The sequence below is a fragment of the Squalius cephalus genome (assembly GCF_949319135.1).
Source record: "Squalius cephalus genome assembly, chromosome: 25".
In the NCBI taxonomy this organism is placed as follows: Eukaryota; Metazoa; Chordata; class Actinopteri; order Cypriniformes; family Leuciscidae; genus Squalius; species Squalius cephalus.
In genome coordinates, this window is record NC_137146.1 from 25,119,663 (window position 1) to 25,191,751 (window position 72,089).

Genomic DNA, 72,089 nt, shown 5'->3' on the forward strand with positions numbered 1-72,089 from the left:
AATAGAACACAGCTGACACATATGAACTAACTGAGCGGGAAAACTGAACAAAGGAACACATGAACATGAAAACAAACTAAAAGTCCATGATAATGAAACTAACTGAACATAATGTGACATATCGCACCATGGCAGAACAACAGAGGGAGGGCCGGAGGGGGCTTTAAAGGACGTGGTGAAGGTGAAGGGATGGTGAGAGGCAGACAACAATAAAGGATGGTGATGGCTGGACGACAGTCCCCTGACGGCAATGACGGTGGTTGGCCGGTGGCACAGAAGAGGTCGAAGGCGAGAGGCGGAACCGCAGGATCCTCTGGGACAGACGCTGCTAGCGATTGCATGATCTGCGGCTCAACGTCCTGGCAGAGCATCCCCAGAGCAGCGCAGGGCTGCAGACATCTAGTAGCGATGTGGCTGGAGGACTGGCTGAGCATTGTGGTGACGGAGAGAGGAGACTTGCTAAACCCATAGTCACAATGACACGGTCTATGCAGGTTAATGAAAATAAAAGCTCCCAGTCCAAAAACAGTGGTTCTTCCGAAAAAACTAGCAGAATATTGTCCAGAAAATTCTCATGGTCCACAAAGGGTTCAGGTACCGGGTGGGAACCGACAAGTCTCCTTAAATTCCATCAGCCAGTCCTCACGTTCTGTTCCCTCATTCCCTGGTGTCATGGACACACCCCTGGTCAGATTCACACTAAGACTCCTCCACCTGGCTAGCTCTGGCCTCTTATCCTCATGCTCATTCGTTGCAGCGGGTGGTTTTGCTCGATCTGTGGGGAGCTCTCGTGACTTCTCCATGGTCGTTTGGGTCGCAGTTTGCTCTGGGTCTGGCTGGGTTCCGAATCGGGACATGACACTTTCCAGACACCGAATGACGGTTTCCCTCCAGTCCAGCCCTGTGATGTCTGGGAGGTCGATATGCTGGTGAAACGTTGCCTCGATCCGGAATAGGGTCTTTAGGGTCTCGTCATCCAGGCAGCTGGTGATGGCCAAACAAAGAAAATCCTTGAGAGGTATGGCTCTCCTGTACCAGGACGACAAATTTAGCCCGTTCATCCATTTTGGCCGATCCAATCATCTGTCACGTGTGGGTTCAGGAAGACAGAATAATCAAGTTCCAACACAACATTTAATGATAACTATCCACAAGGAAGGCAAACAAGCAGGGTAACAGTGATCAGACAGAGAATGAATGTGAGTGACCAACAAATTAGGATGATTAATAGAACACAGCTGACACATATTAACTAATAATGAGGAGCAGGAAAACTGAACAAAGGAACACGTGATGCACATGAAAACAAACTAAAAGTCCATGATAATGAAACTAACTGAACATAATGTGACACTAACGCTGCGGCTTTTGCGGCACGCAGGGAAGGAGACCAGAGGTCAATGGAGAAGTGGCTTCTACTGCTTTTGTGAGGAAATGGCTTATTTAATGAATCTACTACTGCCTGTCTGCTAATCTTCAACATGTTTTACTCTAAACAATACTTTTGTTGGGAACGATATGTAGATTTTACTATGATAAAAAAGGTTATTTTGTAAGGCAAGGCAGAGAAGAGAATGTCACGACAGTTTGGACTCATTTACGGCATTACAATAGTATTTAATAGTAATATTGAGTGATATTGCATATTGTCTAAAAAAGTAAAAAATACAGATGTTTCTTTGGCTTTCGGGTTTTACCAGTTATTATAAGACTTGAATTGTAATGACTATTATAACTGCACGTTTGCACATGATGCTGAGATGCATTTTAATGAATAAAGAGAAAATGAATAAATTATAAATATTGTGTTATATTGTATGTAATCACTGCCAGGTTAGAATGTATTGTAATGATTTATGACTGCTGTGTACCTAATTATGATGATATAAAGCTTTTTAATGAATGAAGGTATAAACAAAATAGGATTGTTTACACAAGAAACTGATTAACGAAAACTGTAACTGACTGCCATTACACGATAGGCTGAGGTCCCTTATGTGATCCAAGTTAGCTGTTACGCTTTCTCCAATGTTAAAACCCCAGACCCCCTCATCTCCCCAATAATAAGACAATCTCTGTTAAAATCATCTACTCTTCCCTCTTCTCTTTTTTCACTCCAATCTGACTCCTCGTGCCTCCCACCCTTTTCCTAAACAGTTTTAATCAGCTGCCCCATTGATTAATGTTTTGCCAAACCCCCCAAAATGTAAACAGTTATTACTAATCAAGCAGACCCCCGGTAAACAGCAATATCACAGCCATGGCCTGGAGGAAACACTGTACTGAGATTAACGCAGAAAGAAGAAAGTGAGGGGGAAAATATTACCAAAAAAGCAATGATAGAGCTCATCTGTTGCTGCAAAGGGAACAAGACATAATAAATGTTTTTTGTTTTTTTTTCATTTGCCTGGATTTTATTTGTTTGCTTCTGGCTGTAATAAGGATACTGTCAGGTGCATGAAAAGCAGGCTTAATTGACAGGCTGTGGTGAGCTTTGAAACAATTGCTTCTGACATGTTTGAAGATTTATTGTGTGCGCTTTTTCATTTCTACTGATGCTTACAATAAAGATAGACGAGTATCACTGCACCAACATAACAAACAGCAAGAGCATATTTAGGTACACCAACTGTGCTTATAGACTGCATATTCCTTATAATGAGCCACATTGTGTGTAATTAAATTTAAAAAAATGTCCTTGTTTGGCAGACTCTTCACGCCATTTCTGTGTTGGAATGGCACATTTGTGAAGATACAGGAGAGGGTTTTGACCTAAGATCAGCACCATTGTCCTGACAGGTCACACAACGAAATGTACATTCTGCTTAGTAAAATGAACAAGGTAGATGCTGATAAACAGCTCCTACTCCATCATTGACAATTTCTATTTTTGTTGATGATAAGGGGTTAGGTTAGGGTATGGGTTGAATAGGGTAAAATATTAATAATAAAGTATGTAAAATAATAATAATAATAGTTATAATAATAATACAATTGAAAATCATACCCCAACATGCCACAATGACAAAGTTATACTTCTATTTAATTTCATAATGATGCCATTTGTGTATTGGGTCAATGGCAGCGTCAACTATTGTTTGTTCTACATAATTTTTAGGTGAACTCTGCTAAGAGTTAGATAGAGTGGTAGATAAGACAACCAACTTAACCTCAATTCAATTAAAATGTAGTCTAGTTTAAATTGATATTAAATACAATTAGGTGCTTTATAGTGTGTTTGCCTTTGAAATATTGTTACGTATTGTTACATGTACTGACTAGCATAAATATACTTTCATTTCATTACTGTTGAAATGTTTATGTCATGTATTTAGGGGTCCAAGCACTGAAGGTTACATCTCTTCAGATTTTCATATCTCTTTTAGCCATAATGGCTAAAATATTAATTCAGATTTTATTTCCATCTATAAAATCTTTCTGCTGTTTCTGATTTTCAGAACAAAATGCGGTCAAACTCCTTCTAGGTCATTCATCCGATCTTCACCAAACTTTTCACCAAGCAGCTTTGGACTATGCTGGCAAAAATTATTTAAAAAAATAATAATAAATTATAATAATAATAATACATTGAAGCATTTCAAAGATATAAGTGAATGACTTTGTATGGCGTTGTACATTTTCCAGAATTGAACCTTATCTGCCAAACGCAATGTCCCAACTTGGCGAAAGTTATACACAGATAACATGACATTCTGAAGACACACACCAAATATTGCCAAATTTTGTCCAAAGGTGAGGTACAACTGAAAATGTTTGTAACTCCATAGCTGTACGAACAGTCAAGTCAAGTCAAGTCACCTTTATTTATATAGCACTTTTTACAATACAGATTGCATCAAAGCAGCTTCACAGTGATAACATGAAAATAATACAACAAAGTTTGTTTCTAGAAGAAAATTGCATCATCGTCCACCTTAAGTAAGGCAGATCAATAATATTGTTGAATATTAAATGTCCCCAACTAAGCAAGCCAAAAGCCTAGGCAACAGGAACCAAAACTCCATCAGGTGACAGAATGGAGAAAAAAAAAAACCTTGGGAGAACCCAGGCTCAAAACCCAGAAGGGTTTGTTGGGGATCAGTGCTGATGGATGTCGCGTCGATGAGGCCTTCACAGGGCTGATGGGGCTGGCACTTCAGGGATGCTTTAAAAGGTCAAGTTTAAAAGGGCTATAATGGCATATCTGAATGGCTGACCATTACAAAATTTGGCAGAAACTTAGAAGGTTTCAAGATTAGGCTGTGTACTAAATTTGGTGAGAATCAGTAACAAGGTGGCACTTTTATCCTATAACTATAATTTTTCTGTGTCCCTAAATCATTTGATCATATACATATCCATTATCACATGAACATTTTGTGTTTAATATAATGCATAGAAAAATACTTTCATAAAGAGAGACTTATTATACTTGAAAAGAGACATGAAAATTGTATCACTGTATTGTCTACATACAGTCCCAGTAATCACCTTGCATCTCTGTGTAAATATAGTTGTTGCAATTTAGTATTTTTTCAAATATATTAACTTTAAATGTTACATCAAATAACACATCATTTTTAATTATGTTACATGTACTTCAGTATGTTAGTCAACATCAAAATACATGTACTTCTTAAAAGCATGACACAAGATTAATTAAACAATTAACAAAAAAAACAAAAAAAAGAGTGTGCATTAATGTGTACTTTCCTTAAGTACACTTAAGTGGCCTTTTTATTTAGTTAATATTATATTGTCTGCAAGTGCAGTTTTAATGTGTACTTTCCTTAAGTACACTTAAGTGGCCTTTTTATTTAGTTAATATTATATTGTCTGCAAGTGCAGTTTTATTTTTTTTTTAAATATACTTAAGACTTAAAATTTGAGTGCAAATTCAATAATAAGCACACTTCTTTTTTCAAGGGAACCTGGTCATCAACATAAGTTATTATTTAATACAGTAACATACGGTGAAATCTTGTCATGGGTAGGCTGTGACCTGTCAATGTGGCATATATGATCATATATTCATGTAGCAACCCAAGTTAATATCAGGCACCATCACATCGCTGCCTGCATACAGCAAAGTCAGTCATATGTGAGGCTAATGCACAATCAAATCTAATAATCAAATTAATGGACACATCTATCTTATGACTTATACAACAAACAAATGTTTTGTGCGGGACACAGTAACGTTAAGAGACAGAGGCGGCGCAGTGTCAGCGAATCGACAAGCAGCCTAGTCACTATTGTAGTTTGTATTAATGCCATGGTTCAACAAATAATGTAAAGGTTAAATAATAATTCACTTAGACTTTATAAGAAGCAATTGCGACTTTATTTCACATAATTCTGACTTTATATCTTGCAATTCTGACTTTATAACATGCAATTGCGACTTTATTTCACGCAATTCTGACTTTATATCTCACAATTCTGACTTTATAACACGCAATTGCAACTTTATTTCATGCAATTATGAGAAATAATGACAGAATTGCGAGATGTAAACTCGCAATTGTGAGATAAAAAGTCGCAATTATCTTTTAAAATGTTTTATTCTGTGGCGGAAACAAGCTTCCATACCTCCTGGCCGCTTCCTCCCATCCATCCTCCCTGACGCGTACCGTTACGGTAGGGCCGGCCCAGCTATCGATAGGCGCCGGCAGTGCCGCGGCCGCGGTAGTCTACCTGAGGAAACGTTTTGGAAAAGACGGGCTATGGACCCAACCAACTCTATAGGAGGGGAGGGGAGAACTCCCTCACATGGTACAACCTATGCAGAGGCTGCGCTGTCAGAATGCGGAACGTCCGAACGTGTGTTGCCTAATGTAACTAACGTGACAAATGTGAAAAAAAAATTCCTCGACCGGCCCAAAAGTGAAGCGGCCCACCGGGAATTCTCCCGATTACCCACCCCGGGCCTGTTGACAGCCAACGCTAGGCGCCGCTAGATCGGGAAGCGCGGATTGAGTGAGAGCGAGTGGATCACGTGACATGAAGCAAGCTCGGTCTCTGCCTCAATGTTGATAATTCAAGACAGCATGAGAACTGACTGCGCATGCGCAAACTTACGTAAACTACGTTCTATGGACCAAAGAGGCACTGCTAACCTCTGCCTCAATGGCCATGGCCTTGGATTTCCTGCATGAAACAATGGTTTTAGGAGTAAACAATGGCAAAATGAGTATATTATATGTGTATTCCTGAAAATTTTTGTTACAAAAATTAATATTTGGAATAAAATAAATGCAATTAATAATGTGGTGAATTAATAAAGTTCTTGGAATTAATAAATGTAATGTCAACATTTCCTTTGGTGAGGCACTGCCTACCCTGCCTACCCTGACCGCACGTCCCTGATTTAATACTGATCATGATACTGGTAAACTTATCTCAAACCTTTATTGAGCTATAAAGACCACGCTGCTTGACCAGTCAAGTTTTGTTAGGGTTTGTCAACCAAACCAGTCTAAACCAGAATGATTTTTTTTAAATGTATGCTGGTTTAAGCTTGTCTTTCACTGTCACAAAGAACCTCTGAATCTCTTTGTCTTCCACCCAGAAGAGAAAAACTTGGCCTTGGCCCTGTTGGATCCAATTCAGCTGTTGTTTTCTATTGCAAGCACATCTTCATAATTTAATATCCTGCAAGGTTAACAGATCCACACACGAGCCACAGTCTAGTCTCTTTCAATTGGATGTATTGATTTATTTGAAGCACCACTAGCGTCTTGGCTTCAACAAATACTCAACTGGCATTTTCTGAGAGCGCACTCATGAAATATTAACTTGTTCAAGAGCTTGTTCAGAAATGTCACATATAGTCTATTGTTATCATCAACATTGTGCGATCACATTCAAACATTATTGATTCCACTCTGATTTATCAAAAGCAATTAATGAACAAAGTCAAGGCTAATGCTAAATCTGTCATCATAAATTGTTTTCAACAGGGCTGTTTATGATAAGGTACGCTGAATAAACGCCATTTTTGTCTGCTGTGCTATTGTTAAGGTTTTCCTAGAACTGGCATTTGATTCTTAGTAATCATTATGAATTGCTGCCCTTATGTTGCTGTTTTTTTCCGCATCGTAGATTGAATGATGGTAATCTTCATGGCCACTTTGTTGTGAAGTAATGTTGCAATGGGATCTTCTGAAATTGTGGCATAGGTCTCCAACTAGCAGGTCACCCTTTACCACACGGGCAATCAAAGACCCTATCGGAATCAGGCCTGACAACCAAACCGTGTCCTTGCACTGCAATCAGAGTCTCAGATAAACACTTATGTGCCACATGACAGACTTTGTGTGAGGCATTTTCATAATCACCCACTGCAGAGTACACACAAGAAGCAATCAGCCCGGCCGAGCACCTGACACAGCATGAAGCTCTCATCAGCTGAGCCCGCTTCAGCCTTCTGTGGAGAACCAGATGGACTGGTACTCCTGTTGCACTGGGAAAACGGATTTATCCAACCTCTGGAGAAGGTCTCCTCTGCTTTATTACATGGATATTTTAGAATTCTCAAATTAGGTTGTACCTCAAGCATAACTCTTTGCATAAATTATTTTGTGGAACATCATATAGTCGTCTGAGTCAGAGTACACCGGGTAGTTCTAGGAACTTAGTTCTAGGAACTAGCCACCAGGGTGGTTCCCCGAGAACTAATGGTTTCCTTAGGAACATATTAGTGGTTGAATTCGCACTGCCAGTGGGAACTCGGAAGTAACGTAAGCCGTGCTTGTTGTTGTGACTTTTATTTTGACGGCGTGGCGGACCTTTATTTTGATGGCGCTGAGAACGATTGGTCCCCTCAAAGTTGCATTGGATTTTCTCCTAAGCGTAAAGATTAAGAGGCCCATCAATCACTGTTTTCCAAGTTCGTAGAGACAGTTTCTGGAGTAAATATATAGGCTATATAATCGGTGTGTTTACACAGTCTTTTTAAAAATCGTGGGTGCTGGTGTTTCGCATGCATTTGGCCAATCAGCGTACACCAAAATCCATGTACTTCCGCCAATAGTTCTAGGAACTATGAAAAGGTTCCTCAGGTGCGAAAGCCCCTAAACTCTGAGTTGTTCACAGTCTTTGAAAGGACACACACTTTTTGATTAATTCTGATGCACCTGAGAGTGTGACCTCTGTAGCAACCAGACATTTACACAAAACATGTAGAGTGTCAGTTTGATTCACTTCTTGTGGGAGAGTTAACAAAAATTCACTTCTCTGCTAAAGACTCAGATTGTAAAAACATGCCTTTGTTTTATCCAAAACAGATGAATGTGAATCTGGAAGCAGTTTGTTACGTTGGTAGTTGTACATATCGCAGCAGTTCTGAATCGAAATGTCCGGAGAGTAAGACTAAAAGGTGAATGCTCTGTTGGGTTTGAAAATAACGTAGCACCTACACTAAACCCTAAACATACCCAGGAACTAGTAAAGTAATCCATTACTTTAAACTTACAAAAGAATATCTGAGTTACTTTTTCAAATAAATGACGGAAGTTACTTTGTTTATCCATTTATTGACAGACAGCTCTCCTGTCCCAGTGTTGAGACGAATAAATGCACAGGCATTGTGTGTGCTGTGTGAAAATGATGGTTATTGTAGATTTAGAATAAATGTGAGCAGTCATTTACTCATCTCACAGATTCAATGTTCCCCAAAAATGTATAAAAACAGTGAAATGCAATCTCAGAATATATATATATATATATATATATATATATATATATATATATATATATATATATATATGTGTGGCGAAACGGTGCTCACTCAGGCAGTTCTAATTAACCTATTTTCGACTACGCCACCTGGGGAATTTCACCCCAGGAATCTAACGGTACCTCTAATATAGGAGGCATGCACAGGTCCTAATCACTTTGAGTCAGAGACACAGATGAATTGCAAGAAAGATGTACATTTTATTAATCATTAAAAGACATTTGTCATTAAAAGGTGTTGACCAGCAATCACTTCAATTTGCTAAATTCTAATGTTGGCGGTGGAGGGACCTGGGCACACCCAGGAGGCAGTCTCAGGATATCACCTTTTTGGAAATTACTCTACTCAGTGCACACACACACCAGCACAGCACACTCAGCGACTCATGTCAGAGAAGACCACGACACACAGTGAGGACACCACCACCTAATTGTCACTTGTCTGCCCCCGGGTGCCCAGGACCTACCAAAAAGCAAAAGAAAAGAGACATTAACCAGTGATATGCAAACAAAATAATTGTAAACAAAATAATATATAAACAAAATAATATATCAACTTGGTTTATAATTTCAGGAGGGGACCAGCTCCCTGGTCCCGACCCGATCGTCACAAATCAAAACCCCAAAAAAACACAGAAAACTCTGTAAACAAAAGATCACAATTTCAACAGCATAAATCAACCAAAAATAATATATAAATTCACCAACACAATAATTGAGTCGGAAACAAATACAAATTAAGAAAACCACTCACTCCTTAACATAAATCAAAATAATAAACAAAAAGAAAACAAAATAAACTCAAAACATACCACGGTTATAAAGTCACCATCAGTGGAAATGGTTCACTTGAAACGATTCACTTGATGCAGTTCACCGAAACGATTCACTTAATGCGGTTCACCGAAACGGTTCACTTGATGCGGTTCACACAGAATGGGTTACTTGAGATGGTTCTCAAAATAAAAACAGTTCGCTCGGATGATTCGCTGAAAACGATTCACTTAGAACCATTCACTTGGCGTGAAACAGAACAAAACAAACAGCACAAAACAGAACAGCAGCTAGTAAGGCACAGCGCAAACAGGCTCCACCATGAAGCACCAGGCAGATAACTCTCGTTCAGAATGGCGATATTGTCCTTATCGCATGCCTAAAAACAAAACAGAGGATGTTACACAGAGTTCTTCCCCCTCGGCTTCACGCTCTAACAGTAACTCTATACTCACAACTGAGCACGCTGTCCCGGGATCAATATATGATGAATAGGGCCGAATGCCTCCGACAACACTCACCGGCGCAGACAGAGCTCACACTACAGTAACAGTGGGCATACGAATTAATCAGACTAATCGCTCAGTCAAACAACACATAGAAACGTGGTTTACAAAACGCTATTACACGCAAATGCTTCTCCTACCTGTCTCAGATGTCCACATTCAACTCTCCCGACAGCAGTGACTAGCAAACAGCACTGCCAGTGGCTAGCAGCCTCGGCGAAACTTTTACGAGCGGCAACACGGCTGGCCATGACTCGATCAAACCGCAGCAGGGCACATGGATGACATCACGTCCCTGGACAATGACGCATGCCCAAAAGCAGGTAGGCCGTGCTCTTATTTGCACCGGACGCTGGGCCATTGGCCACACATTAAACAATTACAAGTGGTAGGGGCGATAGACCGTCCTGCTACAATCTTCCCCTCCTTTTTTGCATCGGCGCCCCGTCGATGGATTCAATATGGAGCCACCAACACCACTCATGACCAGGGCCTAAACAAGATACCAGCAATGGTTGCCTCGGAGCTGACTGCAACCCTGCTTCCCAACTCTCCTACTGTTCGAGGGAGATGGTACACGTTCCCATGCCAACCAGCTCCCACTCGGCCTATCTGCCGAGGGGCGACCACCCTGGGAGCTAGAAGACACCACACTTAAAATCACATTACAAGGAACGATGAATCTGCTTCACCGCACCTAAATTCATCTACAGTGAACAGTAGATATGCTTCACTGCACTCAAATCGTTTACAGGGGACGATAAATCTACTTCACCGCACTCAAATCGTTTACAGGGAACAATGAATCTGCTTCACCGCACCTAAATCGTTTACAGGGGACGATGAATCTGCTTCACCGCACCTAAGTTCATCTACAGTGAACAGTAGATACGCCTCACTGCACTCAAATCGTTTACAGGGGACGATGAATCTGCTTCACCGCACTCAAATCGTTTACAGGGGACGATGAATCTGCTTCACCGCACCTAAATCGTTTACAGGGGACGATGAATCTGCTTCACCGCACCTAAGTTCATCTACAGTGAACAGTAGATACGCCTCACTGCACTCAAATCGTTTACAGGGGACGATGAATCTGCTTCACCGCACTCAAAACGTTTACAGGGGACGATGAATCTGCTTCACCGCACTCAAATCGTTTACAGGGGACGATGAATCTGCTTCACCGCACTCAAATCGTTTACAGGGGACGATGAATCTGCTTCACCGCACTCAAATCGTTTACAGGGGACGATGAATCTGCTTCACCGCACCTAAATTCATCTACGGTGAACAGTAGATACGACTCACTGCACTCATACCTAAAACAATGAACTTCAAGGGTTAATGACAGACCGAAAAGAGCAGAGCCATATCATCCAATCCCAAATAACCAATATAAGGAATTAACGGCCCCTAAACAGCCTGCAGCTACAACCACTGACACGACTGAAGTCTGTCCAGACCCTATAGTTCAAAAAGTTTACGAATGCAATTCTAAGTAACAACAAATACCATAGAGCTAGTGTCGCTCACGCACAATACTTAAAATCCGCCTCTCTATATGACAAGATGGGGACATGGCAACCTAAACGGGACATATTACAAGACCTGAACCGGCCACTTGCCTACCCGTGCACAGAGCTTGTGTCGGTCACGCATGGTACTTAAAATCCACCTATCTATATGACAAGATAGGGCCGGCTGCACACCCCCTCCCGCTGCTTCATGACATTACTGGGATCTCCGCGCTCCACCTCAGGACGATACCGAATCTCCTCTCGGGCCTCCCCCTCCAGGTGGTCAAATACAGAGAAAGCTTGTTCAGTAATCCCCATATACCGCGCTCTCATGCACGCCCGTGCCTCCTCGACCCATTCATCGATACTTATACCGGATTTACCGCTAAATTTTGGGCACCGACGCTCTCGAGGCACAAAAACTAATCGTTCCGGTGCACTAGCACCAGAAATTTGGGGCATTACCGGTGGAGCATTAGAAGCATCAGGCAAGGCTTCGCCATCCCCAGAAACACCAGCCACAGGCGCCTGTAGCTGCTGCATCCTGGCATTATCAGCCCTTAACTGAGCCACTAAGTCTCGCAACTCCCGTAATTCTTCCTCCATTTCAAAAGAAATTACGTAAACTTACCACCCCAGAGAGGAAGCCACCTGCCCTCACACAAGCTGCTGTTCTGTTTCCCAAAAAAATAAGAAAGAAAATCAAAACCATAAACACAATACAAACACACCAATCTATTGTCTCTGACCCAATATAATGATAACCCTGCCGACTTACGCCAAAATGTGGCGAAACGGTGTTCACTCAGGCAGTTCTAATTAACCTATTTTCGACTACGCCACCTGGGGAATTTCACCCCAGGAATCTAACGGTACCTCTAATATAGGAGGCACGCACAGGTCCTAATCACTTTGAGTCAGAGACACAGATGAATTGCAAGAAAGATGTACATTTTATTAATCATTAAAAGACATTTGTCATTAAAAGGTGTTGACCAGCAATCACTTCAATTTGCTAAATTCTAATGTTGGCGGTGGAGGGACCTGGGCACACCCAGGAGGCAGTCTCAGGATATCACCTTTTTGGAAATTACTCTACTCAGTGCACACACACACCAGCACAGCACACTCAGCGACTCATGTCAGAGAAGACCACGACACACAGTGAGGACACCACCACCTAATTGTCACTTGTCTGCCCCCGGGTGCCCAGGACCTACCAAAAAGCAAAAGAAAAGAGACATTAACCAGTGATATGCAAACAAAATAATTGTAAACAAAATAATATATAAACAAAATAATATGTCAACTTGGTTTACAATTTCAGGAGGGGACCAGCTCCCTGGTCCCGACCCGATCGTCACAAATCAAAACCCCCAAAAAAACACAGAAAACTCTGTAAACAAAAGATCACAATTTCAACAGCATAAATCAACCAAAAATAATATATAAATTCACCAACACAATAATTGAGTCGGAAACAAATACAAATTAAGAAAACCACTCACTCCTTAACATAAATCAAAATAATAAACAAAAAGAAAACAAAATAAACTCAAAACATACCACGGTTATAAAGTCACCATCAGTGGAAATGGTTCACTTGAAACGATTCACTTGATGCAGTTCACCGAAACGATTCACTTAATGCGGTTCACCGAAACGGTTCACTTGATGCGGTTCACACAGAATGGGTTACTTGAGATGGTTCTCAAAATAAAAACAGTTCGCTCGGATGATTCGCTGAAAACGATTCACTTAGAACCATTCACTTGGCGTGAAACAGAACAAAACAAACAGCACAAAACAGAACAGCAGCTAGTAAGGCACAGCGCAAACAGGCTCCACCATGAAGCACCAGGCAGATAACTCTCGTTCAGAATGGCGATATTGTCCTTATCGCATGCCTAAAAACAAAACAGAGGATGTTACACAGAGTTCTTCCCCCTCGGCTTCACGCTCTAACAGTAACTCTATACTCACAACTGAGCACGCTGTCCCGGGATCAATATACGATGAATAGGGCCGAATGCCTCCGACAACACTCACCGGCGCAGACAGAGCTCACACTACAGTAACAGTGGGCATACGAATTAATCAGACTAATCACTCAGTCAAACAACACATAGAAACGTGGTTTACAAAACGCTATTACACGCAAATGCTTCTCCTACCTGTCTCAGATGTCCACATTCAACTCTCCCGACAGCAGTGACTAGCAAACAGCACTGCCAGTGGCTAGCAGCCTCGGCGAAACTTTTACGAGCGGCAACACGGCTGGCCATGACTCGATCAAACCGCAGCAGGGCACATGGATGACATCACGTCCCTGGACAATGACGCATGCCCAAAAGCAGGTAGGCCGTGCTCTTATTTGCACCGGACGCTGGGCCATTGGCCACACATTAAACAATTACAAGTGGGAGGGGCGATAGACCGTCCTGCTACATATATATATATATATTGTAATTAAAAAATAAACAAGCAAGCTCATAAAAGTAACACAAAAGTAATGTAACACATTACTTTCCATAAAAAGTGACTAAGTAACGCAATTAGTTAATCTTTTAAGGTGTAACACAATATTGTAATGTTTGAAAATGTATTAATCAATAATCTACCCATGTAATCATATTGTTGTGTGAAAATGAATAAAAGATGCTGCTGTTTGCTGCATCTGGTGTTCATTTTAGCTGGAAACCTGCATTGAACTTATTGAAGAAAATAAGGGTCTTCTGAGATGCATTGTTTTGACAAAATTCTATGGCACAATTGCATATATCCATTCACAACGTATTCTGGGATTGCCTTGTCATTCATGAAATGTGTATTGTTAAATCAAGTGAAAAATGCTTAGAGTATTGTGTTGTTAACTTAGCAAAATTGTTGAGTGTTATTGCATAGGTAGAGTGTTCCAAATCACTCACCTATCAGGTTTCATTTTGGTTAGGATTCTGCCTTAGAAGTCAGCCGCCTATCTAGACAGCAAAGCATGAAACTAGAATTGGAACATAGTTGTTGTTCTTGTAGCCTAACAAGTAAAGTATGGCACTAGCAACTCCAAGGTTATACACTTATAAACTGATACTATTTATTCTCCTGCCTTAAATAAATGTGTCTGGAATGAGGGTTGTGAAGAAGGATGAAGAAATGCTTAATAAAATGATGGACAGTCAGAAATCGATTATAAATAAAATAGCAAGACCTTGAAAGCACTGATTCAGTGAAATGTCTGTTTAAAATAATCTGACAGATTCTCTACAAGAGCCAACACTTGATTGCTGGAATGCTTCCACGAGAGCACCAAGTTTTTCAGCGTGCAGTTGAATTAGCCTTTAATAAATCTGCAGACATTGCTGTGTGCCTGGAGCTGTTCTGTTGATGAGGCTCAAATGGGACTCAGTAGGCAGATACAGCAAGATTCTGAAGAGACAGATGACATTTTTTTCCCAACCCACAATAATGAGATTCCTGCTGTGCTCTGACCCTTCAAGACTGAATCAGAGACATCAGCTTCCTGTTGTTACGGAACAGGGACCCGGAGACAGAATAGCAGGTAAAATAGTTCATTTAGCAGCAGTGGGCAGACAAACAGGTAAATGGCAAACACAAGGTAGAGGAGAGCACATGACACAGACGCTGGAGAGGATCGCTTGGAGAGGAATGCTGGGGATGAACACTGGAGAGAACACCGGTAAAGACACGGAAGGTATGGGTCCAAATGTTCCACACACTCAGGATAAACGAGACTGGACAATGAGGGAACACAAGGTGAGTGGTTTTATGGTGAAGTTAATGAGGGAGATCGCTGGCAGGTGCAGGTGATTGTGAAGGAGGTGCAGGTGTGGGCCAAGGAGGACGTTCAATCAGAAACAATTTAACTGGGAGCTCCAAATGATCTTAAAATGCCCCAACTATATATATATATATATATATATACACTGCTCAAACAAATAAAGGGAACACTTTTTAATCAGAGAATAGAATCAAGTCAGTTAAACTCCTGGGATATTGATCTGGTCAGTTAAGTAACAGAGGGGGTTGGTAATCAGTTTCAGCTGCTTTAGTGTTAATGACATTAACAGCAGGTGCACTAGATGGGCAACAGTGAGACAACCCCCAAAACAGGAATGGTTTTACAGGTGGAGGCCACTGACATTTTTTCCCTACTCATCTTTTCGGACTGTTTTTCACCAGTTTTGTATTTGGCTAGGGTCAGTGTCACTACTGGTAGCATGAGGCGATACCTGGACCCTACAGAGGTTGCACAGGCAGTCCAGCTCCTTCAGGATGGCTCATCAATACGTGCCATTGCCAGAAGGTTTGCTGTGTCTCCCAGCACAGTCTCAAGAGCATGGAGGAGATTCCAGGAAGACAGACAGCTACTCTAGGAGAGCTGGACAGGGCCGTAGAAGGTCCTTAACTCATCAGCAGGACCGGTATCTACTCCTTTGTGCGAGGAGGAACATGATGAGCACTGCCAGAGCCCTACAAAATGACCTCCAGCAGGCCACTGGTGTGAATGTATCTGACCAAACAATCAGAAACAGACTTCATGAGGGTGGCCTGAGGGCCCGACGTCCTCTAGTGGGCCCTGTGCTCACTGCCCAGCACCAGGGAGCTCGATTGGCATTTCCCATTGAACACCAGAATTGGCAGGTCCGGTGGTTCCTGTGGTTTTCACAAATGAGAGCAGGTTCACCCTGAGCACGTGACAGACAGGAAAGGGTCTGGAGAAGCCGTGGAGAATGTTATGCTGCCTGTAACATCGTTCAGCATGACCGGTTTGGTGGTGGGTCAGTGAGGGTCTGGGGAGGCATATCCATGGAGGGACGCACAGACCTCTGCAGGCTAGACAATGGCACCCTGACTACCATTAGGTATCGGGATGAAATCCTTGGATCCATTGTCAGACCCTATGCTGGTGCAGTGGGTCCTGGGTTCCTCCTGGTGCACAACAATGCCCGGCCTCATGTGGTGAGAGCATGCAGGCAGTTCCTGGAAGATGAAGGAATGATACCATTGAAGGGCCACCACGCTCACCTGACCTACATCCAATAGAACACCTCTGGGACATTGTGTTTCGGTCCATCTGACATCACCTGGTTGCACCTCAGACTGTCCAGGAGCTCAGTGATGCGCTGGTCCAGATCTGGGAGGAAATACTCCAGGACACCATCCGTCGTCTCATTAGGAGCATGCCCCGACGTTGTCAGGCATGCATACAAGCACGTGGGGGCCATACAAACTACTGAGTACCATTTTGAGTTGCTGCAATGAAATTTCAGCAAAATTGACAAGCCTGCTGCATCATTTTTTCACTTAGATTTCCGGGGTGTCTTTGAATTCAATCCTCTGTAGGTTGATCATTTTCATTTCCATCAAACGATGTGGCATCCTTTCGTTCATAACACATTACCCAGTCCATATTAGTATAGATATCCAGCATGATATTTTTCCCCATTGAGATCTTATGTGTTTTCAAAGTGTTCCTTTAATTTTTTTGAGCAGTATATATATATATATATATATATATATATATATATATATATATATATGAGTGATTCTATAGTTGGAGATACATTTTAAGTTAAAGGGTAACTCTCGCCAAAATTTAACCTAGGCTCTTTTTGTTAATTTACCCGAGTCAAACTTTCGTTTAAAAGCATAATTAGAATGGAAACGCCCCTTTTAAGATTGACCGTATTTTTGTTTTAGGTCAAAATGCCTTTTGAATGGGAGTGCATGGGGCACTTCTATAATAGCATCAAAATCGCTATTTTTAAAACACTAAGAAGGCTCGACACAACATGAAACTGTGCTCGAAGTATCACCAGGGGCTCTACACATGAACTCGAGCATTGAGAAGTTGAACACAAAGTTTGCTAAAAAGAAAGGTTTTGTAGGACTCACTATATCAGTTAGTGTTTCCGGTGGCTGAAATTTTGTCAGTCAAAAGTAGTCGATCTCGAAAATAGTAGCAAATAGTAAAAATAGTCGAAAATAGTCGAAAATAGTACCGGATCATATACTTACCTCTGGAGAGAGCAGGGCCAGGCAGCCCCCCCCTGAATTGGAGTTGGGGAACAAAAAAACAAAAAAAACAAAAAACCTTTCCCCCCTCCCCCTTTTCCCATCCTTGTCTGCCTGTACTTGGAGTTTATAACTGAGATAGGTGAATTTTGAGATTCCAGCTATAGTTGTGAGATTCCAGCTATAGTTGTCAACCAGGTGTGCCTTGGTTCCCCCCGGTTGGAGGGATCATGTTACGTAATAAAACAGCCCAGCCTCGTCGGCGGGCTCGTGGAGCTAACTTTGTTTCTGAACCATCTGAGACTGCCGTCCCTGAGAAAACACTAGGCAATAAATTAGAGAAAAGGTATTTCAAATTGCTACAAGCAGTTCATCATGCAGAAATCATAGAGAAGGTACAGAGAACACATGTATTTCCAATAGGGATGACTAGACAAGTCAACAAATTGACCTCCTTCATCAAACCCTCCTCCCCCAATGTAGAAACCACAGCTCAGGTTAAACAAAATACATGGATGCAAGTCAACATGAACATCCTTAAGGAGCATTACGATCTGGTAATAGCGGAGGGTCTGCAGGACCTGCCCTCTTTTGAACAGACTGCTTTGGGTAAGGCAATTGCCTATGGAAAAAATAGGTATAAAAGCCGTTTAACATCTACATTCATTTCAACCTTGACAATATTAGTGGATAATAGGGTACAGGATACAACAGGGTTGATGAATGAAATGGCTCTTGTCAATCCTGCCTTTTTGGAAGAGCAGTGGCCAGAGTTGAGGCCTTCTTCTGGTCCGGTGGGGAACGCGGGCCCCAGACCAGAACCTAATTCCAACACCAGCATCAATTCTAGGCCTGGCCCTTACCCTTATCCCAAGCCTAATCTTAACCCCAAAACTAACCCTAACCCCAACCCTGACCCTAACCCTAACCCTGATCCTAACCCTAACCCTAACATAGCAAGACTGCCGAGAGCGGGAGATCGGAGGGTCCAGTGGGTGTGTTACCCTGGGGCGCGTTGGCTTCATGCATTTGACATTGTGAAGAATAAGACCCCTACCACGGACATGGTGACTAAGGTCGTATTATCGTTCGGGATAAATGATAGATCATACGATTCCACTGAACTGGTGGGGAACTGGATTAGGAAGACCTTGACAGCGGCGGAATCCACCTTTCCTAACGCACAAATATACATCCCTATCATTATGCACCATAGGTTCCTTCAGAAGAAGCAAATTTCAATACTTAAACGGATTAACACACACATCAGCAACACAAAGAAAACCCTTGACCCATTGCCTTCCCAGCATTTTCGTACGGATCTGGATTTAACCCACTGGACCCGTGGTACAGGTTGGGCCATGTGGAGACACTGGATGAAGGAGTTAAACTAGTAAGGGAGGGGCACCCGGTTGACCAAAGGGCTGGGACTGTGGTGAACCTCTCCCTAACAAGAGTCCTGAATAAGGAAGAAAAAGCAGTTTTACATAAGGGGTTATCTTTTGTACCGAATTGCCAGGGGATGGGGAGAAGAAATTGGAATAGACTAGAGGCGGAAGCCGGACTGACGGAATATCATAGGCGGCTGAAGTTAGCGGCATTCTTTGAAGAGGAGGAGGAAGGACAAAGGGCACCATTTACGTTAAATTCAGGATGGGAGCCTCAAGACAAGCAGGTTCCACAAATAGTCCAACAAATTATAAAGGAAGACGATTATAAAAGATCATGAAGGGGATCAAGGAGGTGACGGAGACATGGAACCTTTCCCAGGAAGAATGGAGAGCGTTGAAGGGATTAAGACAGGACAATTCGATTGTCATTAAGCCTGTGGATAAGGGATGTATCGTGGTGGTAATGGACCGATGGCAATATGTGAGAGAGGCAATGAGACAACTGGAGGATACGGAATTCTATAAGGAACTGGGGGAACCTATTTATATGGAATCAGTGGAACAGATTAAAAAGGAGCTACAGGTACTGCAAGGAAGAGGTATCCTTAATAAAAAACAGACCAAATATATCGGGGGACTGGACACTCCTAGAGAGAGGATATTCTACTTACTACCAAAGGTCCATAAGGATAGAGCGTCTTGGCCCTTTCCAGATATGCCACCAGGGAGACCAATAGTATCTGACTGTGGAAGTGAAAGCTATGGAGTGGCAGAATGGATTATGTACTATTTGAATCCATTATCGACCAGGCATACGAGTTATATCCGGGATACATATCAATTCCTAGAAAGAATCCATGGTATGGAAGTAAAACCTAATGCTAGATTCTTTTCAATGGATGTGGAAAGCTTGTATACGAATACAGAGACGAAGAGGGGACTGGAGGCAGTGAGAAAATGTCTACAACGGTATCCGGAGGAGGGCAGACCAGATGATAGCATAATAAAGCTGCTGGAATTAAGCTTAACGAAGAACTACTTTGGATTTAATGGACGCTACTTTCTACAAATCAAGGGTACAGCGATGGGGAAGAGGTTTGCGCTAGCTTACGCTAACATCTATATGGCAGACTGGGAGGAATCTGTTTTCCCTAAGTGTAAATCTCGGCCGACGCAATATTGTCGATACTTGGACGACATCTGGGGAGTCTGGGAAAGTATGGAAGAAGACTGGATGGAATTCGTGGAAACGTTAAATACACATCATCCGTCTATTCGTGTTAAGTGGGAGCTTGAGTCAGAAGGGATTCATTTTTTGGACACCTCAGTGTACAAGGGACCAGACTTTTTAAGGACCGGTAGGCTGGATACTAAAGTGTATTTCAAACCCACAGATACACACGCCCTCCTTCATCGGGATAGTCACCATGCAGCACATGTCTTTAAAGGAATTGTCAAGGCTCAACTCTTGAGGTTCAGAAGGATTTGTACCCAGGAAGAGGATAGAGTGGAGGCTGTTAGCATTCTGATGAAAGCTTTGAGAAAGAGGGGGTACTCCCGGTATTTCTTGAGGATGGCGGCGAGGGAGGAGAAAATGGGAAAGAAGAGGATCTTGGTAACAAACAGAAAAGTGCTTCCTTTTGTTGTAACATTTTCGGGTACAGCTAGGAGTTTGGCGATGAAGATAAAAAGGAATTATGAGAGATTGTCTCGGGACAGGACACTAGGGACACAGTGCAGGATGGTGGCGGCGTTTAAAAAAGGAAGAAATCTACAGGATTTACTGGTACATAGTAAATTGAGACCAGCAGGTCAAACAGCCCCAACGAAAGCGGGTGAAGTACTACTGAGGGGTAAACACAGGGCAGTGTATAAGATTCCTCGGAATATCGCACTGACACAAAAAACTGTATCTACTTAATCAAATGTTCCTGGTGTGGCAAAAGGTATGTTGGAGAAACGGGAAATTCCATACTTACTAGGATGTGGGGACATAGTGAAGAAGGGTACACAGAGAAAGGGACAGGTGGTACCACATTTCCAAAGGCATGGGATTGGAAGCATGAAAGTTTGCGGACTGGAGCATAATCCGGATTGGAGCAAAAGGGACAGGATGAAGAGGGAAAGCTATTGGATTCATAAGTTGGACACCTGGTTCCCCAAAGGATTGAACATGAAGATAAATAAAACAGGATGAAAACATAATAGTGTTATGGTGGTTATTATTGTTTTGTTTTTTTTGGTATGGGAGGTAAATTTAGGGTTGGGATATTGAGGTAGGGAGGGAGATATGTAGGGGATATAATGGAGCGGTAACGGCAGGAGTATTAAAACCTACCCTTAGGACTCAATTAGTGGATTTATCTACTCCTTACAGGAGGGATACTGGTCTGGGATATATTTGGGCTACCCCTGTACCAGCACAAGCACTAAAACCTACCCCTTACAGGGTTTTGGGACTAAATTTTTGAATATACCTAAAACCTACCCCTCACAGGAGGGATGCTTGTCTGGGAGGTAATTGGTCTATCCCTGTACCAGCACAAGCACTAAAACCTACCCCTTATAAGGGATTGGGACTAATTTCTTGAACATACCTAAAACCTACCCCTCACAGGAGGGATGCTTGTCTGGGAGGTAATTGGGCTACCCCGGTACCAGCACAAGCACTAAAGCCTACCCCTTACAGGGGATTGGGACCAGTGATGCGCGGGTCAATGTATAAACAAACCGCACCCGACCGACGTTTTCAACTAACCCGCCCGCAACTCGGACCGCAAAAAACGAAAAAGAAAATATTGTACCCGACCCGCTTCCTGACCCGCATTTTTTTAAAAGTAGCTATAATGCTCATCGTAGCGTCTTAATATAACTTAATATTCTAATTTTGTCAAGAATTATAAAAAATCGTCAATATAAGCTCATAATTTGTACTAAAATAGCCTAAATGTTTAGTTTTAAAAACAATTTTAAAAAGCTGGCTATGTCTATTTTGATGTTTCTGCGCAAGTTCAGCAGACCGTGAGGTTCGGGTTTGTTCCGATCAGAGCTCGTGAGCGGAGAGCGCATTTCTGAATATTCCGCTCCGCTCATGGTCGCTCGCCCAACCCAGATGGCCTGCTGGTTCGAAAATATGTGGAATAAGGGCTGTCTCCGACTATTTTTTTTTCTAGTCGACTAGTTGTTCATTTAAGCCATTCGTGGACAAATCGCCCCTTTATATTAAATTAATTACTTAAATAGGCTAGCCTACAGGAATAAGCGTAATGACCGCACGCATAAAGCTTGCCACAAAGAACCGGTTAAAGTAATGATTATGAATGTGTCTAAATTAGCAAGGAGACATTTAATTGTTTAGTAATAAACTGGTGTTTTCTGTGTCGCTGCAAAGATGAAGTTGACAATGCGGAGATTGCGGACTCGCCATGAACGCCAGAGAGAAATGCACATTTCATATGGATTAGCCTACATAATCAGAGAGTATAGCCTATTTATTTTGGTTTGAATATTTTCGTTTAAAAGTAGACATTTCAAGCTTTCTGTAATATATAGCCTATATTTATCAAATCTGTGAGGCACAAGCTGAGTTTCGGCGCCCTCCAGTTCACATGCAGTGATCGCGTACCGGCGCCTTATTTTGTCTGCTATATATTTGCTTCTTATTTAATAAATACGGGCAATTGATTGATAAAACATTGATCAAAATTAAGATACAATTTATACAAAACGAAAATCTTTTAAAAAGAGTTTTCTATAAAACAAAACTTAATGAAGTCGTCAAAATCATGTTTTACCAAAAACAGCGCCATTGCTAGGAGGGCGCCAGCGCCTCTGCCTCTCAGCGCCTCTGCCTCACGAGTGGATGATAGCCCTGAAGACGCCTAGCAATAATATACCTTTACTGGTAGTATACCTTTAGTTAAGTTATCGCAGCGCGCTAAGAGACAATGTTATCGGAAAATGCAGCCCAGGTATATGCATAATGGAGATTCCAAAGCTCTCTTCTTTGGTCAGAACCATGGAGAGCGATCGCGGATTTACTTTTACAATGCAACACAATATTTAAAGAGCATCAAGCTATTAAAATCTATATTATGTATACGCACAGATATATACAACAGTAGGCTATATTAGTCAATATTTTTTTATTAGGTTAAGCAGTGATTGGATAACGTTTTTTTATTTTTATTTTATTTAACGTTTTTAATTTAAGGCCCACCCACAATTGGTCTGGCTTATCCAAAACTGGAATCCTGGCGCCGTGCCTGGTTGGTCGTGCCAGTTTTGTGGTTATCAAATGTGTAAATAGCATCGCAAGAAGTAGCCTACACATGACAAAGCCAGCACTTTGGTCATCATCTTTCATTATTTCGGCAAATGTCTCCCACACTTTGCTCTTTCTATTTGTGTATTTGCGGAGCTTCCACTCCCCAGTCTTCACCTATTTTCTCTTGCCGCCTCCATCTCTACCTGCAGACTGAGCTCGTGCGTCATCTTCGCGCCAGTTATTCAGCCAATAAAGTGTAAATTAAATTTAAAACGTATTCATAGAAAATTGTGTCTAGAACTATATAAATGACAAAGGTTTAATTGGCATCTTTATTTCAAACGACCCGACCGACCGCGACCCGAATATCATTAAAAATATTTTTGGATGACTCGTAACCGCGGGTAACCGCGGGTGACCGCAGGCACCCGCTCATTTCGGATCAACCCGCGCATCACTGATTGGGACTAATTTCTTGATCATACCTAAAACCTACCCCTCACAGGAGGGATGCTTGTCTGGGAGGTAATTGGGCTACCCCGGTACCAGCACACGCACTAAAACCTACCCCTTACAGGGGTTTGGGACTAATTTCTTGAACATGCCTAAAACCTACCCCTCACAGGAGGGATGCTTGTCTGGGAGGTAATTGGTCTACCCCGGTACCAGCACAAGCACTAAAACCTACCCCTTACAGGGGATTGGGACTAATTTCTTGAACATACCTAAAACCTACCCCTCACAGGAGGGAGACTTGTCTGGGATGTAATTGGGCTATCCCTGTACCAGCACAAGCACTAAAACCTACCCCTTACAGGGGATTGGGACTAATTTCTTGAACATACCTAAAACCTACCCCTCACAGGAGGGATGCTTGTCTGGGAGGTAATTGGGCTACCCCGGTACCAGCACACGCACTAAAACCTACCCCTTACAGGGGTTTGGGACTAATTTCTTGAACATGCCTAAAACCTACCCCTCACAGGAGGGATGCTTGTCTGGGATGTAATCGGGCTACCCCGGTACCAGCACAAGCACTAAAACCTACCCCTTACATGGGAATGGGACTAATTTCTTGAACATACCTAAAACCTACCCCTCACAGGAGGGAGACTTGTCTGGGATGTAATTGGGCTATCCCTGTACCAGCACAAGCACTAAAACCTACCCCTTACAGGGGATTGGGACTAATTTCTTGAACATACCTAAAACCTACCCCTCACAGGAGGGATGCTTGTCTGGGATGTAATTGGGCTATCCCTGTACCAGTACAAACACTAAAACCTACCCCTTACAGGGGATTGGGACTAATTTCTTGAACATACCTAAAACCTACCCCTCACAGGAGGGATGCTTGTCTGGGAGGTAATTGGGCTATCCCTGTACCAGCTGTTACGACTAGCTCGTTTTAAAGCCGCAACATAAAAGAGGAACCAATCAAACACGATCGTTTGAATAATGAAGATAGTTTTTATTATCTTCAATTAGAATAATTACCATTCATACAAACATTAACATAAGTCTAGGGAAAGGAAAACAAACAAAACAAACTACAACAAAACAAACATTAAAGTTACATGACATAAAGTATAAGCAAAAGATCAATAAGAATGAGCTGCTCCTGTGAGAGTCATCCCACAGAGAGTGCTGAACCAAATGAAAACTCAAACACTTAAATACTAAACTCTTAACAAGCAATCAATTAACATTTAACAATTAACATGGGGGAGTGACTCAAAACTCCCACAGACTGCCACCATCAGGGAAGGAGTCACTCAGGGTCGTTACACCTCCCAATCCAAAAAGAGGTTCCCTGAAGAACCGACAAAGAGAAGAAAAAAAAAAAGAAATATGAACAGCAACATTTCTCTACAGATATTTTAAAAAAAAAACAGGGTAGTTTATACTCATCTCAATAATCCCGTTCCATTTTTCTCTCGAATCTCCTGGGCCCTAGGATAATCGAAGAAAGACAGAGAGAGGGAGAGAAAGAGAAATGCACAAACGCAACAAGAAATTTTACACGCGCGAAAGCGCATCGGCAATCAGATTATCCTTGCCGCGGATATGTTTGATCGACAGATGAAAAGGTTGTAAAATCAGACTCCATCTCATAATCCTTTGGTTTTTACCACGCATCCGATCTAAAAAGGTCAAAGGATTGTGATCGGTGTAAACTACGATGCGACCACAAATTGAACTAAGGTAGACCTCAAAATGTTGCACTGCTAGCACAAGGGCTAAAGCCTCCTTTTCTACAGTAGAGTAAGCCTGCTGATGGCGGTTAAATTTTTTTGAAAAATAACTAACCGGATGTACAATTTCATCGGCATCTTGCTGTAAAAGAACCGCGCCGGCACCAGAAGCACTGGCATCTACTGCAAGGAGAAACGGTTTCTTAAAATCAGGTGCAACAAGTACAGGAGCGTTGGCTAACAGGGCTTTCGCATTGTCAAAGGAACTCTGGCATTGTTCTGACCACTGGAATGGTTTCTTGGGACTCAATAGATCAGTTAAAGGAGTGACTACACTGGAAAAATTCTTACAAAACCCTCGGTAGTATCCTACCATTCCCAGAAACCGACGGAGTTCACGACGGGTACTAGGTGTAGGGAAACTACTAATAGCGTCAACTTTGGCATCGATGGGTTTTACATGACCTCGACCAACCACCTTACCCAAATATGTTACGGTGGCTTTTCCAAACTCGCATTTGGCAAGGTTAATTGTCAAATTGGCTTCGGCAAGACGAACAAAAAGCTCTTTAATTTGGTCAAGATGTTCAGACCAAGAAGAACTAAACAAAACAACATCGTCTAGGTAAGCCTCGCAACCCGATAACCCAGACAGTACTCGATTTACCAACCGTTGGAACGTAGCGGGGGCATTTCGGACCCCAAAAGGCATAATGGTGTACTGCAGGAACCTATCAGGTGTTACGAAAGCAGACAATTCCTTAGCACGAGATGTCAAAGGTACTTGCCAGTAACCTTTCAAAAGGTCGAATTTGCTGACATACTGTGCAGAGCCAACTCGATCTACGCAATCATCAATCCTGGGTAAGGGGTAACAATCAGGTTTTGTCAGTGTATTCAGCTTCCTGTAGTCAGTACAAAAACGATAAGTATTATCAGGTTTACTTACAAGAATGCAAGGAGAGCTCCAAGAACTAAAACTGGGTTCTGCCAAATTATGAGCAAGTAAGTAATCTACCTCTTTCTGTAACAACTCTCTTTTTACAGGGTTTACTCGATATGCATGCTGTTTTACAGACTGAGCCATACCGACATCAATGTCATGTTCAATGACATGAGTTCGAGTAGGGACATCAGAAAAAAGAGAGGGAAATAAACTTACTAACTTAATTATCTCAGTCTTCTCCGATTCAGACAAATGAGACAAATAGTTACTCAAATTAGCAAGAACTTCAGAATTTCGGAGTCGTCCTTCCACTAATCCTCGAGAAGGAGAGAATTTGGGTCCCTTCTCATCAGATACTTCTGAAGTATCCTGACCAACAATAGTTGACACTATATCAACAGGCAAAGAAGTCACAGGAGTCATATAAGGCTTTAACAAATTAACATGACAAACCTGTCGTTTCTTTCGGCGGTCAGGTGTGTTCAAAAGATAGTTGTTATTGGAGAAACATTTTTCAATGGTATACGGACCCATAAACCTAGCCTGAAAAGGACTAGTCAAAACTGGTAACACTGCCAGCACTTGGTCACCTACCTGAAACTCTCTAAATTTAACCTTTCGGTCAAACAATCTCTGCATCTTCCCCTGAGACTTACCTAATTTTCGTTGGGCAATAGCTCTAGCTTCATAGACTCGGTAATGAAAACTGCTTACGTAATCTAAAACATTTTCTGGCGGATCAGAAGTCTTCCATTCATCGGCCAAGACAGTAATAGGGCCTCTAACGGTGTGTCCAAACACTAACTCATTAGGACTGAACCCCATGCTCTCTTGTACGACTTCACGGATTGCTAACAACATCCAAGGGAGTCCCTCTTCCCAGTCACAGTCAAGTTCAACACAATAAGATCTCAAAAGTGACTTCAGAGTCTGATGGAACCTCTCTAACACCCCCTGGCTCTGAGGATGATAAGCACTTGAGATGTTATGTGTGACTTTAAGTTGTTGCATGACTTTAGAAAAGTTTCGAGACATGAAGTTCGACCCTCGATCAGATTGAATATTTTTTGGAATACCGAAAATAGACATAAAACTAGTCAACGCCTTTAAAATTGATTTAGTCGTGATAGATCTCAAGGGGAAGGCTGCAGGATAACGTGTGGATTGACACATTACAGTAAGTAGATACGCATGTCCCGCATTAGATCTTGGTAAGGGACCAACGCAATCTATAATCAAATGCTCAAAAGGAGTTGTGACAGCAGCAATAGGCTGTAAAGGAGCCAACGGAATTTTCTGATTTGGCTTCCCAGTCATCTGACATATATGACAGGAGCGTATGAAATTAATCACATCACGTTTGACTCTAGGCCAATAGAATTCTCTCAAAATCCTGTCATATGTCTTCCGAACACCCATATGACCAGCAACGCCCTCATGAGACAGCTGCAGGACGGCTTGACGAAAAGTAGAAGGAACAACAATTTGGATCCTAGGATCTAATAAACTGTCAGAATGGATGGATTGTTTCCTACAGAGCAATCCATTTCTGAGGAAATAGACAGGAAGTGAGTTCTGGTCACCTCCTTCATTCACCAAAGAAAACAGATCCTGGAGGGTGCCATCTGACTGTTGTTCTTTAATTAGTTCATCTCGAGAAACACTATAGAGTGGAGATAAAGAACAAATGTTAACACAGTCACCACAATCAACAGAACTTTCAGGGATGAAATCAGACTTTTCTACATTGCCAATGACAGACTGTAACTCAGACACAGGGATCTTATCTTCAGTACCATTGCAAACAGTATTACTTCCTGGGTGAGAGGAATCTACAGAAAAAATTAAGGTATCACTAAGATTAATCTCCCTGTCGTCTGATATTTTCTTGGCCTTCGCTCTAGTAATCGCACATGTAGGATATAAGTTATGACAGTCAGAGGAGTCATACATTTTTCCTCCAGCAGGAACTACTATAGGTGGAACCCCATCATCTGACTTTTCCCACACATTCCCTCCTGCTAGATCATTTCCAAGTATGACGGTGACACCAGGTACAGGAAGTACTGAACGAACTCCTACAACGACATCACCTGACACAAGCTTGGAGTTAAGATGAATGCGGTGCAGAGGAACTTCCATAAATCCCATCTCAATCCCTCTAACTAAAACATTTGTCCCAGTAGCAGTACTATCAGACAAAGGCAGAAGTCCTTCCAAAATAAAAGACTGTGAGGCTCCTGTATCTCGGAGTACACAAACAGGAACAGTCTTCTCAGAACCAGGCAAAGACACGGTTCCTTCTGTAAGAAATGGTGAATAATCATTATGACTCTTAACATCATCTACCTCAGAGATATTCTTCTGCATTTTCACAAACTGAGCGGGAGTATGGTTTTCACACAATGTAGAAATTAAACCTACTGTTTTGGCAGATCTCTCTTTTTTCTTAAGAATCACACAATCAGAAATTTTATGTCCTGCCTTTTTACAATAGAAGCAAACAATCTCTCCTTTTACATGTGTAGCAACATTGTGACCAGGAGAAGAATGATCAGGAGATGAATGAGAGGCAACATTTTGACGTACAGCAGTCGTTTTGCTTTTACCAAAAACGCTGGACTTAAGATCTATGCAGATCATTTAAATGGTTAATCGAGCCTCTGTGAGTAAGAACAAATTCATCAGCCATAAGAGCAGCATCTGACAATTTACTCAGCTTATGCTCATTTAAATACATAGCGACAGCATTTGGTACGCAATGTTTAACCCTCTGATGGTCCGCGGGGTCTTTTTGACCCGCAAATGACTTTTGCTCAAATTTAAAAAAATGTTCCCTTTGTCCAAATGGTATGAAACCTTCTACGGCTCTTAACACTTTCTAGATCTACAAAAAAATAAATAAAGTGGAATGATATCGGTTTTTATGTTAGCGTGACAAAATTTGTGACACTCGAGGTCCTCGGGGTCTCTGGAGACCCCGCAATGAAAATAGACAAAATTCATCATCAAAATCAGAAACAACACAGAACACATCGACAGAAATGACAGAAATAAAGTGGCACACTTCCACCAATTCAAAAAGCATCCACAATGCTGAATTATTTTGCTCACAACAAGCGCACACACACACACACACACACACACACACACATATAGAGGAATACATTTTTGAGACTATAAAAACTGTTCTCTTATCATTTGTAAAATAAAATCATCCAAAATGCAATACCACCACAAAAATAAATTGGTGACACTGACACATTGAAAAATGTACACACACACACACACAGAGGAACATTTGTAAGGCTATAATTTGTCAAATAAAATCATCCAAAATGCAGTACCACCACAAAACTAAATTGGTGACACTGACACATTGAAAAATGTGCACACACACACACACACACACACACACACACACACACACACACACACACACACACACACACAGGAACATTTGTAAGGCTATAATTTGTCAAATAAAATCATCCAAAATGCAGTACCACCACAAAAATAAATTGGTGATACTGACACATTGAAAATGTAAACACACACACACACACACACATACACGCATACACACACAGGAACATTTGTAAGGCTATAATGTGTCAAATAAAATCATCCAAAATGCAATACCACCACAAAAATAAATTGGTGACACTGACACATTGAAAAATGTGCACACACACACACACACACACACACACACACACACACAGGAACATTTGTAAGGCTATAATGTGTCAAATAAAATCATCCAAAATGCAGTACCACCACAAAAATAAATTGGTGATACTGACACATTGAAAATGTAAACACACACACACACACACACACACACACACACACACACACACACACACACACACACACACACACACACACACACACGAACATTTGTAAGGCTATAATGTGTCTAATAAAATCATCCAAAATGCGGAACCACTACAAATATAAAGTGGTGTGGTGACACTGGCACATCGACAATGTGTACTCACACACTCTCTCTCTTTATCTCTCAGACACACACACACACACACACACACACACACACACACACACACACACACACAATTGAGTGTGTCTAGAATCTAGAATTAGATTAAAAATAAATGATTGAAATAAATGATAAAATCTTAAGACTCCAACATTTCTCTTTGTAACATTTTGTTCAGGTTTGATTCTAATCATAATGTAACATTATTGAAAAACTGGGGGGTTTTTTGGTACAAAAAATGCTAAACTTTGACAAAAATATTTTATTTTTGTTATAATTGTGATTTTATAATATTTAGATATGAATCCAACTGAATCCAACTTGTGAAAAGATATCTTTCAGGTAGTCTAATAGCAAATAGTATATACTGGAGCTCTATAGCCATCTAGTGGTTAAAATTATTATTTTTTATTTTAAAACTGCATTTTCCAAAAAATGGGCATAAATGTTACATTAAACCATTTAAAATCATCCATGTTATCCCCATGAATGAAAGTTAGAAATCTGGGTCTTTTATAAAGTGAATTTTACATCAAATGCTGTTTTTTTGTAAAAAGGCTATTTAAATATTTATTTATTTATTTATTTATAGAAATTTAAAAAATATCATAAATGTCATAAATTCTCCAAAAACTGCACAAATGTTGAGTAAAAACATTAACAAACAGAATAAAATTACATTTGTAAAAAAAAAAAAACTATTATCTTGTTACAAAATTAAATGTTATTGTCTGGGGTCTCTAGAGACCCCAAAGAACTCGAGTGTAGACATAAAAAAAGACCATCAGAGGGTTAAACTCCTCCAAAAGTATCAGCTCTCTAAGCTGTTCATAAGTGCTAACTTTCATTGAAGAACACCAACGATCAAACATGGTTACCTTTTCTCTGGCAAATTCAAGATAAGTGCACTTCTCAGGTTTAAAAAAACTTCTAAACCTCTGACGATATGCCTCAGGTGCTAATTCATAGGCTTGTAATAGTGTAGACTTAACAGTTTCATACTCACGGCTTTGCTCGACAGTTAACGCAGAGTACACTTCTTGTGCTCTCCCTGTTAAAACACATTGCAATAATAACGTCCAAAATTCTTTGGGCCATTTTAATGATTCTGCAACACGTTCAAAATGAGAAAAATATTTCTCTACCTCTCTCTCAGAAAATGGCGGTACCATCCTAATGTTTTTAAAAACATCAAACACAGGTGCAGCAGAAACTGATTCGTTAACTGACACAGACTGTGTAGCACTAATCTGAGCTGTTTTTGCATTCAGCTCTAACTCAAGCTTCCTCAACTGAAATTGTCTTTCATCCCTGTCTCTTTCAAGCTGCAACTCCAATTTTCGCAAGTCAAACTGCTTCTCTAACTCTTTCTCTTTTAAACTCAAAGCATCACGTTCGGCACGAAGCCTTTCAGCATCAACGCATAACTGCTTCTCCTTTAGAGACATTTCACTAACCTTTACACTGCTGTCATCAACATCATAATCAGGAGACGATTCACCCTCATCAGGGTTAACGTTAATATTGGTAACAACATCTCTTATCTCTAAAATACCCCGCTCGAAAAGTGCGCTTTTCAAAGTGTTCGTTATAGTTTCTTTAAGCTTCTTATCGTTACTCGTTAACTCCACGCTAAAATGCTCAGCAATCCTCACCAACTCTTCCTTCGTGCATCTCTCCAGTAAGATTTCTGAAGGAAACGCGAAGAAATCTTCAATGACTGAAGACATACTTATTAGAGTTAAGCTAACACGATCAAAACAGTAAACAAACACTCGCGTGAGAACGCCACTAACCTACAACGTTGAGACTACAAATCCCATAAGCCACTTCGCCAGGGACCGTCGCAGTATGACACGCTGCAAACTCCGCCTAATTACAAGATAGAGGGGAAAAAAAAAAACTTACCACAAGTAATTTTCCATATCTTCTTAACAGGCATGACAAACAGCACAGACACAGAGAAATAGTAAACAAAGTGTCACCTTAATTTAAATAAAAAATGAGAGACTTCAGTTCCTACCTACCTACTCAAAAAAACTAACTAAACCTACCTAATCTTCGAAGGTGTACCGGACTCGAGGCGGCGTTTAAACGCTGAACTCATGGACAATTGGTAATTTAAACCAAAAGCCTGAAGCGTACCCCCGACAGAGTTTTTAAAAGCTCCGTCCAGAATAACCTTCAAAAATAAATAAGGCAAAATAACAAACTAAAATAACAAACAGTGCCCCGATGGAAGGATTATTTAAACCCAGCTGAGGTCACTCTAACTTACCGAAGTCTACTCATTTAAATGTTACACAGGTGAACACAAAACATTATACTTACTCATGCATGTAACACTCTCGGACGAGCCTCCAATTTTATGTTACGACTAGCTCGTTTTAAAGCCGCAACATAAAAGAGGAACCAATCAAACACGATCGTTTGAATAAAGAAGATAGTTTTTATTATCTTCAATTAGAATAATTACCATTCATACAAACATTAACATAAGTCTAGGGAAAGGAAAACAAACAAAACAAACTACAACAAAACAAACATTAAAGTTACATGACATAAAGTAAGTATAAGCAAAAGATCAATAAGAATGAGCTGCTCCTGTGAGAGTCATCCCACAGAGAGTGCTGAACCAAATGAAAACTCAAACACTTAAATACTAAACTCTTAACAAGCAATCAATTAACATTTAACAATTAACATGGGGGAGTGACTCAAAACTCCCACAGACTGCCACCATCAGGGAAGGAGTCACTCAGGGTCGTTACACAGCACAAGCACTAAAACCTACCCCTTACAGGGGATTGGGACTAATTTCTTGAACATACCTAAAACCTACCCCTTACGGGAAGGAAATATAATTTTTTATTTAGTGAGCTGTCTCTGTTCTTGAAGCAGTCATTCGGGTATGGATTTAGGTAGATTAGACTAATTGAATTGTGGGTTTGTTTAGGTATACCAGCCTCATCAAAAACATGCGCCGGCCAGTGCATTTCTGCGTCCTCCCTAATCTAAACTAGACGACCGGGAGAGGTTGTCTGGGGGGAGGCGTTGTCTTTCCAATAACCTAACCCACTTCCGTCCCCGCAATCCCCAACCCTAACTACAGTACCGGATCATATACTTACCTCTGGAGAGAGCAGGGCCAGGCAGGCCCCCCTGAATTGGAGTTGGGGAACAGGCTCCAGATTTACATAGCTGAAATACATCCAGCTGCTCCATCATGTAGCTTAAATAATAGCCTGAGCTTTCAACCCAATTTTGAACTCAACCTGTCAGAGGGTTCTGACATAGGGGATACAAATATGGGTGAGGAAGAACATTTACCTGGTTTGAGAGAGGAAATGGTTCCACAGTCCAATGTGGCGGTGATTCTCCCAGGGTCACAACTCCTAGCAGAGGAGGAATTAGAACTTCCTTTGGAGAAGGAAACCTCCTCGACCCGAGGTAGTGACATGGTTGAGGCTAGAGCGCTTTCACACAGGAAACCCACTCGTCACTGTAATACATACCAAAAAATAGTACAGTGGAGAGTAGAGGTTAAACAACCAATCCTAATAATAGGGGATTCCAATCTGTCTAGGATTCCAAAAATTGAACATCCCTTGATCCAGATAGACAGCTTTCCTGGAGCTCAGATTCTCCATTTGAAGGAGATTCTGGGTAAATTGGATCCCTGTTTCAGAACTCAAAAAGTCCTTCTCTCAATTGGCCTTAATAATTGAATTAGGAAAAACAAACTAACTACTATACAGGGGCAGTTTCGACAGTTAATGTCACGAGCCAGAGGTCTTTTCCCTCAAGCGGAGATCTGGGTCCCTTTGATTCAAATTTCAACACAACTTCCATTGGAAGTACAAACCCTAGTAAGGGAAGTAAACCTCTTTTTAGAGGCTAACTTTAGAACCTTGAGAGGGATTGAGGAAGATCAGTTTCAAGTGAGTCAGAGGGATTTGATCCATTGGACAGCTGGTACGGCAACTAAAATTCTTGATAATTGGATGTCTCAGTTAAACTTAAAATAGGGGGACCAAGAAATGCTACACAGCCCCTATCAAATATTTTAAATCTTTCACTTACCTTCTCTCTTTCTGAGGTTGAGGAAACGCTGCTAGAGAGAGGACTTTTTTTAAATTCCTACACCGCTTAGAGTGGACAGGCAGGGGCTTCTCAGAGATCTCCATTTATATCATAGGAAACTTTAACTTTTGGACCATTTTGCCTATGTTACGGATTTCTTTCAGGAGCCGTTTATCAACCCTTCCTCTTGGGAGCCTGAATGGAACTCTGTATCAGAACCCATTAAACAGTTAATCAGGCGAGATAGACGAGCTCTGGAGAGGATTTGTTTTTATGGTGAGAGGGAGAATAATTTGTCAATGGAGGAAAGAAATGCACTCAATCATTTAAAAGCCAACCAGGATATCGTGATAAAACCTGCAGATAAGGGTTCTAAAATTGTGATAATGGATAAAAATCAATATTTGACCGAAGCTCACAGACAATTAAGTAATACAACACATTACTTACCTTTGGCTGGCTCTCTCCAACTGGAGACCCAGAAAAAGATCCGGGAAATTGTTGGTGACCTGTATGAAAAGAAGATAATAACAGCTAAACAGAAATACTATATCTTCGGTGAAGATCCCCCACAGCCTAGGAAATTTTATTTGTTACCTAAGATTCATAAGTCTCCAGAAACCTGGACGATCCCGAATCAGGTTCCTTCTGGACGACCGATTGTATCGGATTGTGGGAGCGAATCATACAGGACTGCGGCCTTTATTGATTATTTCCTTAACCCCTTATCACAAATACACGATAGCTATGTTAAGGATACCTTTGACTTCATAGCAACGTTAAAACAGATAAAAGTGCTACCTGGTGGGATGCTTTTCACCGTTGACATGGATTCTCTCTACACCAATATAGCTACCCGATTGGGTTTAAAAGCAGTACAGGAGATCTTTGAGAAGTACCCTGACCCCTCCAGACCGGATGAGGCTCTTCTTACCCTGTTGGAATTAGGCCTTACTCGGAATGATTTTGAATTCCATTCAAAACAGTATCTCCAAATTTCTGGAACAGCAATGGGGAAGAATTTTTTTTAATAAATTACCTAGTTTTTATGTACGATATTTGGATGATATATTTGGTGTTTGGAATTATTCAGAGATTGAATTCACAGATTTCATTACGATCCTAAATGAGCATCATGCTTCCATCTCAGTTAAATACAATCTACAACGGGCTAAAATTGAATTCCTGGACACTGAAGTATACATTGCTAGGGGGGATAGTGGGGAGGGTTCTCTGGGAACGAGGGTCTACTTTAAGCCCACCGATACTCACGCGCTGTTGCACAAGAATAGTTATCACCCGAAACACACCTACAGGGGAATTGTGAAATCACAATTAATAAGATATAATAGAATTTGCACAGCAGCGGAGGATGTTGGTTGGGCTACTAGGACCCTCTTCCAAGCCCTCAGACATCGGGGTTACAGTAGAACCTTCCTCAGAAATATAAAGGTGGAGGTTCAACAACTTTTTCAACAAGGGTTGAAACCTAGAGAAGAAAACCGTAATAACCATCTGGTCCCCTTTATTTCGACCTTTTCTTCTGCCTCCCTAGCATTGAATTCGAAGCTTAAAACCAACTTCCAGAGAATACAGGATCGTTTGGAACCACTTACCTCGTTCAAAAGTATAGCAGCGTTTAGACGAAACAAAAATTTGAAATATTTATTGGTACATTCCTCCTTGGGTGGCAGACCCAAGAAAGATAAATACAGCTGGTTTCTTACATGTACAAAATTTATTGAAAATAAATTTACTCACCTGGGTGCACCGGTCTCACATGTTCTGGGGTTACAGTCGTCCAACCTGGTCTACTGTATTGAGTGTAAGGTCTGCTGCAGATTGTATGTTGGTCAAACCAAAAACACCCTGCTGGAAAGATTAAAGCAACATCTGCGCTTGATCGATGGGGCCGGGAGGGTTACTTACCTTTATGAGCATTTCAGACTTCATGGTAGCACCAATTTGTCTATTATGGGGATAGAAGCAGGATCCTGGTGGTCTGACAAACAGATATGGATGAAGGAGAGACAATGGATTAAAAAACTGAGTACGGTTTACCCCCACGGTCTCAACCAAGTGTACTAGAACTCTTAGAGTGGATCCTTATTGAGACATTTTAGTTTTCCTGGTAGAGGGAGATACACCATCGTTTTATAATGTATTAGAAAAAATGTATAATTTATTGTTTTTAATTGTTGATGGTGTATTCCCATATGAATTAATCCGGGAATCAACTCCCCCCATATTAGGTAGAGATAATTTTTTTATTTTATTTTTTTTTTACATTTTATACTTACCTTCTCCAATTCGGATCAGATGGTTTCCATCGTGAACCGATGGGACACCTAGTAACCTTCTGACCATAAGAAACCTGCAAAACAGAAAGATAGGATTAAAATGAATACATATAAAGGTGAAACGACGTATAATACTTACCCAAGATGAAAACCGGAAAAAGAGAAAAAAAAGAATAAAGAAGATGGGACCGGTAAAACTGCCCAACCAGCTTAACGTACGATTAGCGGTGAACGGTCAAAAACGATGTGCGAGCCCGTGCTTTCTGGCTCTCGTAAGGGAGCTGGAGTTTTTTTCCCCCTAACTTAACCATAACCCTTACACAAGCCTAACATACCTAAACCTACCCCTCACAGGAGGGAGACTTGTCTGGGATGTTATTGGGCTATCCCTGTACCAGTACATGTACTAAAACCTACCCTTGATGGGGGAATTAGGCTTGATTGTTTGACATACCTAAAACCTACCCCTCACAGGAGGGACTTGTCTGGGATGTAATTGGGCTATCCCTGTACCAGCACAAGCACTAAAACTTACCCTTCATAGGGGACTAGGGCTTAATTAGTTAACATACCTAAACCTACCCCTCACAGGAGGGAGACTTGTCTGGGATGTAATTGGGCTATCCCTGTGCCAGCACAAGCACTAAAACCTACCCTTCATAGGGGACTAGGGCTTAATTAGTTAACATGCCTAAACCTACCCCTCACTTGGCGCTTCCTGCTAAACTAAGTTCGGGGGACGGGGGGACGGGGGGACGGGGGGACGGGGGGACGGGGGGACGGGGGGGGGGGGGTAAATGAGAGAATATAGGACTGTGGGAACATAGGGCTGTGGGAACATATGGTTGTGGGAACATAGGGCCTAATTTTCAAAATTTTCAGTAAAAAAAAACAAAAAAATCTTAGAAATGTGGGAACATAGGGCCGTGGGAACAGAGGGCTGTGGGAACATAGGGCTGACCCCCTCTTGACCACAGCTCTCATGAAACCAGGCAGAACATGGATCACATTTTACCCATTCCTCAGTAGCCTTAGGGTCATTTGGGTCACACAGTGGGTGTTGCAGACTTTGCAAGGTGATTTGCTTTTCTTTCCCTTTTGGTTGCTTGCTGCCCGGATACTTGCTGGCTTGCTTGGCTGGTTGCTTGCTGGATGACTTTTTTGTTTTAATATATTAAATGTGTTGCTCACTTGTGAGGTTATATGATGGTGGCTTCACTCTCTTTCTGATGGCCCTCTCCCTTTGCGGCACTGAGATACTCAATACCCAGCTCGACCAAAAGGCTCTCATACTGGTTAAACCACTGGCTAACCACCTCTTTGTTGAGTCCAGCAGCCCGTGCTGCAGACAGGACCTCTGGCTTGCGCATCCCAAGCTCTGGGTTGCGCTTTAGAAAGTTCTGAAACCAGTAATATCTGGCCCTCCCTGCTGTCTTGGAGAAATCAGATATGCTGTTCTTGGCTGCAAAATCAAAGGCCACTTGCTGGACATCACATTTTGTGAAGGGAAACCCCCTCTGCGCCAAGTTCTTGAGGGTGGCAGCAAGCTCCCTTTCCGCCTCCTCTGGAAGGTAGGGCTTCCGCCCTGACGCATGTTCACTGCCAGTCACCTTTCCACTGATGCGTCTTTGCACTGTGGATCGTGGGACACCCCATGCTCGTGATAAGAGGTGCACACTCACTGTAATTCCTTTCTTCACTCCCTCCCTGTATTCATCTAAGGCCCCATCCACACTACTGCATTTAGTTTAGAAACGGAGAATTAAAACGAATACGATCTCCGTCCACACCAGCGTTTTAGCTGCGTATTAGAATTAAAACACACATTAAACAACTGAAAACGCGGATCACGTGACCATTCACCAACACTGGGCATGCGCGTGGCGGTGTAAACACAACTTCATTGATAAAATTATCCCACCATGCGCTGGTTCTTCCCGGGTTAACCCAAAACCGACGCTCCACGTACGATCGATTCAGCCGCTGCACACGGGAATTGTCACAGATCACTTGAATAATAGCTTGCCTCCGGCGCATGTAGGCAGTTATAGCATTGTAAAATGCAGAATTTACTTGCACAACAGCTGCTAGCAAAGATATACGCCATGACTGATGACACCCAATCATAGAGCCGAGCGTGAGCCTCTATTACGTCATCATTTCTAAAGTCCTCCGTTTTGGCCCGTCTTCACTAAAACGCCCTCCGGAGATTCAAAACGAAAAAAAAGTGTCGGCAGCGTTTCTAAACTTCTCCGTTTTGGGTCTCCGTTTTTGCCGTTTTAGTCTGGACGGGAGGTGCAAACGTAGCAAAAGGTCTCCGTTTTTAAACGAAAACGCAGTAGTGTGGACCTCTTTCCACAGATTGTAGTTGTTTGGCCTTCTTTTCCCTCCCTGTTTTATCTTTGTATCCTTTCCTCTCTAGTCCTTGCTCCTCCTCTCTTTTCTCTCTTTCTGTCTCCTCTCATTTCCTCTGCATTCCTTTCTCCTCACCTGTTCTCTCACTTTCTGTCTCCTCTCTCATCCTTCCTCCTCCTCCTCTCACTTCCTCTCTCTTTCCTTCTCCCTCTCTTCTCTCCTCTCGCTTCCTTCTCGTTTGCCATACTCACTATAAAAAAAAAATATCTACTACCATTACTACTGCCTTCTGGTGCAGTCTTGATTTGAATTATTGCCCATAGCAACCATAAACCAATCAAATCACCTGTTACTTGTCAAGCACAGTTATGACGACAGTTTGAAATCCTTTGCAGTCATTGGCTCTAAATTCCAGAGGGGCTGGGACCCCCAAACCTTAAATGGCCCATTTTACCTGATATCACCCTTATTGAATTTGAATAATTCAGTGCTTGCCAAACACAAGTTACTTCCTTTTTAAAATTTTAATGAAAAAAAAAAAAAAAAAAAACTCTGTTACTTGTCAATTCTGTTACATACTGTCAACATTGTTACTCTACCTTGGTAACAGAGTTTGACGGTAATAGAATTGACCATTTTAAACTTTTTAGCAGAAAACTCTACTTGTGTGCATAAATGCTAAAAGCACATGGCACTAATGAGATCATGATTAAAATACTTTTAAACAACCCACTGTGTGATCAGTGATAAATGATTTTTTCCTTTTGATATTGTGGTAACAGTTTTGACGTTTTAGAAAATAACACTTGCTGTAAGAACTTTTTAGATTCAAATATTTTTTCAGGGAGAGCACACATACCTTTCAGTGCTTTTGATCTTATCAATGACGGAAAGTGACATAATTTCCTGTATCATACATAGTTGTGGGAGATAATTTGACCAATTTAAAGGCAAATGGTACAGTAACAGAATTGACACACGATTTATAGACACACATTTTTAGAAGATACGTTTTTTTTGTTGTTTTTTTTTTAAAACAATTTAGTGTTGTAGAATTAGGAAAATTACTATTTAGGGCTTTTATAAAAAAAAATACAAAAAAATAATATTACCAAAAGAAAAGTAAAATAAAATATTGTGATAACACAAGGATACATGATGGAAAAAATACACTTACTAATCCGGACAACAATAAATCGTGATTTTTCAACTATATTAAGACTTTTTACAGAAAATATTGTATTGTTATGGCATGTAATATATTGTGATCCGTGTTTTTTTTTTTTTTTTTTTTTTTTTTTTTTATCAAAGCCATAGAAAATAATCCTTAAAAGGTTCACTGTAGAGAATTTCCCTTTTTTTTCATTAGAAATTAATTATAGAGCCAGTACATAAAAAATAAAAAAAATAAAAAAATCTTTACCCCTAGTCATACATGGCCTACAGTACAATGATTTATATTTAGAGCTAATATTCAGTAGAGTTAGATTTGGCTGTATTTCTGTATTTACGGAAAAATTAAGCAAAGAAAATGTCTCTCTATTATGCCAGTTGAAGTCTACTTACTTTCTCAGATAATATTCTGGAAATACATATTGTAAGACTTATGTTCTTACCCTGAAAAAAAAGATAAAATAAAAGCCTTGGACCAACTTAAAAAACACCCTAAATTGTTATAGCCAAATTTATTTGTTTTTCTCAAATTATACTAATGGTTTACATTACATTTACATTAACCTTACATTTTGAATGCTTGCTAACAAAGATGCGGAAGACCACAGTCACTAGCATGCCTCTTGAGGTCAGGGGAGTGAGGTTTACGCTAGGGGTGGGCGATATCTCGATATTTACGATATATCGAGATATTTTTTAAACTCGATATGGATTTTGACATATCGTATATATCGATATATTGTTTATATTTAATTCTGATTTCGCCAATTTGCTTGTTTGCCTTCTCTGTGCTGTGCTCGCGCTCGCCCCCGCCCTCCTCGCTTTTGTTCCCCCTCCCCTCGCGTGTTGTCTCATTCAACCAAGTCCCCCGAGTCCGGTCAGAAACATCAATCTTTCCCCGCCCAGCGAGTGCTTGAAGTGCGTCAGAAACAGCGCGCGCGCGCGATCAGTTGTTGTTGGTAATTTTTTGTGTAGCGTCGCCTCTCGCCGCATTGCTTTTGTTTGAGGGCGCACTCACACTTAAAATGCTCCCCTGTAGAAACGGGCCTGGCAGCTGGCGCCAGGTCTAGACACGGTGAAAGTTTCCTGATTGTGACGGATGGCCGAATTTACATGACACATAAATTAGCATTAGCCTAAGTTACCTATTCTGCTATATACAGTGTCAAAAAGAAGAGAAGAGGATAAAGGTGGATAAAGACAGAGGTAAAGTGATGTAATGAATGAACAGTTTATCTAATTGCATAGTAGTAAGATACTGTAATTTAATGGCAGTTATTTTTACCTTAAACTTTATGCTAGCAGTTGTTCTGAGTTCCCCAGAGGCCCCAGACAGTGTGATTTTGTAACAATCATGTCAATTTTTAGATGCATTTTTATCACTTTTTTTTTTAAATTAATGTTTTACTCTACAGTTGTGCAGTTTTGGGGGGATATATGGCTCTTTTTTTTTTTATTTGCCAAAATTAGTAATGATATTTCTATACAGGTTTATTAAAAATAGTGCAATATGTATTATTTCTTCCTTTATTTTACTGTAAAATTATTTTACAGTTCCTACATGAACTGCCTACCTATTTGCACGTCAATAAAAAAAGACTTTGTGGTATTTGGCATATTTGTTTTTGCAGTAGTTTTTGGGGGGTTATTTTTCCTGTAAAGATATCGAGATATCGTATATCGAGATATAGCAAAATATATCGAGATATATTTTTTGCTCCATATCGCCCAGCCCTAGTTTACGTACACAGATCTTTACTAACCTACGCATTACACTCACCCCCTAAACCTCACTCCCATCTGGGTCACCAAATGTAACCAGTCCTATTTGATCCGCTCCGAGTGGGATTCGAATTGGGGTCTCCAGCGCGGGAGCCAGGCACGCTAGCAAGTACGCGAAAGACCATAGCCTCTTTGAGATTGAATCAAAAAGTGTAAAATGATGAAAATAATTACACAGGTAAGTAAAATAACATGATACATATGAGTTGGAGTGAAAATATAGATATAAAAGCAATAATTACAATAAAGATTAAATAAGATTATCAGAAAGTCAAAAGAAACCTACCTCTCCCATGCAGTTACAATGCAAAAAGGGAAGAGGAGGAGACAGAACAGGAAGTTATGTAGATTCGTGACACCACAACAATTAAAGGGAAAAGCACTTATTTCGATCAGGAAGCCACATATGTAAATGCATCATTTTGTGTGAATTCTACTTAATGTACTGTACATATATTTAACTGTATAATTTCTAGTATAATGTCACTTTCACAGTAGCTAATTTTTCCTACATCCTAAATGACCAGCCCGTTCTCATCCTAGGGCGTCATATACTGATGCTTTTGACATTTCATCTACATCCAACGCACATGGCACCCTTTAGCGTCAATATGAGACGCAGATAGATATGGGCCAGAAGGCGCCTCCTAGCGGTCTAACCCTAACCCTACCCCAGGCCTAAACCTACCCATAACCGAACAAAGCTCTGTGCGTGTCATATTGACGCTAAAGGGTGCCATGTGCGTTCGATGTAGACGAAATGTCAAAAGCGTCAGTATATGACGCCCTAGGACAAGAATGCGTTGAAATGACTTATGAAATAAAGGAATAAACCCTGTCATGTTATCTTGTATTCGGATGCTTGGGGCCTCATTTATAACCATTGCGTACGCACAAAACAGGCCCTGAAAGTTGTGATTTATAAAAACAAAACCTGCACTAAAACTCTGACCCATGCGTACAAACATTTTGGAGACGGAGCAGTTTGGCGACACCAATGGAGTTAAATGAATGCTTTAGCGTAAGTTCTGTTAGGAAGACTCAATCGTTGCGTCACTTATTACCTTCACATCTTACCAATCATGTGCTAATTCTTGCAGTATAAAAGATTGGTACATGTCTGAGTTCGCAGATGCTGATGCTGCCAATTACCTCCTTCCTCCCCACCTCCACCAAGATGTTCCCTTCCCCTCCATCCTCCCCACCACCACCAGGATGGTGCCTTCCCATACCTCCCGGGGGTCGGCTGCGCCCCTGCCTTCATCTTCAGGCAGGAAATGCAGATCCTCTACCCTCGGATTGCGCACTACAGACGGGGCCTACACCAAAGAACTTTATAAATATTTGCTTGCTGGGCTTTCAATAAATATATGCTTTGTTATATCATTCTATCTCCCGAGTCTTTCTGGTAGAAATGTCTTTTTGGTCACTTTAAAAAAATTTAAAGAAATTTATACAGAAAGATAATACAAATATAATTTCACTCACCAAGCCTATCACTTGAAGCAAATATCCATCCCTTCTTAAATGTCTGCGCCAGCGAGCGTGTTGGGCCGTTTAGTGAAACTGACGCATAACGGCAGATGAAGTAAAACCGTAAACCTTCATAATGAGTCCTGATCCTAAATACAGTGCATGTTCACAGTAACAGTTTAAATAAATAAAAGAATGATTTAAACTATGTTTTACATATTATATAAATATTTAGATTAAATATTACTGAGAAGTTACAAAAAAAATTATATTCAATAAATAGAAATATTTGTAGTTGATGCGATGCTTTTGAACACTTTTCATATGGCATGATGTGTTTTAATGTTTTAACTATAGAGTGAATTGCTTATCATGATAATAGTGATTGTCTGAGAAAATATTTGCATGCAAATAACGCACAACAAGGCCTATCTGTTTCCATTAAAAATATAAATCAATCAAAAATACTACTTGGCCAGTGGAAAAGACTGAGAAAAACTTTCTCTGAAATGTACTTTATGCTATTTGATTTATTTATTCAAAAACAAGGCAACAATAGGCTACTAAATGATTTTTATCAATGTAATGTGACGCACATCCGTATCTCATATTTTCCTAATGTCTTGTACGTGTACTGCTAAACGTGGTATCACATGGATGAATAAGCATATGCAAATGATATGCAGATGAGGATATGCACAGTAAAACTAGGCGTTGTAACTTACAACTTGTAAGCTCCATATATGGTTATTTCAGGGAGGAGACGCATGTGTGCACAATCTTCCACTGACTGGAATTTATAAAGGGAATTTTGTGCAGGTTCTGGCTTACGCACAGTTTTATGAGTCTGAATATTTTTTGGCATAGGCCTACGCCATTTTTGGCTTTCGCCGCACATACACTTTTAGTAAGGATCCTACGCAAAGTTTTGTGAATGAGACCCCTGGTGTTCGTGAGAGACGGTTCTGGCAGGGAATTAAACTAAATAATTTTGATGACAGACTTTGGCCCAGGCATTTCAAAATGCTGCTGTGTAAAGAAATTGGTCCAATGGTTTGTCCAATAATCCAATCACATCCACCGTTTAGGCAAAGTCACGTGAGTTTGAGCATTGAGGGATTCATTCGGAAAAAGTGTTACCATCGTAGTTTATGCATTCTCCTTATCGGATAAAAAATGTATCTGCCTCAATTGGGCGCATACGTTTTTATGTGCGTTTTTAGAATTTATGCATAACTTATCATTTCCAACCAGTGTTTTTTATGCAATATCCCAAAATGTGCATAAAAAGAGGTGGATGGAAATAATAGCTTTTTATCCACCTTTACAAAAAATGACAGTTCTAACCAATATGGTTCAAATAACGGATATGCAACAAAGATCTTACTCTTTCAGGAAACAGTTGTGACAAGCTAAGTTTACAACAATACATCATAATACTGAAGTTAAGCAGCGAGTTACATCTTTGTTCATCGCACACCAGAGCAATGATTTGAATGATTCACACTCATCCTACTGATAATGGCTTTATCATAGTTGTCCCTGCATGTTAAAGCAGCATAAACTTAACTTTATGACTTAGACACCAACAAATCACTAGTTTGCATGAACAAAATCCTATTGCAGTTTTGTAAGCATGAATGTGATACATAATTCATGTCAAATTTTACTTAAAAACCCCTGTTGACTTCGATGCAGAGCATCAAACAGAGCAGAATTATTTTTCTCAGTGGAGTTTGTTTATCTCAGAGCTCCACTGATCAAATCTGATCAAATCAAACTGATGGAATGATTAGTTAGCCAGAATTTTTCCTTTGATATTTCAAACAGCCAGCCAGCCCCTTTCATTTCTCTGCGATGAATGACGACATTAAAGAGAAACCGACAGAGTTAGTTATCAAGCACCTACCTTGAAGGGAGACATCTGTTGAGTTTATTTAGTAGGCATAAAATATGAGCAAAGCCCTGTGTGTCACATACTCAGAGGGAGATCAAGGTTTTGAGCTCAGCTGCTCAGAGCTCAGAGCACAGGCACTGAAATCTGGTTTATTGTTGCAATGCCTCAAAAGACAACAGATGTCAATGGTGGGATAAATTTAAACAAGAGCTAGAATAGTTCAATTTGCATACACAACACTCTCGAAAGTAACACTGCCTTTACTCTCCTTCTACTCTCTGTTTATAATGCCAAATTGGATCCATGGGGGTGGGGGGATGGATGGGGGTTTCCACGTGAATCAGTTAAATTATATCCCCCCAAAAAATCCTCTTTATTTATTTAATTTCATTTATTTATTTTGTGGTCATGAAACATCATAAATTCAAGAAAAGTCATTTTCAAATGGGTTAAAAATGCAGTTCAACTAACAGCATTTAATATAAGTGGAATCAGCCTGAAATGTACTGTATACTATACTACATTTTTATTTATGCAATTGCAAATAACATACATTAAAGTATAACCCATAACAATCAGTTTGCAGGATAAATTACGATGTTTCACGTAAATGAATGAATGAACCATTGTTTTTCATTCTTAAATATTGTTCAGCATTTTCTACCCCCTTTATTTTTTAGCATGTGTACTCCCAACAAGAAGGGAAAACAAATTAATAAATAAATAATCCAATAAATAATCCATCCAGTAATCCAACCAACATAGGGGGTCAAGACAAACATATTGTTATAAATACTAATTAATTAAATTAAATTAAATTTTATTTTATTAAATTAAATTTAATTTAATTTAATTCAATACTAAATACCAGTCACATGACCTAAATACAAACTTTTCAAATGTTAGCAAAAAAAAAAGTTGGTTATTGTGTTCAGGTATTGTTGTTCCATTAGCTTATAAATATGCTAACATTAAACTCTTTTGGAATCAGCAGTGAGCATCATGTGCGATTCAGGTGAGGACCATACTTGTGTGATGCACATGACCATTTCAACCATCTCAGTTATGGTGTTTCACACTTGTTAGAATGAAGGTTTCTGCCTAGGCGTCTGACAGTGAGGCAGCGCACTATGTTTTGGAACAGAGCTTATGTCTCCCCCTAATGTCATTTCTTTATAAAACCCTCATGCCATGTCTTTATCTTTGGGTTGTTTGTTACATTTTAGTGGTCTGGCACCAGAGTGTAGATAAACGTCGTAAACAGATCTTTACGAATGAATAAATTCACCTCCACTGGCATTGTGCCACTGGCAGACGTTAATAAACTGATTCATGGTGTAATGCACTCTCTCTCGGGTGCGGCTGTAGCCCTTTTATGCTGGCTGTTTATGTGCGCTGTTATTTCATAGAGTCAGCTGAAAAGGGCTATCCGCAGGCAGATGATAAATTATGTTTTTCACACTCTAATTTATAGAGGTGGGCTTGTGTTGCTTGAGCAATTTTTATTTTCCATTTCCAGTAGCGCAGAGGGTTAGCAAAGAGAGTCCTGAGAAGACTTCAGCCTTCACGGCCATCACTCCTGTTAGTGCCGCGAGGAAGAGTAAGATTCTAATTTCTGATCCTGAGGAGAGTTTTGCCGTAGCAAAGAGAGAGTTACAGAAATTGCCAGAGTTTAAGGGAAAATAATGCACCCTTTGCCACAGTCAAGAATGTATTCCATCATAGTGAAGGCTGGTAATGATAAATTATTGCCTTCAAGCTTCATGATTTGTGTATGTGTTTTTGTGTTTAGGGGTGTAAATGATATACTGTTTAGAAAATCCTGAGTAAAATGAAACAGACTTTATTAACAAGTCAAAATTGAATATATACTGTATTTTTCTTTACTTTCTCTTTGAAGCTCCCACAAATATTTCACAAGTAGGCTATTTCAGAATTCAGAATATGTGTTTATTGTTATTACATATCAACAAAAAGCGATTAGGAAATTCCCACTAGCTTTTGTTTTTACCTTGCTGTAGCTCAAACAATATAGCATGGAACTAGGAATGCCATGGTCATGGGTTCGATTTTCAGGGAAAGCAAAAACTGATCAAATGTGTATACTGAATGTAAGTCACTTTGAATAAAAGTGCCGAATGCATAAACGTGTACCTGTTTGTCGTGATGCCGTTTATTGCCCCAACCATCTCTCTGTAGTCACATTTAGCAACTGCCTTTTTCAAGACATTTAAAACTTTAAAAAAGTCACATATTTATGTAATTTATGTAATAGAATTAAACATGAGAATATATATTGAACTTAGGGTTAGGTAAAACTTGATAAAAGTGTGCGGAGAGGACCAACCTGCCGCCACACAAATATATTCCAAAAGTACTCACGATGACGCCCAGAGGTCAAGGGAGCTTCCGCACCTCATAAGCCAAAGAAATAGCGTCTCTCACCCAATGAGAGATCCTGTGCTTAGAGGCGGCGAGGGATCGCTGATCCTGCAGGGATTAACCTTAACGGTCTCAAATCGAGCTGGACACCCAATAAAATGGTCCGCTAAGAAGGTGTTAAGACGCTCTTCTGCATTCAGCCTGAGACCAAGAGACCGGAGGTGGTGGAGAAGGACATCCCTGTGACGACACACTAACTTTTTGGATTGAGCTAGAATGAGGCAGTTGTCTAGGTCATTTAGTACATGGATGCCCTGGAGCCTCAAAAGGGCCAGAGCTGCATCCATGCACTTTGAGAACGTCTGCGGAGCCAAAGCCAGACCAAATGGAAGGACCCAATATTGTTATGCCTTCCCCCAAAGGCAATCCTGAGGAACCTCCTGTGTCGTGGAATTACCTGGTTAATGAAGGGCCTCAGATGCTTCATTGGTCACAGAGAGACGGGGAGAGAGGACAAATCTTTTTCAAAGCAAGCAAGCCTCGCGCGGAGAGTTTCAAGCTTGAAATTCTCCAAAAACTTGCAGCTAGAAGCGCCATGAATAGCCTTGCATGCATGTGACAGGCCGAGGCATTTCACACACTTACCGTGCAGATCGTTGCTTGCAATGTAGGGAGAGCACTGCAGCTGGCAACGATGCAGATCCATTGTGCTTCACCGAGAGGAGAACGAAGTTCCACTATATTCAGTCGCTGAAGCCCAAAAAGAGAATATCCATTCGAAAAACGCTTACCTAGCATGGGCCAGATAAAGAAAATGAAGAAAATCTGATGAACAGATGGTGCGTTCACTGTATTAAGAGTGAATGGCGTTGCACCACTAGGGAGGCGCCCGCATCATCAGCCAATGAACTGGCGTGATTCTATACGGGTTCAAACAATCAGCAACACCCAAGGTTGTTTTCTATTGCGTCATCGCTGTTGAGTGAACCTGTGAAAGAGAACAGTTACTCACGTGCAAAAGTTGTTAAATTAAAACTACATTACCTGTACTATGCATTTCTGTTACAGTATACACTATATAGTACTCCAGGAATGAGTCTATACAACAGCGAAATAATTGTGTGTTTTTTTACACGCATACACACACACACACACACACACACACACACACACACAAAATATGTGTGTGTGTGTGTGTGTGTGTGTGTGTGTGTGTGTGTGTGTGTGTGTGTGTGTGTGTGTGTGTGTGTGTGTGTAAAAGAAAAAAGCTTGTGTAGGACTCATTCCTGGAGTAGGCTACTGTATAAACAGAAATGCATAGTACAGGTAATGTAGTTCATTTTTAATTTTACCCTCTGGGGTCTAAGGTGTTTTTGGGGTCCTTGAGATGTTCTGACATGCCCTGACATTTTTGCTTTTTTCAGTTGCTTATAAACATATTAATGGCAAAGGTGTAAATTCACTCTATATAGCACAAACAGGGCTACCATCATATGTGAGCACCATGCATGTACATGTTTGTATTTTTGAGAGAATAATGTTTATGCATGGTTATTGAAAAAACTAAAAACTAAAGTTTCTGAAATAAGGCCATAAAACACATTCTAAATATGTGTCAATAAGACTTTTGACTAATGGATGTCATCGCCTAGAGTTTTTTCTTCAAAATGATGTGAAAATTATCCTGCCTAATCATTCACATAACACAATGCATTGATTTAAATTTTGCAAAACACTTTCTGTCTGGAAAGGCAATATGCGGAGTGGGCGTCAACGATCATGCATATTTAGTGGTTCGCACCTGGAGACAATGGGGCCCACATACTTAATGAGCCATTCATTCAGGTGTGTCACAAGAAAGAATGCAAGAGCAACAGTTGGAAGCATCTCGTGTTTTTTTTTTTTTTTTCACAAATTGTGCTTGCAAATTGGCCTATAATATCAAAAGGAAAACATGTCTAGTAATTGTGCAGTTAATTCTCATACTGTATTTTCAGTTTTGGAATATTTATCCTCTCCCCAAATTTGTCACTAATAAAACACAATAAAAAAAATATTTTAAAGAAAAGGCTTATATTTACCTTTTATTAGTTTGTTTACATCTACCTTGTATTTTTTTTTTTTTTTATTAAAAAGGTTACAATTACAACAACAATTCAAGTGTAATCTTTCTTTGTAAAAACTAAAGTATACATTTTATCATACATATTTCAAAGTTAAGGATTCATTACTTGAATATAGCCTAGGCTACATTGGAATAAACACTATAACATATTATTGGATTATTTTTGACAAAACATACTATATTTAACATATGAGCAAAAATTGGCAAACAAAAGCTTATTTGAGGTGGCAGATATTTTACAGTAAAAATGTATAATCTATCCAAAACTAATCAATGAAATGTTGTCTTTCATATGTCTGTAACATAGTAACTTTCGTTTTTATTATAAGAAATATAAATGTTAATTTGCAGTTTAATACGTTGCTTATAAAAATACATTTTATTTCAACATATTTCACTCGATTTTTACTCAGTAGCCTATAGCAATACAGTTTGCTAAAAGCGAAACATTCACAGACAGAAACGATTCAAATTTAAACCGTCTTTTGCCAGTTGTGGTAAACAGCGTCATCTCTGCCGTTCATTCATTCATTCATGCACAGATACGCGCCGCACTTGAGAATGAAAAAAAAACTTACTACATTATTCCATAGCCTCGGATCTGTTGCTCCTCGTACTTCTGAGGTAAATTTTCCATTATAGTATTATTCCTCACAGCGCTGCGAGACTGTGTAAACAAGTACAATGATCTGATGTGTTTTCTCGAGCTGATGTGGGCGTTCACAGTTTGCGTGGATTGCCTCAGACATTTGCGTTTGAATAGCGCGCGCTCTCCGTGGGCGGGGTCACATTACATCTGAATGAGCTCTAATTAGCTCGACTGGAATCGCTCTCTTTTAATGCAGATTTCACAAGATGAGAATTTTTGTTTTTTATATAAATTACTTCATTTAAAAGAAGAGAATTCAAGCTTCATGCCTGTGTGTCTGTATGCCTGTTTGACTGAGTATTCGCTGAGTTATGGTTCATTTTCGGACGCGTTTCAGAATGGACTACACTGACAGAGAGAAGGCAGAACTCGCATCATGTTTATTTTTCTTTATTTGGCGAAAAGCACAACACTTTGTTTTTATTGTGAGTATACACAAAAATAATACACACTTAACAGGATTGATTGATGTATAACACAAGCATATAAGATAAAAAGTAATATTTTATTTTATTTATTTGTTTTCACTGATAAGGAAAAAAACGAGCCGGCGCGATAGCCGACCTCAGGGGGTTAACAACTTTTATAGTTCCCAGTATTGTGTACAGCAGGGTTCACCAATCTTGATGCTGTCCCTGCAGAGTTTAGCTCTAACCAGCTCCAACACACCTGTTTGAAAGTTTCTAGTATGCCTAGTGAGACCTTGATTAGCTGGTTCAGGTGTGTTTAATTGGGGTTGGAGCTAAACTCTGCAGGACAGCGGCCCTCCAGGACCGAGATTGGTGAACCCTGGTGTACAGTATTGTAGATGTATATTTGTAATTAACATTTCTTGTCTTTCAGTGTTATTTTGTTTAGTTATGTATAGTTCTCCTATTACATGTGGGACTGGGATACACATCGAGTTTACCTTGCTTCACTTTTCAGTCAATCAAATGTTTTGAACAGAAAACATTAGGGAAAACGTAAATCCCCGAAAAGCTGAAAATCTCTGAAATCAATTGCTAGCACATTAATTAACCTTGCCCTGATACGCAGATGCTGGTTTCACCTGAATAGCATGCTCGGCTGTGGACCCATCTGTCACAGCCACTGGTGTAGTGCAGGGTATACGCAGGCATACGGCGTATACCCACTTCTTTTTCAGTCAGCATTGCGTATACCCACTTCAAAATCCCCTCTGATGTGCATCATTTAGTAGCTAATCCAATCTCATGTGAAAACACCCAGTCAGGGCCATACTCACCATTGAGGTCCCCGAGGTCCGGACCTCAGTAATTTTTTTTTAGTGTATATCTAATTTGGTGCTGCAATGATTCGCCCATTGCGACGGTAACCGACCTTCTCATCTGAGCTGCTTCAGCACTCAAACACCCACTCGTCAATGTCAAAATGTTTGAGACCAATCAAAGCAAGCGGGATTTATGTTCACAGAAGTGCGAGCCAAGTGCGAATCCCAACGCATCGCTTCACGCTTCAGTTAACGATCATACAAGTAGCTAAACTAAACAGCTGTTTTTCGATAGAAGTTTTAAATGACCGACAGAAATAATAGGTTTGATCAAAGACAGTGGAAACTATAAGCTCAATTTAACAACACAAGCACCCTTTTAAATATATTGCCATTATTACTTCTCTTTCGCTCTCAACGACGGCGGTCGCATTTTCTCTCCCTCTCCTCCCCCTTACCTCCTCTGCTTTGCTCCTCTCGTCTCGTCTAGTCTACTGTCTTGTACTTTGAGATACTCTCTCCGCACTGCTCTCCAAACTAAGAAATCATGGATTTGATCAACTGGTCTCTCAACGCAATTGACACCATCTTCTCGACGAGAAGCTTGGGTTCGGGGGAACCTGACTGCCCTGCCGGAACGTTCGCAGCTGGCTACACGATGGACGCGTGGGAGAGGTGGCGGGTCGTGTGTCTGGTGGCTCTTTCCGTGGAGGACATTGAAGATATCTACCTATTCGAAACCATGATAACAGGTCTTCTGCTGATTGGATTAGGCATTGCCCTGGTTTATCGAGGAATGAAGAAGACGGTGACAGCGGTCCAAAGCCCAAGGCTGCCCGTCATGATTGAAGCAGTGGGCAGAGCTGTCAGCACTCAGACTGGGACTATGAACCACAATATGGATAACATCATGGAGAAGCTCACAGCTTTGCAAAGGCAAATGGATCGATTCGGAGACCAGAATGGACAAGGAGAATAGTCGTGTAAATTGGAATGCGGCTACTCGCCCCAAGACCAAACAATCCCAATAACTGTAAAACTTTTCACTGTAAATGTACAGTAAAATACTGGCAGCTGGGTTGCCAGCCACATACTGTATTTTTACAGAACTAGTACTATAAACAGTATTTACAGTATTGTACTGTAAAACGTTGTACTGTAAATTTACAGTAAAATACTGGCAGCTGGGTTGCCAGCCACATACTGTAATTTTACAGCACTGGTACAGTAAACATAATTTACAGTACTCCACTGTAATTACCAAATACAGTATATACCACATCATTTTACAATATTAAACTGTTGTCTGCAGCAATAAATTGTATTTTTACAGGGAATACTGCTTTTATTATTACATAATTAAAATATTATACTTTAAAGTTTCATAAGAGTCACACTAGGAAAAAGAAAACAACATTTTCTCGGTTTTAAAACATTTATTTCGGTTAAAAGCAAAGATCAGAAAATTGCCTTCTGTGAACATGTTGGCTGAATAAAAAAAAAAAAAAAAAAGCCATTTTAACACTTATTATTACATGGCTGGGCTGAATTCCAATGTAGAATGCGGTCTGTTATTTCTTGATAACAGACCGCTGCAAAGTATAACAGACCGTTGCCATGAAAAACAGCGCTTTGCTATGGACGCGGAACGGACTATTTTCTTTGGCGGAAGCAATACAATCGTTTTAAAATCAATAAACTCCTTTTTAAATCAATATTTCGTGGCAAATGATTTATTTATTTTGTAGGTAGCCATGTAATAAGCGGGATAATGTATAGAGAGGCGGTCGTTATAGCGAATAACAAGCCCTTCAGGCTGTCAAGACCCCTCCGCTTCGCGTCGGGGTCTCGTTCAGCCTGTCGGGCTTGTTATTCGCTATAACGACCGCCTCTCTATACATTATCCCTTACACAACAAACAGGTAACACTAAGTACTTAATTAAAGGGGTAGTTCACCCAAAAATGTAAATTAGCCCATGATTTACTCACCCTCAAGTCATCCTAGGTCTATATGACATTCTTCTCTCAGACGAATACAATCAGAGTTATATTAAAAAAAAAAATGTCCTGGCTCTTCCAAGCTTTATAATGGCAGCGAATTGCTGTTTCTGTTTTGAAGTCCATAAAAGTGCAAACGAAATCCCATTCAAAGTCTGCAAGTTTTCGCAGGAAGTGAGGAAACCTGTAGGCTTACAGTGGTGTTCTTTTTTTGCACAACTTGGCCAGTTTTCTTTGAAGTTATTTGTCCTTTCTTTGTTTTTGATCCACATTCAGGATTGATGTCAAGAAAGAGTCTAAAAGGCAGAAAAGAAAGAGAAAAAAACAATGAAATATTATCGACTGGATTTATATATTTTGACAGAGAGAGACAGCACAAAAGATGTGTAAATAGAAACCAGATATCGGTTTTAATGACTACGTTGTTTGGATAAAACTGAACAACATGAAAAAAAAAAATACAATGTTGGATGTTGTGATCAATAACTGATATTTTTTCTGCCCTGGTTAAAATACATCAACTCAATGTGTCTGTTAACATGCACACTGTCATAATAAATACTACTAACTAAACTTTTGGAAGTGGGGTTGCCAGATTTAAAGTTTCATTCTACAACTTTTGTCTACTCATCACCCAGCTCATTAACAATATCATCCCCTCATCAGGTCCCATCAGAGTATCAGTGGAAAGGCAGTCATAGACTCTCAGTTTATATAGAGCACACATTGCCAGAATCCAGCCCAAACCTTTGTGACAGAAATAATTAACTCAATTGCAAGCCTTGCCATGTTTATTTCATACACGACTACATGATAATGTTAAACATGATATTTACCAGACTAAAATGCATGTTTGCACCCAAAAATGAAAATTCTGTCATTATTACTCACTCTCAAGACTTTCGTTCATCTTCGGGACACAAATGAAGATATTTTTTATGAAATCTGAGAGGTTTCTGTCTCTCCATTGAGAGCTACGTCATTGCAACTGTCAAAGCCCAGAAAAGTGGTAAAAACATTGGTAAAGAGTACATATAACTACAGTGGTTCAACCTTAATATTATGAAGTGACGAGAATACTTTTTGAGCGCAAAAAAACCCCCCAAATAACAGCATTGTTGAATAATCTCTTCTTTTCCACGTCATTCTCCTACACTGTTGACGTAGTGTAAACAGTGCAGCGCTTATGGGTTCTACATCAGAACGTAGGCTCACTATTGGCTAGCTTGAATATTAAAGTTAGCATCACACACGACCAGAGTCGGCCAATAATAAGCCTACGTTCTGACGTAGAACCCAGAAGCGCTGCACTGGCTTGCACCTTGAAATCTATAACTGGGTTTGCGTTCTCGAGCCACCAGGCACTGTTTTGTGCGGATGAGTGGGCCGGAGCACGTTAAAGGATAACTCTCGCCAAAATGCTACCTAGGGTCTTTTTGTTAATCTACCAGAGGCAAACTTTTGTTTAAAAGCTATTTTTAAAACACTAAGAAGGCACGACACAACATGAAACTTTGCTGGAAGTATCACCAGGGGCTCTACACATGAACTCCAGCATTGAGAACATTGTTTGTGTACACAGAGTTTACTAAAAAAAGAAAGATTTTGAACAACTCACTGAAGCTGTGTGCGCCAGCATTTTGACAGTCAAAAATAGTCAATCTAATAACTTTATTCTAGAGCTGCTGTAAAGCCTAAAAAATCTGTGTTACTGTAAATTCCTATTATCACTGTAAAGCTGCTTTGAAACAATCGTTAACAAAAATTGTTAAAAAGCGCTATATAAATGAAGGTGACTTGACACTGTTTACACTACGTCAACAGCGTAGGAGAATGACGTGGAAGAGAAGAGATTGTTGAATAATGTCGTTATTTTGGGGGTTTTTTGTGCAGAAAAGGATTATTGTCGCTTCATAATATTAAGGTTGAACCACTGTAGTAACATGGATTATTTAAACAACGTTTTTACTACCTTTCTGGGCCTTGAAAGTTGTGCTGTATATGGGTGGTTCAGAAACCTCTCAGATTTCATAAAAAATATCTTAATTTGTGTTCTGAGGATGAACGAAGGTCTTACAGGTTTGGAACGACATGAGGGTGAGTAATTAATGACAGAATTTTCACTAATCCTTTAACTGAAAATAACTTGCACTGACATATCTTAAAATATTTGACTGCCACTGTTTTGTCTCAAGATGCACACCAGTAATGTTTTTATTTTATGAGACATTTTTATAAAAGTTGCTTAAATACCCTAATTTTATTAAGGCCTAGACCTGGCTTAAGCTAGGCCCTGTATGGAAACCAGGGCCATATTGTTCATACCAGTAGTCAGCTTAATAAATACTATCAAGACAAGGCTAGTGACACAATTCAGTCTAATATATATATGAATGGCAAATATGCTAATGACTAACCTCTGAACAAACTCTGGGGTGCATGCTGCCTCTTCCTGGTACTGCAAACTGAACTCATAGGAGGCAAACAGCGCTGCCAGGCCAGTGATGAAGTTAGGCTGTGATCCTTTCCACACACACCTTGACCTTCCAAACTTAAAATCCAAACTTTTGTGGATTCCACTGTGGTTCGATGTAGTTGTCTATTCATAGTTTTATAAATTACATTTTTCACCTAAAAAATTAAAAATGGTTAGGGTTAGAACGCTAAAAAGCACTAGCATATTATTTTGCTTGTTTTAAGCATAAACTCACTTATTTTGACTTAGTCTTTCAGAAAACAAGACAATTTTGTCTATTAAATGCTTCTTCATGTAAGAATTTTAGATATCTGGACTGGAATCAAGAAAAAAACACTAATTAAGAAAACCATATTTTGCAGTGGGGTGAGTAAATGATGGCTTTTAATTTTAGGTTAAAACTACCCCTTTAATGTTTAAGTTACATACCAAGAAATATAAGGCGTGGACTCTCTGGCAAATGTAGATTTCTGGACATCAGAGTTGCAAATTCCTGAAACAATTTTTAAAAAGGACAGCACAACCATGATCAACAGAACCAAAACATAAAACATATTATAGATTAATGAGATTTGTTGAATAATCTCTACTTATCTGCTTGAAGGATAACACCGTCTAACTTCTATTTGAAGTGTGGAAGTAGTTGTAGGACCATGGCATGGCAATCAGGAATACTACATTTGAAAACAACATTAGGAACATGGATTTTCATGTGCTGGCAAAATTCTGACAACGATTCAAAAGCACGATCACAGAACTGACACCATAGCATTTTTGTTACCACATAGATAGACTATAACTGTAATACTACTTAAAAGCACTCACATTAGCACTGGACCGTCATCAGATTACAAAGTCTGAAACGAAAAAAATACATATCAAAAGCACGTCATGCAAATAACATGGTAAATGTTGCCTATTATGTGAAATATCGAAGTTACTTGGTAAACAGGTGGAACAGTGAATGCTTGCGCGGCCGCGGTAGTAACGTTAAACCGCGTTCGCAAAATCAAACCAAATACGTGGAAACAATATAGAAATGCGAACGCAAAAAAAAAAAAATGTCCATCTTCTCAAACTCTAAATCCCACTTATCGTCACAGGCGCAGGTTAGATTATTCAGATGACAAATTCTTCTGCAATCTGTCTTCATACGTTAACGTCGTCCATTTTCTGCTGCGTCACAGGCAACTAATGTTTGAAACACGAACCGAAGCTCACAAAAGCTTAAAAATTGCTCACAGATTCGCAGACACTGTTTATCTTGATAACAGGAATGATTATTCTGTTCAGTTGAATCCCGCTGACAAATCAAGTTTGCCTGTAATAGCTACTGTCTGCTCGCGTCACATTTGAACTGAATTGAGCGCGAAAGAAATCAATCCCACAATGCAATGCCTTTACAGTATGATACTGTATTACGAATTTATCGGGATGAAAACAGAAATGTGCTGTATATTTACAGCTGTTCTGTAAAAGATACAGCCTAATACTGTATTATGGAAATACAGTACAATTCTGTAAGAAATTCGCTGTAAATTTACAGTAAAGGGTTATAGTGTATCTGTTTTCGGCCCCCCTCAACCAGCACTGGCCTTGGCCAAGGCCGCTGTTGGAACAACAACTCCCCCGGAAGAGCACTGCAGTGAGACGCTCTTGCGTTCCTTCCCCCTCTCCCCACAGACACCTGCTGATTGTTGACTCTGTCTGGGACCTGATCAAGGTTGTCTCCATGGCAACTTGCTGTGTATCGCTATGACAATCCTGCGGACTGAGGCACCTAGGTTATGATGCCAGGCGTAGCGACTCTCCAGGCCTACACATACACGAACTCTTACATATACAGATATGCAATCACCCCCCCCCCAACCCCCCATCCCTCACCTTTGCAGCTTTGTACCCCCAGTCTGACAGGCGGGTCTGTGACCAGTGCCGAGAATGGCTGCAGGACCGGATGGCTGCTTGCCTGTGCTGGGTTACCTCCACCCCCCACTCCCCTCCCCTGTTGCAAGTCTTATGTGTTCATGTTGTAGAGTGTACTGATTATGTGCTTATGTTGCTGAGGTGTTTTTTTTCCTGTTCCCACACTGCACTCCTCACAGGAGCATAGTCTGAGGGTTGCCTTTTTCTCCTCACCTCTCCTCATGTCATGCTGTATTTTTTTTTTCCTCAATCCCCTGTCTTCCTGTCTTGTCTACCCCCTTGTCATATTGTATGTATGTTTGTATGGACAGGTTGATGGCTAATTTCACTGGTACTTGTGACTAAGTGACAATAAAGGGCTACTACTACTACTACTACATAAGTATAATGTATAAATGTATTTGTGTAACGTTACCTTGAATGTGTTCGAATATTTCCCCAGTATCAGCACTGAGACTTTTCACTGTTTTGTATCACTCCGCTTGTCTGTGTTTGCACAACTTGCATCATTAAGCCAGAAGGTGGCCACAAGTGACTGTCTTTATGAATGAGCAATTGAACCATTGATTAAATGAACAGATTAGTCCAAAAACATTGATTAATTTAGGAAAGAAAAAGTAGCTGAAACTGGTCTTTGATGCTCATACTAATTGCTCATATGCCTCTGGACGCAGAAGGATTGCATTGGCGTTTGTTTGAAATGTAACATCTATGCAAAATAATCCTTGAATCATTTCTTATTTAAGGCCATTCCCGTTTCGAATATGTGATTGTGTATTGTCAACAATAAGCATAAACATTCTGCATTTCCATTTTGTAGTGTGGATCATTCATTGCGACATTTAAACTGATTCTCATGTTTAAAAATATCTGATAAAAAACTTCATGCTACTGCCCACTGACATGCTTTTAAAGCTACTGTTGTCCATTTTTTGGCCTTCAAAACACCGTAAAATGCACATGTCGAGATCAGGAAAATCTATATTTTCTCGAGGGGGCATGCTCCCGAACCCCCCTAGCAAGATAATTTTTGGGACCTCCGTATTTATAAAACCCTGCGTTTGGCCCTGCACCCAAGACAGTGATGCAGTGATCCCTTGAATAGTTGTCCAATTTTCATGAGTGGATGGACTAAGGAATAGTCACTCAAAATTCATAATTATTTAGTAGCCTATTAATAAATCATTAAAAGCCAGTATTAATTGCAAATGCTGCACCTCTTCTGTGGCTAATATTAATTTCATAATGATCCTTTATCTGTGAAGTCAAGCAGCAAAAGTTAAGTGATAATGTGTAAATACTACTGGCCCGTTTTGGGGTGAACTAATATGCAAGACTAGTCTTACATGTCACTGCTTATAACACAGAGCGTTCATCCTTTGCTGGGACGCTTAAAAAAAAATATTGGGGGCATAAATTAAAAGTATACCCACTTCTCCAGGCACCATACATCACTGGTCACAGCCTGTTTCTATGAATGGAAGGGCTGGACAACAACTTGGTGACTTCCAACATTTTCCTCCATCTTAGTCAAACATGCTGCTTCTTCTGCAGCTCTATATCCCACTGACCACAGTGAGGTTAAAGGGTCATGCAAACACTTAGTGAAACCTTTAAAACTTTCTAATTGCCACTAATAGAATAAATAATCATTAATGGCAACATGGTTCCAGTGTTACCAGATTGGTGGTTTTGAATTCAGTTGCGTGGGTAAAATTTTTTTGGACGGATGGACAAAATTTGGGCTGGTTTGGGATCAGTTCAGCGGTTTTCAAACATAAAAAATGTATAGACTAATTGTTTAACTAACAAAACGGAAGTGTGCATGTACTCTATGAGATCAGTCAACATGACATTACTAAACGCACTGCAGAGTTGTCTTGGTGTTTACATCACAGACGAGCACACACTTTTAGCCAATCAAGAGCTATAGCAGACAGACGTGATGATTCATGATTTTGAATTTGTAGCTGTATAAAGTGGCATAAATATACAGTAAGTTGAATCTTCAGTAAAGAGTGGGAGAGTGACCCAACTCTCAACATGGATTACACCTGTGGTGGGAGATGACTCGAAGGCTCTTTGTAAATATCTGTAATTACGAGAGCACAGTTGAATAACTTAATTGCAATCGAATATGGGAGAACTCCTGTCCATCGTCATGTGCACACTGGCCTGGCCAGGACCTCTGCAACTTTTAAACTGTCCAGACTGCACTCTGGTATACTCGTCCCTGACAGCTGAAAGAGGTCTGAATCAATGATTAATCAGTTTTGACTGTGAAAAGTTAGGCATTATGTTCTACAATATGTACTTCAAGAAAGACATACTAGATCTGTTTGAAGTTAAAGCACAACAATGTTATTATTGTCATTCTTTTTTTGAACACGAATGACACATTTTCGTCTTGTATGGTGTGTGCAAGGCTTAAATGCGTTCAGTTCTTGACTGCAGCCATGCTGTTTGCAAATATTTGATACTTTAATAGTTTCTAGCTGTTTGGGTCATTTGTTCATTTTCTTTTACTGTATTTGCCTTGTTTTGAGTAGTTTTTGTATTGTTCTCCTAGCAGGAGAATTTAGTCATTTTTATAATTTTATCATCATCATTTAGTTTTAAGGAGGTGAATGGGATTATACACCTTGGTTGTCAAGGCAATATAAATTATATCACATTCTTTTGGCACTTAATAATTTGGGCGGGTTTTTGAGATATGTTTGGCAAAATGAGACTACATGTCATATAACTGCTTCATGACAAAAACCACATAAAATGCACTGGTAAATACAAGGTCAAGTACTGCATTTTATTTGTTTATTTAATTTTTGTGCATGCTAACTTTGAGTTTACCTTGATTTTACCATTCATAATGTGATACAAGAGCTGTTTCTTTATTATAGTCTATCACCTGTTTGGAATGTGCTGGATTAAAAGGACAGTTAGAACAGACATTTCTTTCTTTTTCTCCATTTGTCTCTGTCACACCTAGGCACAAATGATGGCAGTAAAATTCTATCTACTTTCCACCAGCTAACCTGTTGCCCTTTGTTTTGCACTTCTGAAGGGCAAAAATAATGATTTCTGATTTGGTATGCATTTTCCCCTCTCTCCCCCATGCGCCGTCTCTACTTGTGGAGTGAGACAAGAGGATTTCAGGCTTATTAGAAGTCTTCGCTGTGCTCTGCCGGTACTGTAGATTTTATGAAAAGAACTGAGAGAAGGTGAAATAGACGTGGCACTGGAAAAACAAGTCGGTACGTTCAAACAAACACCACAGTAATAAATATCTGTTGAATAATTACATCTGCACTGCTAGAGTGCTGGGGTTTTCAGGAAGCAAACGCTATCGAATTTCATTTGAGCTGAAGTTTGTATGCCTTCCTTGACCACAATTCCTTCCTATTATATGAGATATTTTAAGTTTATATTAAAAAGGAAAATGTAATGTGACTTACAATTGATCAGTTAACGTTTCCTGGGAATCAAACCCAGGACTCGTGGCCAATGACCCAATTCTCATTATAAATGAAGCCACAGGAACATGAAGGTGAATTCAGGTTATTTGGGACACCTTTCCTTTGTCATCTCAATGGGATAGTATTTCTATTTTTATTTTTAATTTTTTTTTTTTTTTTTGGTTACACTTTCTATACTCCACTTTAGGCTTGTAACTCTCATTAGAGTATTAGTAGACTGTTAGGTTAGGGTTAGTTTAATAAGTTGACATGTACTTGCAAAGTAGGGCTGCACAATAATGGTTAAACTGATAACCACAATTATTTTGCTCAAATTATAATCATGTTTATTAATCACGATTAACATTCAGATATTCCAGAGAAAGAGAAGTTAACACACACCATATTTACTTGTATTATATAATTATCAAAAGTGGTAAAGTTATAAAGGCCATTTTTCATTTCACTTTACCTAATAGCCCTGTAGGTGGCACATGGACTTAATTTAACCAGCTATGATAATTTAATCAAAAGGAAAATCAATAATAATAAAAAAAATAAAAAAATAAAAACCAGTGGCTCCTAATCTTAATTCTAATAATTCCAAACTTTACATTTTTACTTTCGATTGTAGCAACGGTTGCATAAGTGCATTTATTCTTCAACCATGATCGCAAACAATATGGTTGAGATTCATGTTTGGATTTATTACAGTTTGTCCAACCTGATCTCACGGGAAAACGTACAAATTCTACGAGGTGGCTAATTCGTACGAATTCATACAACCTCACTCGTACGAATTAGTACATATTTTACGAATTGCCCAATACCATACCATGACCTACCCCTGACCCCGCCCCTAAACCTACCCATCACGTGGGTTTAGACAATTCGTACGAATTAGCCACCTTTTTATCATTCGTACGAATTCGTACGAATTGGTCGTGAGATAATGTTGGTTTGTCACATAGGAAGCTCGCTCGCAGGTTTAGTAGCAGCAATTCGCAGACGCAGCCTCGAAGGACACTTTCATTCAAGATGAATTTCACAATGGACATCGCTAAACTTAAACATATCCATTGGTGTAAAGCATTGGATTGAAAATGTATCATTTTAAAGAAAAGTTCAGTTTAAGGGATTTACGCTCTTGACATCTGGCAACCCCAAGCAGGAAAGATAGTGGAGGCTCGTTACCAGTGCAACATAATGGAAATGTAAAATTGTCAAGTCAAGTCAAGTCATCTTCATTTATATAGCGCTTTTAACAACGTAGATTGTTTCAAAGCAGCTTCACAGAGATAAGAGTATAATTTAAGGTAACAGAGATTGTTTTGGCTTTATTGCAGAGTTAAGTTATTTTCCATCTAAAGTTAGTTTTGATTGATTTGCTTCCGTCGCAACGATCATTTGTTATTAAATTAGGGGCCGCTAAGACGACACCATTCCCTCTACACAGACTTTAAACGCGAACCTGTGAGAAACGCTGATGGCGTTCACATGCGCATTTAGAGTGGGTTCTATAGTTATGTGCATTTGAAAATACGCAGGTTTGGAATTCCCTACAAGCCAAGCCTAAACAAAGTACTTGTCTTTCCTTATAAATTTTGATAAAGAATTTTATTTTATTTTGTTGCTTTGGGGTAGGAACGCGAAACGAATTTCCCGACAACGCCTTATCTGTAGAGTGGTAGAGGGATCCTCCATAGGGAGAGACTAGTTGGCACTTCAGCACTGCGTTGTCATCAGGTCCAGGCGAAGGTCCTTCGTCAGATCTGGATACGGCCTGGATCCGGCAGGCTGCGGGAAAACCTCGGGATAAACACAGACACTAAAATTAGCGTAGATGCCATTCTTCTCATGATGTAACGAGTACATCAGGATTTATGGGAAGTGTTCCCGGTTCTGGCTGACCTAATCTATGCAGCCTAACATTAAATTATAGAAGTCTATAATGTATTATGTGAATGCTAGGTCAAAGAGATGTGTCTTTAATCTGGCTTTGAACTGACAGAGTGTGTCTGCTTCCCGGACAATGGTAGGAACTGGCCGGAATTTTGAGATCGCAATAGACGTGAAGGACTATAATGCGTTAAGAGCTCGCTCAAGTACTGCGGAGCTAAACCATTTAGTGCTTTGTAAGTAATCAGCAATATTTTAAAATTTATGCGATGTTTAATAGGGAGCCAGTGCAGTTTTGACAGAACCGGGCTAATATGGTCATACTTCCTGGTTCTGGTAAGAACTCGAGCTGCTGCGTTTTGAACCAGCTGTAGTTTGTTTATTAAGCGTGCAGGGCAACCACCCAGTAGAGCATTACAATAATCTAGCCTTGAGGTCATGAACGCATGGACTAATTGTTCCGCATTTGTCAATGAGAGCATATGGCGTAATTTAGATATATTTTTAAGATGGAAAAATGCAGTTTTACAGATACTAGACACGTGACTTTCAAATGAAAGATTGGTATCAAAGAGCACACCCAGGTTCCTAACTGACGACGAAGACTTAACAGAGCAGCCATCGAGTGTTAGACAGTATTCTAGGTTATTACGTGAGGAAGTTTTTTGTCCAATAATTAGAAACTCTGTTTTTTCAGAATTTAGAAGTAGGAAATTATGAGTCATCCAATTTTTTATATCTGCTATGCATTCCGTTAATTTTATGAATTGATAAGTTTCGTTAGGTTTTGAAGAAATATACAGCTGAGTATCGTCAGCATAACAGTGAAAGCTAATTCCATGTTTCCTAATGATATCTCCTAATGGTAGCATGTACAGAGTGAACAGCAGCGGTCCTAGTACTGAGCCTTGTGGTACGCCATACTGAACTTGTGATCGATGAGACATCTCATCATTTACTGCTACAAACTGATAACGGTCAGATAAGTATGATTTAAACCATGCTAGTGCATTTCCCGTAATGCCAACATAATGTTCTAATCTATTTAAAAGAACGTTGTGGTCAATGGTGTCAAATGCAGCACTAAGATCGAGTAACACTAATAGCGAGATACAACCACGATCGGATGATAAGAGCAAATCATTTGTGACTCTGACGAGAGCTGTCTCGGTACTATGGTACGGTCTAAATCCTGACTGGAAATCCTCGCAGATATCATTTCTTTCAAGAAAGGAACACAGTTGTGAGGATACTGCTTTTTCTAATATCTTTGACAGAAAAGGTAGATTCGAGATCGGCCTGTAATTGACTAATTCTGTAGGATCAAGTTGCGTTTTTTTAACAAGCGGTTTAATCATAGCCAGCTTAAAGTTTTTTGGTACGTATCCTAGAGACAAAGATGAATTAATGATATTAAGAAGAGGATCTAGGACCTCTGGAAGCATCTCTTTCAGTAGCTTAGTTGGTATAGGGTCTAACATACATGTTGTCGATTTAGATGATTTAATGAGTTTAGTAAATTCTTCCTCTCCTATAGCAACGAATGAATAAATTTTTTCCTCAGGGAGACTACAATGCACTGCCTGATGCGATACTGTAGTAGACGGTTGCATAGTTATAATTTTGTCCCTGATATTATCAATCTTATAAGTGAAGAAGTTCATAAAATCATTACTGCTGTGTTGCTTGGAAACTTCTGGGCTTGAAGCTTTATTTTTCATTAGTTTAGCCACCGTTTCAAATAAATACCTAGGATTATGTTTATTTTCTTCTAATAGGGTTGAAAAATAAGCAGATCTAGCAGCTTTTAAAGCCTCTCTGTAAGTAATTGAGCTCTCCTTCCATGAAATGCGAAATACCTCTAGTTTTGTTTTCTTCCAGTTGCGCTCCATTTTTCTGGCTGCTCTCTTAAGGGCCTGAGTGTGCTCGTTGTACCACGGCGTTGGACTATTTTCTTTAATCTTCTTTAAGCGCAACGGAGCAACTGTGTCTAAAGTGCTGGAAAAGAGAGAGTTAAAAGTTTCTGTTGCAATATCGAGTTCTTCTAAGCTATCTGGGATGCTGAGATGATGAAACTGATCAGGAAGATTATTAATAAAGCAATCTTTAGTAGCAGAAGTGATAGATCTAACATATTTGAAACACGGAGTTGGCTTTGCAGCCTTGGCTAAGTGCAAATTACACGAGACTAGATAATGATCTGAGATGTCATCGCTCTGCTGCAGAATTTCAACGGCATCAACATCTATTCCATGTGATAATATTAGATCTAGAGTATGATTACGACGATGAGTAGGTCCTGACACGTGTTGTCTAACTCCAATTGAATTTACAATGTCTTTAAATGCCAATCCCAATGCATCTTTTTCATTATCGATGTGTATATTAAAATCACCAACAATTAGTACTTTATCTGCAGTCAATATTAATTCTGATAGAAAGTCCGCAAATTCTTTGATAAAGTCTGTATGGTGCCCTGGTGGCCTGTATACAGTAGCCAGCACAAATCTCAAACGTGATTTATCGTTTACACTATATATTTTTACATTAAGCACCAATGCTTCAAAAGAATTATATTTGAAACTTGATTTCTTAGTGGTTTTGAAACTATTACTATAAATTACAGCAACACCACCCCCTTTGCGTTTCAGACAAGGTTCATGTTTATAACAGTAATCTTGCGGGGTTGATTCATTTAAAGTAATGTAATCGTTTGGTTTTAGCCAGGTTTCTGTCAAACACAGCACATCTAGGTTATTATCTGAAATCATATCATTAACAATGATTGCTTTTGAAGTAAGCGATCGAATATTCAGCAACCCAAGCTTTAGCATTTGCTCATCTGTATTATAGCTGTTTTTCATTTGTTGAACATCAATTAAATTTTTTACCTTAGATGGGTTAAAACGTTTTTTGGATTTCCAAATTCGGGGAACAGACACAGTCTCTATATGATGATAGCTAGGTGAAAGAGGCTCTATGTGATGGGATTTATCTGACCTTGGTGACGTGAGGCCGCTAGCAGACGGTCGGTTTAGCCAGTCTGTCTGCTTCCTGACCTGAGCCCCAGATTGTCATGTTTGAGCTCTAAGACTATGAGCCATATTACTAGAGAGAAGAGCAGCACCATCCCAGGAGGGATGAATACCATCTCTTTTCAACAGGTCAGGTTTGCCCCAAAAACTTTTCCAATTGTCTATGAATTCTATATTATTAAGCGGACACCACTTAGACAGCCAGCGATTCAGTGAACACAATCTACTGACTATCTCATCACTCCTGCGAACAGGAAGGGGGCCAGAGCAAATTACAGTCCTTGACATCGTACTCGTAATTTTGGTGATCTCCGACTGGCGGAGTCGAACATCATTAGTGCCGACATGAATAATGATCTTAGAGAATTTACGATTAGCATTAGCCAGCACTTTTAAATTTGCTTTGATGTCAGGCGCTCTGGCTCCCGGCAAACATGTGACTATGGTGGTTGGTGTCTCTATTTTCACGTTCCGTGTAATAGAATCGCCAATAACTAGGGCACAATCGTCCAAACGTTTACAGGACAAATAACCAGCGGGCCAATATCACAACTATTATTTTTAATTAATTGAGAAAAGTATATATCGTTATCACGGTTAAAATATGATTAATCGTTCAGCCTTGCAATGTTACATATAGTCAGTAGAATGTCTACATTTTTTTTACCTGTTTTGAAAGCCTCATACCAATTTCACTTGTCTACTTTTTAATGTATTGTCTCTGGGCACTAGTTCTCTATTCTGAAAACAAACAAATTTGTGTTAGGCTACAGCTCATCTTACCAAATTGAAAATCCCACAGTGGCAATCTGTTACTGTTCAGCCTGAACAAGTTTATCACTGCTATTTGTGTACTTGATGGCAATGAAAATGTGGTATATTTGAACTGCCTTGTCTTGTCATCTTGACAGCTTTTGTGCTTGTGCATTTGTGTTTTTTTGCCTCACAGAGATTAATTGTCCCTGTGTCGCTGGCTGACAACAGTGTTTATGAGAGGGAAGGCCAGAGAAGTGGGACGTCAGTATTTCATGTACACATTCTCTCTTAAACTATACTTTTTATTTCCCTCTTCCTCACCTGCACATTTTCTTTTCCGCTTGCAGGTCCTTCTTAAAATGACTAGCAGAGGTTCTTGTGATTATTGACACATAGATAAAGAGATGAGAGAACTAAGCTGAATATACAATTATGTTCACGACAATCAAGTTGCTAAAGTCCCTTAAACAAAATTTTCATTGAGTTGATCCAATCAAGCTGGTCAAATTTAGCAAAACCAGTGATTTGTTCTTCCTCAAAAATGCTTATTGTATCAACCTTGGTAACATGTTTTGGGTGGATTGATATAAACATGCACTCACACTCCCAGAAGCTGCATCAAGCCAGCCAATCAGATTACAGCTTGCCGGATCAAGAAACGTTTTTTTTTTTTTTCTTTAGCCATTACATTTAGAACAATCGCTGGAACAATGATTTTAAGACTTCACACCACTTATAAGCCATTATACTGAACACTTAAAATTAAAATTAGTGCAGTACACATTTAAAAAAGGTGATTAATATGTCTTATAAAAATGGATAGTTCTCATCTGATGAGCCACATTTAAATGTTGTAAAACAGCCAATATTTTACCAATAGGAAACTCATTTATTTATTTATTTTTTCTAAGTGTAATTAGTTATTAGATGCTATTTGCGCTTAGTTCAAATAGTGGCAGATACTATTTGCATCTCAGTGTATTGTGCAATAATAGAAACATATTCAGTGTATTTATTAAAATCATAAATGGATGCTGCCTTGAGACATTATAGGTGTCATAGTCACCTGTTAGTCACCTTCTGCACTAAATGTCCCATCATCCTCTCCGGCTTACACCTGCACTCACTCCTCCATTACCCGCACCTGTCAGCAATCATCATCACTCACCATGTTCAGCTGTTATCACCTTGTCTTCCTTATTCATCTGTGTATTTAAGTTCCTCTCTGTTCTGTGTTCACTGTCGGTTATTGTTTGTGTTTGATGCACACTGTTTCGTATGTTGACTAGTAATTGTGTTCGGAATAAATCCTCTTTGTATCTTCGTTGTCTTCATCGTCCTTTGGGAACCAAGCGTTACAATAGGCTACATCGCTGTCCCTAAAGTCCATCCCTACACCTACTCCTAACCCTACCTGTTAAAAACTTTTTTTCCCACTATTAAATACCCATTTGACACTTTATTTCCACTATTTGAATATTTTCTTAATGTTTATGTAAAATAAATACTTTTCCCAGCTGATATGCGATGGGAAACTTAATTTTATGCAAATGAAGAGTGACTTGCGGGAGCAACAACCAATAGGAGTGAAGTCAGTGGTCCATGACTGCATTCTTTAGTGTTGTGGCAAGATGGAGAAGTGAATTTTAGCGGTCAGCAACTTTCCTATAATTTAAGATATGTCTCTGTGTACATATGGTGGTAGCCTACTCGCTGTGCTGAGTCTGAGCCTGAATGGAGATAGACGATTTCGCAACAGATAAATGCATTTTATCAAAGAGCACTTGCTGTTTCTCGTTCATATTTAATATTAAGCATTTTATGTACTGCTTCCATGTAGTCTGAAAAGAAAACTGATTCGTTGTCTACAACGTGGAATAACATCCATGAATGTCATTCACACATTAAGAGGCAACAAGCAGTGAGAACTTCCAGTAGTTACCTGACCACCAGCCACTGGCAACATGCGGCGATAAAGTCGTTGGTAGCATAAAAACTAGGGCTGTCAAGCGATTAATCGCGATTAATCGCATCCAAAATAAAAGTTTGTGTTTACATAATATATGTGTGTGTATGGAGTATAATTATTTTCTATATATAAATACACACACATGCATATATATTTAAGAAAAATGTGTTATTTATATGTAAAATATTTATATATAATATAAATTATATATAATATAAATATATATACACAGTATATACATGCAAATATTTCTTAAATATACATGCATGTGTGTGTATTTATATATAGAAAATAATTATACACCGTACACACACATATATTATGTAAAAAAAACTTTTATTTTGGATGCGATTAATCGCGATTAATCGTTTGACAGCCCTAATAAAACATTACAATTACGGATGATAAAGTATAACAACACATTAAGCTAAACTATTTTGCCTAAAACAATAGTAATGTAAAATGTTTCTGAACAGCATACCATACATTCTATAGGCTACTCTAACTGAATGTGATTAACATTACCAGGTGACCAAACAACACTCTAAAAGTACAGAACTTAATTGTTGTATTCCCATAAGACACTACATTTGTTTAGAGACAAAACTTTCTAAAATCTCACTGTAATTTAAAGAGATAGTTAAACCAAGCATGAAATTCTGTCACCGCTTCCATTCTGTTCCAAACCTATGCATTTCCTATATGCGTTTCAAGCCAAATATTTGATGGTCATTTGTTTGTGAATTGGACGCTGGTTGTGCTGTGTTGTTGTTGCTTGCACCACAGTAGGACAAATTTGCTTTTTACTTTATACTGAACTTTACCTAACCTTATACCAAACTTAAGACACAATTTCCTCATATTTTAGCAATCATGTCGTGTGATCCAATTTAGTGATTCTCAATGCGCTTATTACATTGTTGAGGTTCTTTTTTTAATGAACCTGTTAAATCAGGTTAGTTAAAACTGACAAACAATTCATGATTCAGTCTGAATCACAGCTCACTTATGCACAGAGTCGTTTGGACAGGTAATGCCAACACAATCTCATGAAAGTGCGTATCTATAGCACGAATGATAATTCTCGTATAATTTATACGCCAAAACGAGTTTTAGCGTTCAAATGATACGCACTGCAAACCCCTTGGGTAGGATTAGGGGTGAGGAGAGCATATTACACGCCATAAAGTGCGTATCATATGCACGCGAAAACTGCGTACCATATTTACGCTAAAACTTGTTTTGGCGTATAAATGATACGAGATATTATCATTCGTGCTATAGATACGCACTTTCATGAGATCGGGCTCGTAATGCTGAAGTGGATATTTATCTACATATTATCAATGCCTGTATTATTTGTGCCAGCGACTTTTGAACGACTTTTTCCAGGTAAAGACTTATACCATGGTACTATGTGCATAAAGTGATCATTCAGTACCATACCATGGTGCACTGAATAACCATAAATTACCATCCAATACCATCACTATATGGCACACCCACAGAAGGAACATATGAACAGAACAAAACAAGGGCTATTTTTTTAAAGTTAAGTTTGAGAAACTTGAAATGCTGTTATGTGAATAGATGTGCTTATCAATGGTAAGGTGAACATTAGTTTAAGTTACATAAATTTAACTTCTGAAGTCATCTGTAGTAGAGATGCGTGGATGGGCTATTATTTCATCCACAACCGCATCACAAAACTCATCATCCGTCCGCCATCCATTCCGCACCAACGTTTTTGACCAATTTTCAAAACCGCACCCGCCCGCCATCCGCTGATTGGTGTATACATATATTTTTCATTTGATTGGTTCAACCGTCCGCCACCCGCCCAAATTTAATTGAAATATTATTTTTCGTCACGTCATCCGCCCAATCCGCGGTTTATCCGCGGAGTCCGCGGCTGTGACCGCCAACCGCGCATCTCTAATCTGTAGCACATTGGTGCATTAGTGGTAGTAAAAATGGTTTTGTGTGGGAAGATTTTGCGTTTTGTTTTTTTGTTTTTTCAAAGAAAAAGGGGGAAAAAGAAAGACATTTCCCCAGGGCTTATAATTTGAATCCACACTGCAGCCTACTCTGGCCTCAGGCCGTCTGCCTGACATTTAATCCACAGTTTGTTTTATTCATATGTCCCATTTAGGGGTTATCTGAGATGTAGTGGCAGTAGTGGCAGTGTCAAAGCTCTGCATGTCTTTCAAAGATTTGATGTTACTAATCCAGTGCCAAATCCAGTGATTATTTCATATTCAAATGAAAGGACATGTTGTATCCTTCTGGTACCTTTTTTAACAGAATTGTATTGCTAGATGGTCTGATTAAAAACACCTGTGTGGCATACTATAGGACGTTGTTTAAATACAGCCAATCAGATTGAATATGTATCGATAGAGGAAGTGCTTTCCAGTTTTGTCTGCAAATGCACCCTCAACATTCCCAGGTTGGGTACACAAAGGTAAACTATAGGTCCATTCACTCCATGTCGAAATTACCATAATTCCGGGATTCCGAGTTGCAAAGCATTCACGTCCTCGTAGAATTTGTAATTACAACTTGCAGATTCATTTTGGTGTTGATAGTGTAAAAAAAAAAAAAAAAAAAACTGTCTGCACACTTAAATCCTTTAAGCAAATTTAATCACCAAGCTTTCGGTCAAACGACCATCCTCAGGGCATCAGGTGTTGATAGTGTAGCCTTAGGAACAGGGGCGGTTTCTTCATTAGGGCGATTGGGCGACGCACCAC